This window comes from Falco rusticolus, chromosome 8 (assembly GCF_015220075.1).
Source record: "Falco rusticolus isolate bFalRus1 chromosome 8, bFalRus1.pri, whole genome shotgun sequence".
Taxonomy (NCBI): Eukaryota; Metazoa; Chordata; class Aves; order Falconiformes; family Falconidae; genus Falco; species Falco rusticolus.
In genome coordinates this window covers 4,165,839-4,236,615 of record NC_051194.1, presented here as the reverse complement: position 1 = coordinate 4,236,615, position 70,777 = coordinate 4,165,839, and the positions used below count along the sequence as shown (strand labels likewise).

Here is a 70,777-nt window from a genome sequence, read left to right as displayed (position 1 = left end):
CTTAGGGGCCTCGGGGAGCGCTAGCCAAAAAGGCAATTACACACAATATTCTGCTTCCTTTTAATCTATCATTGTGATGGAAGAAATATGTGCTTTATCTTGTCTGGTATAAACAAAACAATTCTCTTACCTCATCGTACAAGCTTGTAATTATCTTCCCACATTAGATATTTCAAGATAAATCTTTTTAAGAACACCTCTCCCTTGCTGCTTCTCTCTCATATGCCGACAGGCACACACAGAAAATAAACCCGTTGAAGCTCACAAGTAGTGCTATGGGGCCAAGCTGATATCCCCTCATCTGTTTCCTATTTTCCCCTCCTTCCCCCTGTCCCATATTGCAGATATACGATACAGTAAAATTATAGCGCAGGAAGTCACAAGAAGTAGCAATTCAACTTTCAGAGAATAATTCAGTGTCACTTAGTCATATCATCCATATAAGAAAAAGAAAAAAAGAGATAGAAAACAGCTCCCACAAGGCATTTCTAGCTCTCACATGTTCTCATTTTATTCCTTATCCTGCAATTTATCTTCCTGTTTTCAGCAAGCCAGCAATGAAGTAGGAAAACCCTCAGAAATCTTATTCTGACATATCTTTCTGGGGAATATTCATTTCCACGCATAGCTGTGTAAGCCATGGAAAAGTCTGCGCCATCACTGGAGAGCAAACCACTTGACCAAGGGGAGTCTACAGACCTTAAAATGGATAAAAGCAAGTTTTTTCTGGCCTGCTTCAACTGATTTAAAGGTCTGATAGACGCCCAACGTCAGTGCAGTAATCTGCTGAGCTTGGCTGTAGGCCATTTTGTAATGCAGGAAGAGAGCAAACGTTTGAGCATCCTGAGCCAAATTACAACAGACTTATTTGACTTATTTTGGGATGCTAAGCTTTTAAATCTGAATTCATTTAGTTTATTATGATATATTGGAACTTCCAAAAAAAAAAAAAAAAAGGCAAGCCAAACCCAAAAACCAAGATACCCATTAACTTCAGTTAAATGGAACAGGCAGAAGAAACCTGCCAAAAAGATACACAAACTACATGATGTCAATAGACTATCTCGCAACGGGAGATGCAGAGCCAGCAGGCTGCTTCTGTTAGCCTATAGACTTTGCATGAAATTCAGGTCACTGAAAGCTGAATGACAAACCTGACTTCAAGACCAACCTCAAAAAGTCCCTCTGTAGCTCAGCACAGTAATTTCTTCAGTAAGATTTTAACATGCTACACCCAAGACGACAAGGTGGTTATCACCTACTGATCACAGGGCCTCTGCACAATCGCCTCTCAATACATTTCACATGGTGTTTCTGAAGCAAAGGAAAAGAGACATGAGAGCACGAAGTGTGAGCACATTCCCTACTGTACTTTTTCCAACACACTGTCCATATTTCTGAAGGAAACCCGAGGGTTTATACAAACCCTGTGGGCTTTTGCAGTTAGGAGAATAGTAAAAACATTTAGAATCACAAAGTGCTGGGAAATCAAAAACTGGAGAACAGCAGAGTATGTTTGAAGGCTGCTGTGCCTTGTTTGATTCACACACTCCGGAAGAGATGCAGCATCTAAGAGAAGAAAGAACCTTAAATAATAATAAAAAAATGATTGGTAGCTGTTTCACATAGCATTTGCACATCATTGACACCCCAGTTCTGCAAAGTTATACAAGTGCTGGGTGTTTTTTTCTGGTTGCTCCATTCTTCAGACAATGGCCTCAAGCACCAAGGTGAAGCAGGTACGTAACAAAGCGCAGGACAGAAGACCAAGTGAGCACTAATAAATATCAGGAAAACTAGGTCCTAATAAAGAAAAGTCTCCCTTTTTAATGAACAAACGTCGATTGCACTAGAGGGACATCTTGCAACACGCCCAGTCGTGTCTCACACCAGGCCCCCACCGAGGAGGCACAGCCCTCTCCCACCATCCATCGGACCGAGCGCTCGCACCCAGTGACCACCCTCCCTCCGTGTGATCGCAGACCTGGCGCCGGAGCGGACTGTACAGCTGGGAGGGGGGAAACTGAGCAGCCTCCCCCCTCGCTTTAGGTAGCAGCTCAGACAGATGTCTGCTTGGAGGGGAAAGCTAGTGCCGAGCCAGCCCTGGGATGGGGAGATGGACTAGATGACCTGAGCTGTCAGTGTGGGTTAGATCCACTTTCACACTCCTGGACCAGTTGGACATTACAGCTGGCTTGCTCCAAAAAGGCTGCTCCTCCCTCTCCCATGCACCAGCTCTTCTCCTGCCTCCACCAGCCCAGCGCAGTGCTCACAGATAGCTCCTTTCCCCCCAGCACAGCAGGACTCGCTTTGCAGGTCCAGCTTCCTGCGGGATCCATGGGCTGCACCAGCTCCCCAGCAGTAAGGCTGTTCCTGGAGGCAGCAGGCAGGATGGGCAGGAGCAGGGACTCCACCTGGAAGTGAGCGATGCCAGCAGCAGCAGGGACTCCTGCATGGGCTCTGCCTGTCCCAGCCTTCCCATGCTGGCCACCTCCACCCCATCCCCACAGGACTGGACCGTGGGAGGTACGAGAGCAAAACCACCCCACTTGACATGCTCTCCCGAATGCATCACACCGGCAGCAGCCAAAGACCTTCTCAGGCTCTCCTTCAGCTCTGAGACTCTGCACGCTGAAGGTGATTATATACCTCATCAGCTCCTTCGTGTTTGGGGTTTACCTTTTCCTTCTGCTTCCTCATGGCTAGAAAACTGAGATGGGGACATCCCGTTCACCACTGTCTACTTTGGGGTGCTGGATGCCAAGCAGAGCTTCACCCGAGCCCGTGATTCTGGAGCATTTCTACCTGCATCCACACACACCCCCCAACCAAAAACCATAGGGACACGTAATTCTTGATTAGGTATTGTCAGTTCATCATCACTGTGAGGAATCATAGGGGACATATGGCTTAATTCAGTTGCAGTGGTTTTGTAGTTACAGCTGAGTAGATAACATGACAAGGTTAGTAATCATTTCTAAGAGGAAATGATTTAGTAATATAATCTATAGCACTTGATGAAGGGCCAGGCAGAGCTGGAACAGTCTGGATCCGTTTCCTCACTGCTGCTGAGAACGAATGTTGCAATATGTGTTAGGAAGGTTGAATGGAAAATAATTGCCTTCATTATGCAAGTTCAATGTACAGACATATGTTCCTGGATAAACCACTTCTACAACTAGCCAGGTCCACGTCACTTATTTTCCATAAAATATCAGGAGCAGCATTTTCTACAGGTTTCAGTCAAGTATTAGAAACAGGGCATACGCTGGTTTATCCAGCAGAGCATAAGCACATTTCTGAGGCTCACATGCACGTAGGTTTATTACTTTTTACAAGAGCTGCAGGTGTGGGAATAGGCCTCGTAGAGGATGTCTGAACATGCACCAGGACTTTGGCATATCCAAAGCAGAAACTGGAGACGTGGATTTTTATAGGAGACATAGCACATTGTAAAGCAAGATATCTTGGGCCAAATCCAGTTCCTCTTGTTTAGGCAAGCTGACCTCTTGATTTCAGTGGTACTTCTCACTCAGGCAAGGTAAACAGAAACTCAGCTTTGGACATTTATGGGAAGAATAAGAGAAGTGATTTCTTTAGCGTGATACAATAGGACTTTGTATTAGCATTAGCCCCAAGTGCCTGGAAATCTGAAATTCAAACGAAGCAAAACCTCACTACAAATAAAGAGCTTCTTAAAACCAAAGTTGTTTCCACCACTACTTTTAAAAAGCAGAGTTGCCAGCTACTGAGAAAGTGAATAAGTGATGCTCTGGCCTGGGAGGATTCCAGCAGGATTAGTCTGGCAGTTGTAGCACAATCAAGACTAATTTCTTAATTATTAGTTTTTAATTCTTCTAAGTCTGCTTTTTCACAATGGTTTGGCACCGTCCGCACCCATCACTCTCTGACTGAAGCTGGCAAGCGGACGCCTTCCCTTTCTTCTTTTATGATAGGGGAGGGCTGGGCTGGTTTGCACCAGCAGCCCGGCACGCCTGCAAAGCTGGGGACGCGGGGAGGCAGCGCTCCCTGCCCCAGCTGCTGCACCAGAGATATTTCATCCATGAGCAGGAACAAATATTTATCAGACAGACTTTCCAGTCATATGGTCCTAATCCTCACAGCAATGTGAAACTCCCAGGATGAGGTCATGGCTGGTTAATCCCAAACTATACTTTTTTTTTTTTTTTTTCTAGAGGCGGATCAGGTAGGTAGGCAATGGAGCGCACTTCTCCCCGCCTGGGGCTCGCCAGGAGCAAACTGCAGGGTTTTAGGGACATGATGTGCAAATACCCAGCCACAAACAGGCACAAGGACTTGTTCTTGCTCCAGACCACAACAGGGCTGCCAGGGCGCTACGTTAACTTTCCAACACTGATGCCGGGCACCTGTTGCTCTGAGTTTTCAGAACTTGTCAAAATCCAATTCTCAAACTCCTTGAAAGCTCCTTTAAACAAAAACCCTTCTCAAATGTGGAAAAAAAAAAAAAAAAGAACAAGCTAAAATATGTTTTAAAGGTCATCAGAAGACCCGCCAAGCTGATTAAAGCTGGGAATACTTTTTTAGGTGGTTGAGGTATCTTTGGTTTGCTCATTAGCCTTTCACTGGCCGTTGGTGATTTATACTTAAACTGTAGAACCAGGGAATTCCCTGGCCATTTTTCTCTGGGGCCTGTTTGGATCAGGAATTGTCCAAATTAGGAATTGTAGCTGAATCCTACTGAGGTCTGATCTCACAGACTGGCTTATGGCTCGCAAACAGACCCTTATTATTTTAGCCCCGATGGTACTAAAAAAAGACCATCCCAAAAACATGAGCCATCCAATGGCATATTTTAGGGCTGCACGTTAAACACACACACCAGCTCTATTCCTTCAGTTTTCTCCTTACATAAAGAGAGGCATGCCATGCATTTGACAGCATTCCAAATATTGTGCAATCTCGAGACAAAATACATTGCTCATCAGTACACAATGTATAGCAGCACCACGTCTAGGGATGAGGTGATCTCCAGCAGGATTGAACCAAGGGAAAAAGCACGATGATACCGAGTGCTGCATTTTCAGCTTGAACATTTCCCAAACCTTGGACAAGATGAAATTTGGGTCACTCCCAGGAAACCTTGACAGCCAAGTAATCAAGGAGGCTGGAAAGTCAGGTCATGTCTCTTACTATGAACCAGCCTTTGGCTCGTTATGTAAGACTGAGTAATTTCTGAGTGTGACTAACCCAGAGCAGCCCATTTACCTGTGGCCAAACACTTCCCGAGCGGGGAGCTCGGGTCTCCCACAGCCCAGGTGAGCCCCAACCACCAGATTCGGCTTTGGGAATTCTCTCTTTCTCTGCACAGTGTTTTCTGGGAGTCTTGTGTTTTATGTCACACCAATAACTAAAACATCTGGGTTTCCATGTCTCTCCCCCACATCTGCAGCAGCAGGAGGAGCCCCACATTTGTCTCAGGTCAGCGGTGGGCTCTGCTTGGGTCATGCCGTGGAGCAGATGCACAAGGTTGGGTCAAAAAGACAGGGTCACAGGCTGAGCCTCAGATGTACTCACAAAATCGGGGTGAGAGTTTGTACCAGGTGGTGGTTTGGGGTTAGTTAAAGCTCTGCTCACCACCTCCCCAGGACAAGCATCGCTGAGTCTCAGATGTTCAGTCCAAGAGGGGAAGATGGCTGGGGAGCAGCGTGGGGCTGTCCCTGAGCCCCCCACTACCGGCAGAAACCCCAACTCTGCAGGACTGGGCACGTTTTGCTTTCAGTGCGTTGTAGTAAACAACAGAAGGGAAGGGCAAGAGAAAGCAGTTGATGCTGCATAGTTGGGTCGTTTGCCCCCTTTCCTGAGCAGGTCCTTTGTTTATTTCACATGTGGCAAGAATCAGCCCTTGGATCTTCAGTTTTCTTTTCTCCTTCCACCTCATTCCCTTTGAATCCATCAGCCGGGGAGATTAGCGGTGTCACAGGAACCAGACCTTTCTGCTAAATCCCTTCCAGATGTCCAGAGCCACAAACATGTCAGTCACTGACAAGAGCCTAATGACAAGTTGCTCCCTGTTTGTTAGTGATGGCTACTGTTTCCTGGCAGAAAAGCTTTTTCCTTCCCCTCAGAAATTTCCAAAAGCAGGTTTTGCAGGGAGGCTTTCTTCTTCCCTCCCCAGGAAGAGGGCTGCTGGCTCACGAGGGGGCTCCCCATCCTGATGGCCGCTCAGAGCTGCTCTCTGCTCCCCCAGCGCTGCCACCAGAAAACCGGCCACAAGGCATCGCACCGCAGGGGCATTTTAGGAGCTGCAGAGAAGAAACAAGTGCCAGACCTGGATGCAGTCAGTGGGTTGGACAAATCCTGAACTGTGAGGTTCCCAAAAGCTTGGTGGCATTGGACAGTGTTTTTTCTGTGTTGACATTGCCAGCCCTGAGGAACCAGGTATGAACTCCAGCAGATGCTGAGGTCAGGATGGCTTTGGAAAAAACAAGCAGGAGGGCTTTCTGGGAGCAGTTCGGGATAGAAGAAGAGGAAATCATCTCACTATTTCTTTCTCCTAAGCAAGGAGAGCCACGTGGTGATGTTCTTGTCTTGCCAACGGAGAAGGCCAGGAGCTGTCTGTTAAGGGGCTCTCTCAAGCACAGGAGACAAGGGGATTTTAGCTCCAAGCCTGGAAGCCAGATCCTTTCTGCTTATCCAAAGACATGTCGTGGTTTTCTCACCCTGTTGCAATACACTAAATTTCACACCCTTCTTCTAGTGCATTTCGATCAGTCTGTGATTTCTATGTTGGATTTGTCCTATACCCCCAGCTCCTCACAAGCTCAGGAAGTATTTTTCCAAGCTAAAAATATCCTCAGAAAAATCAGTGCTATCCATTGTGGAGATTCTTGATGTTTGTATTTTCCCCTCTTTTCATCTCAGTTAAAGGACAGAATTAAAACAGTGCAGCTGGCCACGGAAAGGCTGATTCTTCATGGAAAGTGCCAGTCTCCTTGCTGGGATGGACAGGCGGGATGGACTGATGCAACATCCTTTGCCGTGCTCCCAACCACGCCACCGCAAGAAAATGAAATTCAGCAGCTCATCCCGCCTTGGCACAGACACCGCAGTGAGATGCCAAGCCAAAACTTGTGCTGAAGCCTCTGAGAAGTGCTCTTTTAATGTAGCTGCTTATTAACATGACCCTACTTGGGGAGATTTCTTCCTGTATCCTTTGAATTACGAAAACCATTTCAAAACTTGATCCCCATGAAGGCTGGGCATCGTGTCAGCTTTAAGAAGCTGAAAATAGCGATGGGTTCTTTGCAGCGAGCAGAAAAACCCACTCGGAGTCTGTCATTTGGATTTATGAATGTAAAGTCTGCTCTTTTGACATAATCTTCTTGATTTAAGCTTGTGGTTTCCACACACAGTTTCCATTAAAATTAATATAAGTCATCTGGGCAAATGTCTCCCAGGTTGACAGGATGAAAGGTTCAACTCCTGGAGCTTTATTCCCTGTTTATGGGTTCAACGCTGACCTGTGCAGGATCCAGCCCACAGCCTGAGTTGGAGTTTCCCATCCCTGCTCAGCGGGACCCTCGGTGATCAGGTACAAGGTGCCTGACCTGGACACCCACAGCACCGGGGAAGGTTAGCAAACACCTCTGGAAACCACTCCTGAGGTATTTGCTAGATAAACCAGAAAGTCAGACCTTGCTCACCTCTTCATGCTGCAAAGCTGTTGTGGGTTGAGATGTTCTGCCTGGTGTGAAACCAGCCTCAGCACCAGCACCACTTCCACAGCAACCTACCATAAAGGGGTGAAGTAGAAAAGAGAGCAGCTCAGCAAAAATCCTGAGCAAGGAGGTTCGGTTGCAAAACACAAATGTGTGTTGTAAAAGAACATACAGCTATCTTCTCAAAGACATGAGTGCCTCTTTTTAAGTCAAACCCACCAGTTTTGCAGAAGATCATTCACATCACACCTGTTTGACAAGCAGCTGGAGGCTGAATCCTTCCCCAATTCAGGCCATCCATGTTAGCCCACCACGGCCAGCCCAGAGGAGCATTGCTTGAGAACCAGTCCTCCAAATTCCCCCAGATAAAATCACTAGCTCTGTTCCACAGTGAGCCCACAAGTGCTGACTCAGCTCGTTGCCTCTCACGCAGTTCCCAGTGATGATTTATTTCCTTTTTTCTCCACTACCGTCACATCCCTGACCATAGGAAAGGACCACTAGCTCTTTCCAAAACAAGACTTATCTCTCCTTCCCAACAAATGTTAACACACATTTGCTGAGCACTCAGAAATAGGGGTTTCCTTCATGTTTTCCCCAAGGAAATCTGGAGAAATCCATGTCCCAGAGCCCTTTTGCTCTTCTTCCCACCCGGGAGGCAGGGTCATTTCTCCATACCCCAGCCTGCCCCATGCTCCCTGTTACCTTCCCCAGAGCCCTGGGGGGATACATCTCATGGAAATTCTACCCTAAAGCAAAGGGACATAAAGAAAATCTCACCAACCCCCCACAAACCTGCAACATTGGGGTCCCCCTGTGCTAATGTAACAGCACTTCTCCTTTCCCTTGAGCCCTGCACAGCCCCAAGCCTGCACCCACCCAGATCTCCCACCAAAGGCCACGCAGTCCCTCCTGTACACCTCCGGCTGCCTCCTCCTCTTCCTCCCACAGCTCATCTCCCTGATGGAGAGCAAGTATCTCAGAGCCTGACTGCAACCCAGTTTTTTCCTGAGGTGCAGACAAGTATGGTGGGAAATACAAATGTAACCTTATTCCTTCCCACGAGGGACAAAACCACGCGATTCTTTTCCCGTAAGTGATACAGTTGGTCCAGAAAGCACAGCACCCTCCAGGCATTGGCTCCAGTTTGCGGAGCGGGCTGGGATGGAAGGACAAAAAGCCAGACTGAAAAATGAGATAGGTGAAACCAGGGAGCAGAGCTCTCTGCAAATATTTTGCTTTGACACTTGTAACAGTGGTTATTCATTTTCCAGTAACTTTATACTGCTCTTAACCAAAATAGTCAGCGCAAAAAAATGGCATTACGAGCACTTGAGGATTTACATGAAGTGTTTCTATCAGGAGTCCTGCAGTGACTGTGAAGGCTCCATGGCTGGGGGACAGCCTGCAGAGAGGGACCGCTCATCACGAGGAGTGATGGTCCTGGCCACAGCCCCCAGCCTTGCACCACACCTCAGCACATGCCCAGGACTGAAAACAGGCCTAATAACCTCCACCGAGTACATGTTTTGGATTCCTTGGTCGTAGCAGCAAGAGCTTGATGTGCCCGTATATTCTGATTAATGGACTAATGAATTACTCTATTACATAATTGCCAATTATTATTTTTTAAGAATGATTAATAAGAACATTTTTTCCCCCTAACCATTGGAAGGCTCTAAGCAGCCTAAAGGAAGAAAGGAGGATGCGTGTCAATACTGATTTTCCTAGGACAGCGAGTCTGATGCCATTTAAGTGACTGAATTTAAACTAAAAATTAGACTGAATTTAAACTAAAAATTAGAAAAGGAAGCAGGGTCCATACCTACCATGGGCTACTTATTTCTTGTTGCTGTGGCTTCCCTGCTGTCCTTCAGCTCTCTTGCCTTTTACATAGCACACACTGCACTATTGTCTCACAAAAGCCTTAGTTCAGCAAATGAGAAACATATTGCAGAGTCTGACATAATTGCAGACCATGATTCATCCGCATCCCGGTACCTACAGTAGACTCCTTGCTGCTGTTGAGGGCTGCTTCTCATTCCCAGCCGCTGGCGGAGGCGTGGAGGGGACCCGAGGCTGTGGCTCTGGGTATTACGTGTGGGAGGATGAAATCATCACGATTAGCATGAACGGTGAGAGGAGAGAGAGGGGAAAATCTCACATCTGCTTATTGCCACGCAACATCTGGAATAAACCTATTACCTCAAATTGTCACCTTCAAGCAGGCCAAGCCTGTGCTCTCCACCACGAGCAGGTTCACCAGACCAGAAATCCCAGCGTAACATCAACACTAACGAACCAGCAGCACCGTGAAATGGTGCTTGCCAACCCATACACACCGACTGCAGCTGAGAACCTGGCCCAAGCGCTACCTTAGGCCCTTGGGCACCTTCGCGGAGGATTTTTCAGTTTATACAGTTAGAATTTGACTTTCCCATTTTGTCTGCCCACTGGGAAAAGTCTGGCACTAACATTAGTCCCTGGTGCTATTGCCTCATGCTCTGCTTAGACTGTAAAAAGCAGAAACGGAAGAAGAAAAAGTCCTTCCCATTTAAAGGAAAAAAAGAAAAGAAAGGTAGAGTGGCAAGAAACCAACTCAAAAGCATAGAAGTTGTGAAATCTGGTCTGTGAGACACTCCTCAAGAAAACTTCCTGCTAAGTGATAGCTCAGATTTCTCTGTATCTACAAAAAACTTTGCCCTTTTTTTCAAGGGCTACCACATTTTTCAGAACCAACAGCAAATGAAGATCCTAATGTGAGGAATTTGAGCTAATGTTGTAAACCCTGTAAGCTCTTAAATAATTAGACTTTCATTGGTATTACACAAAGATAAATTATTCCACAAAGAGAAATTATTCCACACAGTCCAAAGCTGATCTATGCTCCTGCTAAGTACCTTACTCTTGGGTAACTGTAGGAGTAAAGAAATAGCATATATAAATCTCCCCATAATCTTTCCATATAGAAAAATAAAGTGCAGTTTGATTTGAAGATCTATAGAGTTGCTGTTTTCTTCTTATTATGCAAGTATGCCATGTAGGAATTTGAACAGCAATTCATTTGCAAAATGTAAGAAATAAGTTTGTTGGCATTAGAGTAATAAGCAGAATTTTTGATCAGTGCTAATGTATTATTCTTTCATATATATATACACATGCACACATGCATATATGTTTGCAACATGTTACCATAAATCACGTGAAAACGTAGAGCAGATGTTCTGTAATAGCTGGGATTATCGTGCCTCGGTTGTGCTTTCATGGGAACCGACCCGCAGTGGGCTCAGCAGAACATGCCTTAGGTATATAGTAATGGGCTACTTGAAAAGAATTTTTTAAAAAAACATTAGCCCCGTGTATAAACATGAGAGGTGACTTGTCTTCTCAGTCTGCTTTTAGATGAGTCAGACTATATACAGACGGTTTCCTTAGAAGAGTATTTTCCAGGAATTGGCCGTCTGTAATTGTCTGCACACCCAGAGGACAGGTTTTCCCAGCCATTTCCCCCGGCTGTGCAGGGGGATGCAGCGGGTGGAACCACGGCTGCGTTTGCACCACTGCTGGACCCGACAGACCAAAAGCCAGACCACAGGGAGTTAAAAACCACTGGTCAGAAAGGGGGTTGCAAAAGCTCCTGAGGTACATCCTTATTTCTGGTGAGGAACTGCACATTAGGTGGAAACTGGTCCTGTTTATCCCCACTGCACCCAAGCCGAGGGATTTGTGTATCTGTACGCCAAAAAGGCAGCCCGAGGGAAGACAGAAATAACTGTTTGGACTAAACTCCTTACATGATGCTTGGTTGGCTGCCCATATTTCTAAGGACAAGACGGTGACTGCTGCAGAGATGTATCTCTTTGCCATCCATATTTCTCTGCAGCAGTGGTTATAAAGACTAAAATCGTCATAGTATTTTTTTATATATATATATAGCAATTTATAAGAAACTAAGGGATTAATGCAGCAAAATACTCAGCAGTACCAAATAAAATACAGAAACAAATGCACCTTTAAGCAGCATCAGCCAGAATATAGCACAAAGCAACTTCAGAACCACCAATGTGTTTTATAATCTGCATTTTTTAGATTTTTCCAGTCTAGATCTGCCATCACAGCTCCCACAACTGAAAAATGATCAGAACAACATAGCAGGATGTTTGTGAGGAACTGGGGACAACAGGAGACCAACAGAGAGGTCAAGTAGAAAGATTCACATATAGAAAGTGAGGTCCCAGCTGCGATGGGCAAAGGGGTCACACACCCTCAGCCCCTCGGCATGCTGGTTTGGCCCTTGGCAGCATTTCCAGGAACTTTTTCCTCCCTATATTTGGGGATCTTCCCTCCAAGCATGTGATTTTGGGGATGCCAAGAGCACATTTCTCAGAGATGGAGGGGGCAGGGGGACACCCCGCCACAGCAGCGCCCACGGTGCAAGGAGAGGCCATCTCGGCAAGGTGAGGCAGGACCACAAACAAAACGTGGGAGACGTTGCAACACCCTGGCAAATATTTTCCATATCTCTGAGCAGACAGTCAGCCACGAATGAAAAATAAGAAATTTCACATGTATACACACCTTATTTTAGAAGGAAGAAAAAAAAAAAAAAAAAAAAAAAAAAGACAAAAAACCTACTAGTTTCTGTGCCGTGCTTGCCAAGGGGCAGCTCTTGGCCATCTCTGTTGGATTTTCCTCTCCACAATTTGCTAAACAGCTGGATTTTGATGGTTACCATGGCTCACTACTGATACGCCTTAACACACTGTACATTTTCGCTGGGGAGACACAGACACCAAGTGGCTCCTGCACGACTGCCCGGAGCAGTGGGTCTGCCAAGGGCACAGAGGTGACGGCAGGGACTAAGCCAGGTGAGAGGTGATGGGACAGAGAGTGCTTCATCCTTGCCTCTCCTTGCTCTGGGGAAGAGACCTCTTGTAGCCACCACACATGGCTTTAAACGTTTTGCAAGGGCCACAGGAATATCTATGGGAGCCCCTGGATCCCCTTCTCCGACCTTACTTCTCGTACATGCACCAGCATCTCCAGCTAAGGCTCCAGCACGGCTCAGTGTGGCCAACTCCCAACATCCAAATCATTTTCCCCATTTCATTTTTGGCACACATGTGCATAAACACACACTGCATCCGTGGTGGGTTCATAGGAGGGAATTGCCTTGTTAAATTCAGACTTTTTTTTTTTTTAATAAAAAACCCTAATGCAATAATTGATTTCCATCGAGACATCATATATTTTCCTACTTTTGATGTCTAATTAGCTAATTTCAATCAAAAAGGTTGTATAATTTCCTGCTTTTGAAGTCTAATGAGTAAATTGCATGGAAACCTCCATAAAGCACAGAACTCATTAATAAATGTATAGTCCCTTTGTCCAAGACTTCCAACTTTAAATCAAATGCACAACAACCAGATGTTTTTCACATTACTGCATTTCAAGATTTTACTGGAAGTGATCTCATCATACATACTTAATGTAGGTGTCCAACTGTGCATGTTATTCGTATCACGAATCAGACCTTGCAGCTTTAGGACACTGTGTGGCAAACACAACTATTGTTTAAAGTGGATAAAATTTATGCTAAGCTTGCCATGGGGATATGAAGGAGACTGAACTGGATGCAATATGCTGATTTTGATGAGTGTCAGAAGTGAGGAAATTATATCATTCAAACATTTGAACTTATTGTTAGGAAACACTGAGCCACTGTTTCTGGGAAAGATATTGAATTTAGCCAATCTAGTAAATCAAAGACTTTTCTGTGTTTCTTTGAAGTAGGAAATTAACTGCAAATGCAAAAGATTGAGACCAGGACAGAGGCAGAGCTGAGACAAGATGTACATTTTTTCAAAGAGAACGAAAACGAAGTCTCACTTGCAGGGAGGGGTGGAATAACATTTCAGTAGGAAAACATTGCTTCATCATTTTTGAAGAAAATATATATAGTTACGTTAGGATTTGAACTTTTTTGCTAGGAAGCACGGTGAGCCAGTGGAGTGAGGCTTCCTTCCCTGAAGGGCTGGCGAGCGCAGGATGCAGCTCCGTTGGCGCGCTTGCACACCATGGCTTCAGCTTGCTTTGGTCACAAGGGAAATACCCACTACGGACTCCAACCTACCTGTATTGATTAGTCACCTATTAATTACCAGCAAGAGCTGGCTGAAGGTTGTTCAGGACTGTTTATCATCAGAGCTGAGCAGCCTTTTGCTGGGGACAAGCTCACACTTCCAGGTCTTTGCAGAAGAGCCCTAGCAGCTCCCCTCCCCTTCATGTCTGAATAAGATTTTGAGTTTACTCAAGACTGTGAGAAATCTCACAGGAAGGTTTTCCAGAAGCCTTCGTACTCTTTTTGGTTCCTTCCGCCACTGGAAATACTGTGGGAGCTCAAATCATGCAGAGCATCGCATGGTCCTTTGCTGAAAGAGTTGCTGAGGCTGCCACCCACCACAGCTCCGCTCTGAACCAAGGGGCACAGGAGGCAAAGAAGACAAGTATTGGATTTGAAAACTGGGTGAAATGATCTCATCTTGCCCTCCACAAGAATTCCCCCCAACCTGCCCTGACGCCATCCTCCTACAGAGATCATGTTCCGTGCTGCTACTGCACTCTAGGGCACCCTCAACAGCAAATGGGGGGTCACAACCTTTCCACAGGGAAATGACCATCAGAAATCAAAACACTGCCCCTTCCTACTGCGTCAGGCTTTGACTCACCACACGAGTAATGAGGAAGCAGGAATACTGACCAGCATCTGGCTGGTTTCCTCTTTTGGAGATGTGGGAAGTTCACCCAATTTCTCAGCCCCTTCGTTGGGAAGGAAAGGAGGAAGCAAAAATGACTCATTTTCTCTTTCTACCAGGAGAACAGTGTCAAGGAGCTGCTGAATTTGTGCCTCTTATGGCCAGATTGTCTGAGCCCAACACATCCGAGCAGATTCAGCAGAAGCTGGCCAAGTCCTGGTCTAATGATCACGTGGGCACTTATAGACAAAAAGTGGTGCCACATTTAAATGAGGGAATTTTCTCCTTTTAGAGAAATAACAGGCTTTTCAAACACATTAGCAAGCCCTTTAGTGATGTCTGGAGACAGCTCAAAATAAATCAAACAGCCACGAGCAGGAGAGCATGTGGTCCCAGACCTGAGCTGATGCCCTTGGCATGGCCCTAAGATGTCAGTGGGAGCAGGAGGTCTGAATATGGGAGCTGAATTGCTCAGTTCGGTTCCTACAGGAATGAGATCAGGTTTTGGCCCTCGTTAGATTAATGCAGCAGCTGTCAGAGCGGCCAGGGCGCGGAGGGGTGCTCTGCCCGGGTGCAGCCAGCACACAGCATCGCCAAAGTCTTGGCTCTCTCTTCCTTTGCAAGAGGAATAAATTTGGCTCTTTGCTCACAACACACTCACTGGTATCTCATCAATAATCTTTGTAAGATCTGTAGCTCATTACGAAGAGAGTACAGACTCAAATTAGGAAGCTGAATCCAATCAGGCTGCACTGAGTTACAATGTTCCAGGTCTCAAAGAGACCACGAAAGCCTGATCCCATTTGAGATGTACGGTTTACATACTGGATGTTTGCAAAGAGCAGATTTTGCAAAGCCCGAGATCATTTTTGCAGCAGTCCTCATTATCCCCATGCCAATTTCTGTCAATCATAACTGGCACTATAAAATAAATAAATCCCCATAGTGCTGCAAGGGGGTTGGGAACCTTCTGGAGACTTGGCACTGGTGTCACACAGCTCACCAGTGGGTGAACATGGCACAAAAGCTTATTGCTATGAGAATAACAAGGCCTCGATCAAGTCAGCCTTCAGCATCAAGCCCTGGTCTGTAATCTAGCAAAATTACCCTCTGCCACCTCTCAAGGGGTGCCAGCACAGCAGGGCAGCAGCGTCCCCGCGCAGGCACGCAGCGAGGCTGCCCAGCTCACACCAGCGCTGCTCCTGCCCAGGCAGGGGCAACATGCCTGCTAGCTTTTTGCAGGAGCAGTGTTTGGTATGTGTGTGTGGTGGTGGGTTTGTGTTTCTTTTTTTTTTAAAAAAAAAAAAAAAAAGTGTCAAAACAGACTTTGCAACTGCTTGATCCCTGGCCATTCTCTGGTGTTATTTGGCTGACCCTTGGTGGCACAGAAATTATTCATGACTGCTTGATGTAAGGATCAGAACCAAGTGATTTCTGAAGCCGGTTCTACAAAGGAAGGCTTCACAATTGTGCCATCACGTTCCTCCTGCCCAGCTGTGCATATTGTGTGGACAGTTTTTAAAGCTTGTTATTGCAGGGGAAAAGCTCGTGTCAGCCTGTGCAGACAGGGAGGAGCAGCCACTGAGCACTGTGATAGGTTTCGTGCTTGATTTAAAGGAAAGCTAGTTTTGCACCGCGTCTGCATATTGAAAGCAAGAATCTAAAGATTCAAACGATCCACCAGATAATGCCATCCTGTGGCATCTGGGATACCGGGAACCTGTAACATGGGGAAAGCAATATCCTGTCCTTGCCACCCCAAAAAGCCTTACAGAATTTTAACAGCTCAAAAAAAGTTTGATATGTAAAGGCTTCATAAAAGCATATGAAATTAAATATAAAAGGAGTTATAAACCTCCCATTGTTCGCCTATTGACAAACCCCTCACACAGCTGGATATCAAAGAGGATTTTCTGAACGGACTATAATTCTACTTAACTTTAGAGTATAGCAGTGATTGTTTTTTATATGCACATTAAGTAATTTTAGTTTTCAGGCAGAAAAATGACCATGCAATCTCTTTTTCCCTTCTAAAAATAAAGAATAAGTAAGAGTGAGGGATGAAGACATCCTTTCCCTAAAAACCAGCTGTGCAGGCATGAAAAGCCACTGCACCCTCTGCCGGGCACTGCCGAGGGGAGTCCTTTAGACAAGCTGCACACATACGTTGTCCTGTACAAGAATTATTTTTTCTTGAAGGCATCTTTCCAATTGTACAGCACAGATGAAACCACGACATGGCTCAAAACAGCTCTCACCCCAGTTAGAGATGACCAGGGCTGCAAATTGTGCTCTGGGTACCAGGAACAATAAATCCAGCATCAGCCATGACTATGGGTAGCTGACAAGTTTGCTTCCAGCAATAAAGTTAAACATCTTTTAGCCTAGGTATACAAAGCAGCGCATGGGACAGCCTTACAGAAGCATCCAGGAGTAAAAGGGGAGATGCATCCAGCAGTCCTGGTCTGGGCACATCTGGCTCAGAAACACCTGGAGAGGGGCCAAGCAACCCTCGCTGCTGCCCGAGTGGCTCTCACCAGCCAGCCAAAACGGCCCAGGGCATCCTCCTCCCTGCATCAGGTTTTGGGGATCCATAGTCCTGTGTGAGCTGGACTCACCCCACAGCTCTTGGCAGGACATGGTCTGCTACTGAGGGGCAAACGGGCAAATCTGAGGGGCATCATCCAGCTTCTGAGCTGGGTAACCACGACCTGAGATCAAAAGCTCCAGGTTTTGCATAACAAACCAGTAGTCCATGAAGTTTTCCAGAGCCACAGGTCTCCCCCATTTCACAATATGACCAAGCCAAAGTTTGGTCCAAGGACCTTGCAAAAAAGTAGGAATTTCTTGTCAGAGCTGCAGGAGCATGCAGACTACCTGAAGAAACTTGATTGTTTCTTAAAAGGAAAAAAAAAATCTTCCCTAGCTATCATTTCATTAAGCGACAAATCCTGGGGAGGTTTTAATTAACTCTCATGCACTAACGAAAGGAAACACTTAGCAGGAAAGACTGTTTTTCAAGAGAAGCCACACAGGAAAGTTATCAGCAACCCAAGTGATAAAATACCAGGGCAGGGAATGAACTGTGGATTTAACGGCGCAAGGAGGAGTTACTTACAAACCCTCTCCTAATGGTGCAGTGATCAGACCTGAAGCATGCGTTCAGCAGCGGGGGGCTGACACCGCTTGAAGTGGCATTGAAGGTATCACAGAGCAGCTGTGACACCTCAAACACATTGAAGGGGGCCCTGGACATGCTCATGTCTTCAACTCTGAGGCTGGTTGCCCAGAATAAAGAATTCCTGCTGGATGCTCATTGGGAGTGTTTAAATAAAATGGACTGATTTTTGTAGTTTAAGCTATAATTCATCTGGCTGACCTCAGTTGGCTTCAGCGTTCGTGGCTCTAACATAGGTTGTCTCCTCACTCAGAGGAGCCTGGGGCCATTTTCTGGCTTGTCACCATAACCACATCCCTCCCCCTCTCCATGGCTGCCCCTCTGTTACATCAAACTCAGTTCAGCTGCACCTCAAAGCTCTTCACAGCTCACCCCTACACCGGCCACCTCCCACGTGCTGTCAAGCCATCAGCACCCACCTCCAACCTGCCAGCATCGCCCACCTCTGCTGCCAACAGCAAACCCTCCAGCCAGTCTCCCGCCCTGTGCCCTGCTTGGCTGTGTGCAGAAGAGCTCTTCTCCATCACCCAAAGACCCTCCTCAGATGTCCCCTGGAAGTTGGCTCCCCCATGACGCCTATGAAAAAGCAGGCTAAACCCTTCACCTGTGGTTTGGCCAGCATGGTCCCCTGCCGCTTTCCCCCTCCTGCGGGTCCAGCCCACCCATCCTGTGCGCAGATCTCTTTCGGTGGGCTTGCACACAGCCCCGAGCACGAGGGACCGGAGTGGCACGATGGAGACCACCAGCCATGACCATGGAGCAGTAAGTCACCAAACACACAAACAGGATAACAAATGCAAACTCCCAGCTTCTGGCTCTTTTCTTTGCCCAGCAAGTGACAGCTCAGTAAATGTCTTCCCATCATTTTCAAGAGATTTGTGTTAAAAAGAAACAAATCTAAGCCCTTGAGCCAGCTGTGCTGCACAGCTGGATTCACGAGCCATGAACAGCCTCAGCCAAGGCTCTGCCTATGGGGAAGCAGCTCCTTCGCCACTTGCCTCCTCTCTGGCAAAAGCAGGTACGTGCAATGGGAGTAAGAGGAATGATACTTAGACAAGTATCTACATTCCAGCAGCAGCAGACTTTTTACTTTGAATGTTATGCGAGCCAGTCTTCTTCTCCACGCCTGTGCTCCAGGCCCAGCCCTCTCCCATGGAAGGGCTTGGGTAGAGGAAGGGAGAGAGGCTTCATCCGAACAAACATTTAAGTAAATGGTTCATTTTCCCGAATTGGGGCCATAGATAGCCTTTAGGAGGGATTACTTGACCTAGAGTCAGCAACTTTTTCCACCAACACTAAAAATACCCTTGAATGAGCTGTGGAAATACGATAGCTTAAACACTTCGCAGTACTTTAGGCTAGACAGTGGTTTATAATTATATGGTTTCCGTTCAGAGACCTGCCCAGAGGCCATTCCCACACAGTCTTTATTTGCGCGAGGGCAGGGCTCTGCCAGCCCCAAGGTAAGGGGGGCAGGCGGTACCTGCCTTTGCCGATCAGCAAAACCAGCCTCAGCTCCTGCACCGCCTTTTCTGTCTGCAGCTTTTTAAAATCCAACAACAGCTCCTCTGAAAGCGTAAAAGAAAACCTGCTGAACACAGAAGACCACCACAACAGCAGTATCACTTATTTTTATAGTCATCTTCATGGGCTTTCATATTTAAATATCCAGTATACTGCGGTTCTCCTTGCTGCTAATGCCGAAGTAAGGAATTGTTGTTTGTGCGCTGATCCTGGAGGCTGGGGTACCTGGACAGGGGGGATACAGGATCCTGGGCACCACAGAAGCTGCTTTGGGATTTTGAATTAAACTATTTGAGGTGAGATAAATGTCTCTCTTCCTTCTTCCAAATGAAAGCAAAGGTGCTGGAGCACAGCCTTGGATGGCAGGAGGTGCAGGGGCTAAGAGATGTTGCAATGAAGGAAAAGCAAAGCAACTTTTCCATTTCTGCCCACGAACCTCCGCTAATAGCAGCCACCAGGTCTGCATTTCATGTCAGATAACAAGCATGTGCCCAGAGGAGGCAAGGGACTCATTCTGCACTACACATACCTTCCTCAGCACATCGGCATGGCAGGGATTGCACATGCAAAGTAGAAAAAAAAGAAAAAAAGGATCACAGGCACCTGAGGCAGCAGTGGCTGCACATACCAGTTCATCCCAGTAGGCAGATGCTGATGAGCATCCCCATAAATGTCTGCACTGGGGCTGGGCTTCCCTTAAACAGAGAAGGAGCAATACAGGTGGCAAATATATATACACACAGAGAGACATCTTATCTCTGCCTACATACACAGATATGGAGGAGCAGAGAGATGAGGACGGGCTGCTGGGCAGGACTGCATGCACCCGCTCTCCATCAGAGGGCAGTGGGAGCCCAGCCATTTTCACCGCGCCCTGCACAGCCCAGTTCATCTCCTCAACACCTTTATGGTCTGAAGGATGAGTGTTGCCCATCCCTCTTTCTCAGGTGTCCAAAGCCAAGAACTGGCTGGGATGAGGTTTCCACAGGCTTCTCCTGCATAAGCCCAGCTCTGCCAAGATGAGCTCTTGCTCCTTTGGTTTTTTGGAAGAAGAAAACCATCCCAAAATGCTCCCAGCAACAGGACGAGAGCAGAGACAAGGCCACTGATGGAGAATACACAAAGTGACCATTCTCCTGGGACAGGAGGGGCATCCTGGGGCCGAAGCACAGCTGCAGGGAGGAAGGGACACGGGGCTGTGCAGCTCATCCCATCGCACCCTGCCATGCCTACCAGGACCCAGGACTCCAAAGAAATTTCTTCCTGCAAAAGCCAGCAGGCAGCTCTGCACAGCAAACAACAGCGTTTAAAGCTAGCAATGGGCGAAATTGAAGAGTGGGTGCAAAAGGTCACAGGGGGTGACCACCCTTGCCTGGGTTTGGAGGGGCACCTGGCAGAGCAGCTCTGGAGAGACAAGTGCATTTCCATGATCACACGCAGCATCTTCAGTTGCTTACATGAACTAATAAAAAACCACTACGTGTTTCTACAGATTGAAGCAAGGCTTTCTGAGGAACCGCAAAAGCCTTCTTTTCCACAGGCTGAATGTTTCTAAACTATTTCCTGTGAAACTCTGCAATAAAGTCTTTCTAAATTACACTCATTAGTAAAATCGGGTTTCATTACCGTCCTTTCCCTCAGTGCCCGTTACACCAGCTGGATGCTGAATTTCAGGAATCCATTACATGCTAACAACAAAAATGCTGCCTCTTAAAAAAAAGTAATCTTAGAAAAATACTTTTTGGCCATAAACTAATTCCTATTTCTTTAAAGGTCCAAGATGTTATCAGGGGAGGGGATGCAAATGAAATATCTGCTTTTGGACACCACAGCGCTCTCTACAATGCCCTGTTTTTCCAATTTGCTTTTTTTTATATAAGCATAATTAACAGAAACAAAATGTTGTTATCCACATAGACAGCTTTTTGACTGATTCAGGCCCTCTTTTACACACTCAGCAGTCTCCAGAAAACACAGGCAACACAACCTAGCACAGCAAGAAGGACAGTGTGTTGGCACATGGGATTGCAGCTCATCACCTTCTTGAATGGCTCGCGCGTGGCATTTGCCACCATCAAAAAAAAAAAAAGTGTGAAGAAAAATAAGACATTGATAATAGACATCTATGGTACCATGCCTCAGGGTTTACTTCCCTTAATTTCATGTTAGAAATTAAACTAGAATCTTGCAAAACCTGGATATTTCCAAAACCTGACATTTGGGTAACCAAAGTGCCCTCTCTTCGCTGCAATCTACCCGCACCCAGGGATTTCACTCTATTTGAATCTGAAGGTCTTTTAAGTCTATTTAGGTGTTTCAGGTTGTACTAGCTGGTGAGCAGAAGAAAATGAGAAGGCTTCTATCTGTTGGGTTTATATTTTGGGTAATTCTGGTAAAGCAGAAGCCAGAGCTGGCTGTGAGCTTCACATACCTGTGTTACCCAAAGCTCAACATTGAAGGGGTGGGAGGGAGGAGCAAAGAGCATTTTTAGCATAAGTTAGTTGGGAATTCACAGCCTTTAGAGCATTGCCAACAATTCAGTCATGCCTTGGTAAAACAGAAAGGAAACTATTACAGCTATTTGCATCCCTTCCATAACAGGGGGAAAACCCTTCATATTGCTAAGTGACAGGCTGAGTCAAACACTGCCTCTTTAATGAAAACGTTATTAGATCCCAGCATGGTTACAATTTCGGAAATTGCTTTTAGTGAGTTTGATGAGTTTTGGAGCTAAGATTTAATGTCATTGTCTTTTAAATTTAATCTTATTCAAATTACATTTAATTTGATTGCACTGTGGTGCTTATTGGAGTATTGGTAGTTCACCACTTCGCTACTTATTCATCCCTTTGCAAGCAAGACGCCCCCCTTCCCCAGTGTCACCCCCCCAAACACAGCACAGTGGGTGTTCATAAACCACAGGCTGCCCTGCAAAGCGTACAGAGCTGCAGTGTCTGGGGTGTTTTCATGGGCTTTTTTTCCCCTCCAAACTTAGACATCACCGAGGCTCGGCAGCTACTGCTGGAGAGGATTGCCTTTTACCCACACGCATTTTACCTCTATTTCTCAGTGGCTCCCAGCACCATATGAGATGAGGAAAAGTCCTCCTCTGCCTCACTCACCTCCCAGACAGTTTCCCCATCTCCTCCCCGCTGAAGGAAGGCTTCCTTGCCTGCATCACACAGGTTCTGCCCTTGGTTTTGCTCCCCCTATCCTGCTTTAACACTTTCCCACACCTGCCAGCAATGCAAAATTAATTAACGGCCGATCGCCACCACCTTTCTGCAACTGGTTTTGCTGCAAAGAAAAAACAGCTAGCAACAAGCAAAATATAAAGAAACGGGTAGGTTTCATTCATTGCTTCAGTCCTTGGAAGGTTGTTCAGACACAGAATAAGGCTGTAGCCCCCGTGAAACGCAGCGTGGTGGGCACAGAGAAGGCGAGCGAAGCATCCACTGCTCTTGCACAGTTCACACAACATCTGCATTAATCACTCGTTACCTCCCTGATCTTTATCTCAGGGTATAATGTAAAATGTCAACAAACAATTTGGGCTTTACCGTGTTTAATTCACTCAATTAGCTCTGTAAAAACCTTTCAACCCAGTTAGAAAATCAAAACAAAGCCAAGGAAATGTCACAGAGGGGTGCAGGGAGCTGTGCTTTGCAGACCTTCGCAGTCTTCCCATCTTCCACACCCCGGCGGCAGCAAGGCAGTAGCTTATTAAAAGACCTTGAAGAAACTGATATACAGCTTGGGAATCCAGATTTCCCAGTGTGACACAAGAGCTGGTGCACATTTTCTACAGTCTACATGGCCAAGCACGTTGGTGACACCACTGATTTTGGACAAGAGCAGAAGTTAGTTGTTGTGGCTGCTCTCTTGTGTGCCGGAGAAATATCGGAGCTGGCACGGGCCGATGGCAAGAGACCTTAGTGTTGTGTTTGGAGAATGCCTTTGAAGCTGGTGGGTTTTCCCTTTGCATCTCACCATGGTGCCTTCACCCCTGCTGCACCAAACTGAGAGTGCAGCTTGAAATAGAGAAGGTACCTGGCCTTCAGGATATTTATTAGTAACAGAATTAGGAAAAAAGCTCATTTTCTGAGCTTCTGAGGAAATGAACAGAATTACTTGACTCATTATTTACTCCTCTTTGATTTTGATTGGTAGGTCTCTAACAAAATTAGTAATGAACAAAATTAATTGAAGATAATGCAATTTTTATCTGGATTGGCTTAGCTGAGCCCTGGGCACAAGAAGCATTGCACAGAGCGCTAGGTACTGCCGATTTTTTCCCTACAGGTTGTTTCAAAATGTTACCATCAGGTAGATCTGCCCCGCCTCTACATACAGCATCTGATGAGCAGGAAAACATTAAACCAGGAATGTTTCTTCTGGAGAAAAAAATCTCACAGGGATTCAGATGGGAGCACATTTAAATGGGAGCAGGTTTACACGCCTCCCCGCAGCAGGACCAGCGCGACTCCTCCTCGCCTTGCTGATTTGCAGTGGGTGGTCCGGAGCTGAAACACCTCGCATGGTCTCCGCCAGGCTGTGAAGCCCACTCCAGCCGGGCATCAGCTGGGCTCAGGCGCTGGCTCTGTCCAAGCCAAGCTATTACCCTGTCACTGTCACCGTGTGACAGGCATAAGTGACATAGTTGGACGACACTTCACTGGGAGAGGGGGAAAAAAGAGAAGTCAGCAGCATGTCCTGAAGACATCCTGATAGCATCACTTTCTCTTCCCATGAAATGCAACTTCTGATCAGCAGCTTCCCCCAGCAGCTGGTGTTTCCACCCCCAGCAATGATGGGGTTTGAATCCTGAGCAGCAGAACTGCTCTTGGCTCTGTTTGGGGATGCAAGGCCAGTCTTCACCCATCTAGTGCCACAAAAGAGGGACAGTGATGGCACGGCATCCTGGCTGAGAGCCCCGACCTGAAGCCGTACCTAACCTGGGCTCTCCGGTTTTAATCGCACAGAGAAACGAAACCATCAGTGGCTCCAGCGGTGCAGATCAGGCAGCCAAAGAGCTGAGGAGACAAACAACTTCCAGCTCCTGGCTGCAAACCAGGGCATTGCATTCCCTCCCTTCCCAGAAACAACACTCGAGGTGGCCTTGTTCCTGCTCCAGTGTTCTCTTCTTCTTCAATTTCCTGTAATTTTGCTCAGCCACAATATTACAGGGTATATAACATTTTCTATTCAGGCACAGTGAAGATTGTAAACATGTGTCGTTCCCACTGTTAATGCTGAAGGTTCAGCAGCAGCAACATGGCAATATCTGGGATGCATTAATGAAGCTGGCTAATAAAAATGGAATACAAAGGTCTCATTTCACGGGTCACCTAATCAGATTTTTCCAGCCTGAGGTTGGAATGTGTGATGCGTGGCACAGGGCTGTGTCCACCTGACTGAATTTCTTTGCATGAAGAAACAGCGATGGTAGGACAGCAAGGTATCCATCTGCCCCGATATTTTTTTAAGTTCATTTAAAGTCTCTTCCCCTTCTCCACCCAAGCTACCTTGCTAAACTCCAGGATTGTGCAATGGGCAGGAATGGTTACAAATTGTCCTTAAAATCTGGGTTTAATAGTCATGGTTTCATTGTAAACAAAGCCAAACAAAACCAGGTAGCCAGTATTGCTAAATTGGTTGGAGCCCCTACGCCGCCAGTGAGCCAGGCTGGTGGTGCACCTCGAGGGCTGCTCTCAGTTCTTGCTCTTGGCCTGAATCTACAAGCCAAAGAACTGAGGCCACAGAAATTTTCTGATTGGCTGGAAAAATTTTCAGGCAGCCTCTGTCGAGGTTATAAATAGAAAGCAAAGTATTTTAGAACTTTTCATTTTGAAAGCAGAGCTCACGAGGCACGTGAAAATGCACGCTCACGCAGTCATCTGCGAGATTGCGATCTCCAGTGGTGAGTTAGCTGAATTTTAGTAAACACTGCTCATTGTAACCTGCCTTCTTGTTCTCTGCTTCTTTTTTTGGTTTTGTTTGTTTGTTTTATAATGACACGTATCTGTGAGGATTTAGGAACTGATTTGTTCTCTTCCATCTTTTGCTTTTGAAAATAACCCCTCTCCCATTGCATGGACATCTTCATGGAAAAATCCTTTTTAGATATGGTAAAGAGTTGTGGCAAAATGTTGTTGGACTAATATTGATAGAATAAGAAAGCATCAGCTGAGGCATATCTATTACTGACAGCATGCATGTTTTCTTAAAAGCCTTTTACTTAAAGATCAGCCCGCTGAGCATAGCGTGTTCCCAGGGATGTTTCTGTGTTTAATGTCACCACCTTTAATTCCACAAGGAATATAAAATCCATTAAAATAAATGAAGACTACCTAGAACAAAGTGCTCTTTTGCTTGAGGAAGGCATTAGAGATTTCCTGCACCCTTTTAGCACCGGACCTTCGGTGCCAGCACATCGTTTCCCCTGTTTGCGTATTCCCCCCGAGCCCGACAGGGATGGTGCCTGTCAAGCTGTTCACACACGCGAATAAACCTCAGCTCTTTGTTTTCTTGCTAGACCAGTCCCATGCTTCCTAAAGCATCCCATGGGAAACCCTAGCAGGTTTGGTGGGGTGAGCAGGGCTGTTACAGCCTTGTCAAAGGTACCAAGTCAGGCGTTGCCTTTCCCCCCCCCTTCTCCCCTGTAAATGTCTCCCCTCTCTCAGACATTGCCAGAGCTGTAGGATCAACATGGGTTTGACTGTGGGTGATGACAGCTGGAGTCAGGAATAAATAAATAAATAAGTAAATAAATAGAGGATGTTGCCCTACTGGCTGCTACTTTGAAACAGTAAAATGTAGATGACAGCTTGTACTTTTGACTGGATTCCGCATTAGGGAACAGGAATGGACTTGGTGGGTCTCTCACAGCCCTATTTTTTGCAGTTACAGTTCAGTATCCCAAGATCCGGGGTGGCTCAGGTCACCTTCCAGGCAGAGACATCCTGTAGCTCCAGCCCCACACCTGCAGTGTGAACGCAGCACAGGACACCTGCCTTGGGGCGATGGGAGAGCGGTGGGTCACTCCATGATGTCCCCTCTAGATCAAGTTGTTCTGCATTTTTGCTTTGAAGTCACTGCCTTAAGTACCCTCAAACATTGCTGGACAAAGCATACAACAAAAAAACAGCATCTTACAATTAACCTGCATTAAAAGATGAACAAATTTCTAGTTCCCTGAAGCCTGATCCATGGTTACAGCAAGTCCAAAGGGACCTTGCTATTGATTAAACAACACAGGCTGGGAAGTCCCCTTTCTAGCTTTGTGGGTTTCATCTCCTGTTCTTCTCTTTTCTTCTTTTGTAGCTACTGCAGCACAACGGGCAAAAATCTGCTCAAGTCACCCTGCAAACAAAATCAGAGGCTGTGACTCCCAGGGCTGCAGTGGATGCGATGACCCCAGGTCCTGGGCTGGGATGATGTGAGATGGCTGTGCTAAAAACTTCCTTAGAATAGAAATAAGCATGAAAAAACGGGCAGGAGAAGGGTTTCTAGCTGGCAAGGTGCTCAGCCGAGGGCTAACCCTCCTTGCTCTTCCAACAGTGTCCAGCTTTCTGGGTCGGGTACCAGAGCTGAAAGATGAGCGAGCGTCTTGCAAAGCCCGATTGTAAAATGCTCCGATTTGTTTATAGAGCTTTAAACTGAACAAAAAATCATAAATCCAACCTGAACTGCAGTGTGCTTGCACACGAACCCAAGTGAAAACTGTGACTTTGAAATCCAGGTTCTGTTAATAGAGGAAAATTGATTGAAAGGATTGCAGCATTTCAGCTCTATTAGAAAAGTCAAAGGATGAAGCTGGTCCCTTTGCACATCTTGGGTAATCAAAGGAACAGCCTGACTTGCTCATGCAGTGTTACTTACCTTAATTCCCCTTCTTCACCCTTCTCCATGTTAATTTATTTATTTTGCTACTCTCTCTTCTTGGTGCTATAGGAGCACCACACCATTTTCTGCAACTTTTCCCACTCCTGAATTTCTTATTGTCATTTGTATTTTGCTACAGAATGTTACGACTTTGCCAAGCTTTGAAACCATTTCATACCACCAAGTTTCCCCCTCTTCTCTCTCCCCTGTTAACAGGATTCTGCGTTAAGATGTGTTACATCAAGTACAGTGGCCCCATCAAGAAGGGAGAGAAAATCGATGTCCTGTTGCCCATGCAAAGGGTCTGCAAAGGAATTACATCCCCTGTCTGTATCCAGAACTGTGACTTAACAGATCTACTCCCAACCTGCAAACAGGAGGCTGCACATCAGGGGCAAAGCCTTCAGACCCCACTTTTGTATTCATTAAATCTCTCGGGCATAGGCAGTCATTCTAGTAAAGTGGAAGCCACTGAGGCTCAAACAGTTGTTCCACCTAAAAAGTATCCATGAACAAAACACTGGTGGATATCTGGACATAAACAGGCTCACAGTGAGGTATAACACATGCTTTAAAGCTGTTCTGTATCCTGCACAGCACTGCACTTGTAGATGAAGGCTGAAGCAGTGGGCAGCAGAGTAGCTGGGAGGTGGTGGGTCCTCGATGCTCAGCAGCACCGCAGCGAGCCATGCTGCAGCTCATCTTGGACTTCTCTGCTCTATTTTCAGCCAAACATGAAGATTTCTTCAATAAGGCAGAAATTTCACTTTTGCTTGCATACGGAAAAATCACATTATTAAAGGGCTGTTTCACTGCACATTGCTTTGAATTTCTTCAGTGCTGTCAAATAGTTTGGGTGGGTTCTGCTTTTTTAATGCAGCTGGGGAGAAAAAAAAAAACGTATAAAGCTGAAACCCAAATCTTTCCTGGGGCCCATCACCAACAGCATAAAACAATGTTAATGAAGTAACTCCTTCCTTTTCCCCAGACTCCTGCTTCAGGATTGCCTTGGCACACTCAGGCTCCTTTTTGTCCAAGTGAGGCATTTCTTTCCATTAGTAAATCAGCTGAAGCCTTGTTTAACAACAAGCTGTTGTTAACAGGACGGGGCTTTTCAGGCCAAGGCTACCAACATGCTACTGGGAGTCTCAAGGGCTAAAGTGCTCTACAAGTGCTGCAGGTTCACCTATTTATAATGCAAGTGCAGCCTCGGATGAGTAGATTCATTTCTTCTAGGAAAATACAGATAGGTATTTGCCACATCTGTGAAAAATGCTGAACCTGCTGCGCCCCATTCACCTTCCCCAGGAACCACTTTAATTGTGCTAGGAATGAAAAATCAGCACGTCCATATAAATATACAACCCAAACCTGCATGGGCAGACAGCAACCAGACATTGAAGGAGATTCAATACAACTGAGTTTGCTGTGAAAAAAACCACACTTTTCCCTATACTGAAAGCAGAAACATTTCAGCAAATGTTCCCCATGTTTCCAGTTTGACCAATTTTTTACATTTTTATCATGAAGTTGGTTGCCTAGAGAAAAGAAAGACTCCCATGTCAGTTTCACTTGGTTAAAATCCCAGGTTTTCACCCAGTTATCAACTTCTCACATTTGAAAGGGGAAGGGCCCGATCAAGCTCCCACTTTTCCACGCAAATCTTAACGAGAGACTGAGCAGGGCTCTGAGCCTCCAGCCAACACACCAGCTCTGCTCCTCAACTAACATTTTCACCTGTACATTCATGACAACAGCTCAGCACTTCTCTGGTGTGTCCCCACGGGCTGTTTCACAAACCTTTGCAGGGAGCTATTATTTAATCTGAACTTTTCCAGCAGCACAGGGAGGTGTGGTGCTTTGGTGCAGGGATGCAGGATGCTCCTGCAGGTGCCTGACAGAGGTACAGGGCAAATACTAAAACTTCCCGTTTTAGCTGGGGCTGTCAACTAGCAGCAGAAAAGAAAAAGTAAATACCACTTTCTATTGTAGGTTACAAAGCAGCTGGGGCAAACAGTGTAAGTAAATCCAGCTTTATCCTTTCAGTCTAGTAAAAAAATAACTGGCTGTGGAGGAAGGGAAAGTACAGTTTCTAGCTGACTGGGAAGGAAAGGGCTGGTAAAATACACAGTTTAGAAATATTCAGGGTGAGGGGAAAGGGTGCTGGGGGAAGTAACAGGGGCAACAACAAGGAAGAGTCAGCAGACTCAGGCCATGCAGAACTGCTTTGTTTCCACACCAGTTCTGCAGGGATCCTTTTCCTTGCTATCCCTTTTGTTTTGTTTTTGTTTTGTACCACAAGCTCACAGACTAACTGTCTGAAGCTGCAACCCAAATCTATGCTATACCCTTCTATTTCCCTGAACATTAAAGGGCTTTTGGGGGATTCAGCCACAGCTTGGTCCTCCTTCCACAACATAGGTAGCAAAAAGGTTTTATTTTGTGTTCCTCAACCCTCCTCATTACAACCTGTCTAATTCTGGCTTAGCAAGCATGTTGATAAAGGCAAAATAAATTTGAGATGGAGTCTTCAATCAGAATTGTGCACCAACACAACTTCAGCTTCAGCTCATACTTAGCAAAGAGGAAAAGCAACATACACCGATCTCCTATAGCCTGCTAGCTATTTAAAATGGCACGTATTTTAGCTGATCAGCTAGCGCAACCTGCTGATTTTCCAGCGATACTACAATATAAGCTACTAATAAGATACTACAAGTTAATCATTCAGTCAACATTCCTCTTATCTCAGCCTTGCCGATGATCAGAAGCCTGAATAATAGCGAGTGCAATTTGTTTTACCATGATTTTCACCATGAAAGCCTGTGCTGCTAATTGCACAAGTAAATTCTTCTGTAATTAATTTTTAAAACATTTCATTTTATGTTTAGCACAAAGAATACTATTCATTTTTCAGAGAAAAGGCTTTTAAGGTTATTTAATAACATATTGGACACAGGTCAGCTGGGAGGTGAGTGCTCAGCATGGGCTTGCTCCCACATGGAACATGCCGGGCTAGCCAAGAAGGACAAAGCCGGTTGTTCTGCAAGATGCTGCTGGGAGGAGGATTTACCTTTCCAATTCCCTGCTCACAAGCCTGGCAAACCGACAGTTACGGTACTGTTCTATTACCAAGAAATAAGATATGCAGCGGTCATTTATCCAACTCAGCGGGGCTGCAGCCCCTCAGAGGTTGCAAAGAGGAAGGACTTTATGGACCAGATCATCAGTTTTTAGATGTAGGTTGAATCCTACAGAGCTGAAATGTGTGTGAAGGCAACGCTGGAGAAACCAGCCCTCACTGGTGGGTAACCAGAGGAGGGTGGCAGCACAGCTGGAGGGAAACCGCTGGCTTTGGCTGGGGGGGGGGATTTGCTCTGGCTCAGGGTCTGGCCCGGGCTTTTGCTGATGTTTCTGCTCCAAGGGTCCACTGCCATTGCCCAGGTGCTTCTCTGTTTTCTGGCTTTTTTCCTGCAAAAACCTTATTCCATCATTCTACCATCCGACTCCTCTTATCAAGAGACAATATTAAGGTAACTAATACATTAAGAGGGACTAACCTAATGTTTGCAAGGTTCATGGACACAGGCACGGCAGGTACCATCTCTCCAAAAGCCCTGGTAACTGGCAGCGTACCCTTCTGAAACACAACAAAATTTACACAGCAGTCACTGTATCTTTGGAAAGGCTGAAGAGCAAAGTAGGGATTTCTCCTGAACAGCATCAGGCTTAAGTCATTCACTGCCTGTAGGCATCAGCCCAAACACTTGCATTTGCCCACTGCACTCCTGCTCAGTCCATGAGAAAACAGCAAAGGGACTGACACAGCCAGGGAAGTTACTACTGACATAAAAGCAGCAAAACAGGGAACTCGCAGCATTGTTGCAAGAGAAAGAGGTCAGCATTTCCCAAGAGAGCCCACCTGCTCGCAGCGCTGCACGCTGGCTCCTCTCCATCCCCTCGCCCGCTCCCTGCCACAGGGAAGGAAATGGTGCAACTGCAGCTCCCAGGGGCTGTGCAACATGGGCTGCTTCTTCCATATCCTTCTGTTGGCGTGTGCTAAGCGTTCACTTCACGTCTTTCACAACTGCACCGATCAACTATTATATTAACCTCTCCGTTGCCCAACACAGGAATCCCACCAACGTCAGTCCAGAGCTTCCTCATGCCCAAGGCGAGAGATCTGCACCTTCCAGCTTGTCCAGAAAAGACAGGGAACACACTGAGAAATCACAACTGCAATAGCATACAGTTGAAAACTGTTTAAGGATACATTACCAGAACTGCATTAGACATTATTTTAGAGCAAATGAAATTTTGACATGTTTCAGAAAGAACAGAGCAAGATACAATGCTATTAAGATCTCCTATGGAGTAAATACAAAAAACATACACAGCTACAAGCAATTTGGAGTCAGCTTTGCAACACAAATGAAATGAAAAAAAAATTGCAAAGAGCAGGTAGCTCAGAGCCATTTTACAAAGTACCAGACTGCAAAACAGGGCTCAGAGAAAAGCTTCTTTAATGCCTGCGCACCTATAACACAGCTGTACTTCTCTCCTCGTGCCTACCGGCTTGGCTGGCTTTACATGCAGCCTTTCCTTTGCAAGACTTTGCAAAGTGGGTTGAGGCGCTGCAATTCCTTCCTTGGTAAAATTAGGATCATTGTTTGTTAAAAAAAGCCTATAAAAATGATTAGCTTTTCAAGGCAGGTCTGCCCCAGGTAAAATTTATATAAGGAGATATTTAAAACTTTACTAGTGCCAACTGCCAGTCAGGAATAAATCAGAAATAGTCTGGTTGAGAGAGATCATTACTGCAGAAACTCAGCTGGAGATCCCTCAGCAGGAATGGCAAGGCACTGCCCCCACCCAAATAATGTTTTATTTTTCAATGGTTTTTATTCCAGCAGGAAAAAAAGCAGTTTACATCAGTTACCATCTTACTTACAGCAGTTACCATCAAGCTAGTCAAGCTTGGAAATACTCTACTACCTCTGTGCTACAAGACCTTCATGGAAAGACACCACCCATACCCCCTCCCTTGCTGATTCTCTCTGCTAAGGAGAGCTGAGGGGGTCTGCGGAGAGCTTGTGCCAAATTAAGGTGACTAAGCCTGCAGAGCTGGAAAGAATATTACACGAACTCTCCCAACTCGTAGCAAGGAAGGCTGTTTCTGGCAAGGGTCACACAAACCTGCAACCCCATCTTTCAGTTCAGGGCCAAGCAGCATTCCCAAATTCTGACTACCCACGGAGAGCTCTTAGCAGTACCTCCTATAATTTGTCATCCTAGACTCCATTATGTTGAGCAAATTACAACCAAAAGTGCCATCAAAAAGAAACTAAGGGGACGTAACATTTATGTAAGTATTTGTTTGGTGGCTACAGGTATGAAAACAGGCAGTTCTTTCTGGCAGGACAGGGGAGAAAGCAGCAGGAGTAAAATCAGCAAAGCCACTTGTAATGATGCCAGAGAAGGTAAAAAGATTGTTTGGGCGTTAAATATTAGCTGTAAAAAAAGCTTGGAGTCACAAGCAAAAAATTTTCCTCCAGCCACTTATTCCATGGAGATTTTCAGAAAACATAATGTACAGATACTCTTTGCAAACCAAGCGGGGCAGAGACACATCTGTTTCTCTTCTGAATAAAACCTGCAGGACTTCTAGAGATTTCCGTAACTTGGAATATCAGATAGTTTATGTAAAAGCACCATGACTCATTGAAACTTTGTATTAACTAAGACATAGTTGTAAAAAAAAATCTGATTAATCTAATGCTTTGCTGTACATAGTACAGAAAAATCAAACTGAAGGATTAAGAGGGACACTAAGGATCATGCTTCACAGTATGATAGCTGAAATCAAGCAGATACTAAATGACTAATTTTAAAACCTAGATTTTTTTAACTCTGTTGTCAGTTATGCCACGCCACTTAGGTATGCAACTGTTCGTTTCAGAACATGAACATGTTTTAATAAGAATTTAATTGTCAAAAATTAGGGCGTCAGTGAAAAGGCCTCATGGATCTCAGTTCAGGCTAGGTGATAATTTCAGCTGAACAGGGAAAAAATAATAATAATACTAAAATAATAAAAAAAAGACATGATCCCATGCAAAAGCATCTGTATTTCTTAGCCTAAGTGAATACTTACGCTACACCAAACATTACACCTTCATGTACACTCTGTTAGAAAGCTCTGAAGGGCACATACACCTGGAATGTGCAGTGAAGGACAAACCCCTTACATCCACTGTGAAGTTTTGCCCATTTTTTTTCCCTCCAATTTGATCCTCTGGACTGTTTTCTTGGTTCCCACCATTTTCAGCCTACGTGTGCCCTTCCTTCAGGAGGGGGATGAAGAGGTGTTAAGAAATGGCTCTACCAGAGCTTCCTAAAATGTGGGATTGTCATTTCCACCGGTTACTGTGTGCTAAGAGACCGATTATTTTATCAGTCTTTCCCAACCAGCTCTAACAACTGCTAGTTTGTAGACATCCTCCATGCCTGATGTGGCAACACCGCCTGCCCGGAGCTGCAATACTTTGCCCCAGACCGATTGGCCAGGACGACAGACTTGGGCTTTCAAACACACATAAATACCCCCAGCAGCTGCTGCTCAACGTCTTTGATTTGATCAAAGAACAGCGGTGAAAGAGCCCCAAAATGCCAGCTCTCAGCCTGGTCGCTCTGATTAGCCTGGTGTGCACTGGTGAGTTCAGATTGTTGTATTGCACTTGGTCTTGACTGCTTTTAGGCAGATGCTAATGAGTTATTGAAATTCACTCGAACATAAATAATGCTAAGTTTTTTCAATCTTGTTTTATGAAGAATTAGGGCAATGGGCACCGTTATGGCTATCACAGAATGTGGAATCTGATATGCATTTACAGTTGTATATTGAAGTGTTTAGTTTCACGTGGAAAGTGAGTTTGACTTACCACAAACAAATATTAAAAATATTTATCTATAGCCTTGCTTTTTTTTTAATGTATCTTAAAACAAGACCTCAAGAAAAAGGGATGAAATCTATATAGCAGATTGTACAATATTCTTTTACCTTCAATTTCTGAAACTATGAACTCCCACAAGCTCATGTGTTCCACTTTAAACACCTTATTTTTGCACCTGAACTTTCCGTTGTACTATACTAAGAACATGCTTGAATTTTCCCTGTTTTCCTCTTTGGCACACAAAGTTTTTGCCAAGCAGTTGGATGCACACCCACCCCAACAACAGCACAGACACTGGGCACAGATCTGCAGCGGGAATCCCACCAACAAAATCCGGGGCTGCGATAGATACGGCTGTGGCAGTTTCGGGGCTGACAGGTAAGGCGGAAAAGCAACAGTGAACCCCGCTAATTGAAATATTCACATGGGAAAGAGTAAAGTTTAACCGGAGTTGACACTTCAAATGAGAGAAGACCGTCTGCGAGACTTCTTACTCATTTTGGGGATGTTACTTGGCAATCTCGCAGAAGTACAGCAATACCACTGCTACTAACTGATGGACCAGGGAAGAAGCAATACCGTTACACGAATTAGCAGCCAGAGTAAAGGAAATGAAAGTATTTCACGGATTTGTGTCATTTATTCTTGTTGCTTATAGGCCAAATATTTAACTAACATTCAGCAACACCTTACAAGAAGCAAAGTAGATGGATTTGCAGAAGCTAAAGGTCTGCCAGCATCATTGTCTTTAAGTAGGCACCTCATGACAGCACAGGTTCTATTTCCCTGAAAAATGCTTTTATATGACTCCTGCCTTCCCTGCATTTTCCTGTCATCTCCCCTCCCCAGGTGCTGTAAGAAGTGGCCATCCTCATCATGCAACTTCTGAATTTCTAAATGAGAAAATGCCAAACATAAGGTTCTATTTTACACCAGCACAGATGTATTTTGGGGAAGAACAGGGGTACATTTCTGTAACAGCTTGACATACTCCACGAACTTAGGAAAATTAAAAAATATGCTTAAAATTTGAAATCTCATTCCCCTTTAAAGAAGGTCAGAGTAACATGAACATTTTGCAATAAAAAAAGATGGATCAAATCTACTACTTCTTTCTGACTTCATCGCAGATGCAAAGATTTTGCTAGACAAGCTTTGGATGTCGTACTGTGTTAACTGACCTACCTGTACATAACGTTAAGCCTGACAGACTTCTCTAATTGCATATTTATGGTTTTAGGCACAGTGGTAAAGGAAAGCACGCGGGTGTGGATGTCATCTGTGCTGACGGAGCTACAGTGTACGCTCCGTTTAGCGGCCAGCTCTCCGGACCCATTCGATTCTTTCACAATGGAAATGCCATTGATGATGGAGTCCAAATCAGAGGATCAGGTGAGTAATTAAGAGCAGATACGTTGTGAGGCATGCATAAGTAATTTTATTTACTTGCATAAGGTTTCTGTGGCCCTTCACTTCAAGCACAGTGGCGATTAATCTTACACCCTCTCTAGTTCCTACACTGAAGCACAATTACGCTGCTGCTCCAAAATATCGGAAGTCAGCACCAGCAGGACGTAGTTCTTTTCCTATGCTTTTCTTGGAGAGGAAGGAATAAAGGAGTTGAAAAAACAGGTAGCAGGAGAACAACCACCCCAAACTTTTTCTAAAAAAGGAAACAAACAAAAGTAAAGTATCAGAAATATGCTCTCAATTTTGCTGAGAGGATGTTTTCCTGTCCCTATTTTCCAACTCCCTCTTTCCCTCTTTTTCATGGCAAATTAAGTAATTTTGGTTTCAAGATTGTTGGTACCTTGCCGACATTTTTTCTTCGTCATTGCAGTCTCCAGTAAGAGGCTAGCATGGAAGGTTTTTTGCTCACCGAAATAAGAGATACAGCTGATGTTTCCTGACCTTGCTTCCTCTCCCGGCTCCCCCAGGGTACTGCGTAAAGCTCGTCTGTATTCACCCCATCCGCTACCACGGCCACATCCGGAGAGGGGAACAGCTCGGGAGAATGCTGCCAATGCAGAGAGTATTTCCTGGCATTATCTCGCACATCCATGTTGAGAACTGTGACCGCTCTGATCCTACCCATCTACTTACACCTGGTAAAAAACCAAAACACCACGCACCCCCACCCAAAATAAGTAGTACAATGAATGAAAATTAAGTCATTAATTAATTTCATAATAGGAAAAAAATATCAAATAGCAACAGTCCCCTCTCTTAGGTTCTTCCTGACAGTAACATCCAAAAGACAGAAAATATGTATTATAAATACAGCATAGACCGTAGACAGTGTTACGGGAAGGAGAATATATCACCTTAATAAGTTGTAATTCTTGCCAGCACATGACACAGCAGCATCAAGTCTCAGCAGTAAACTGAGTCACACAGCTCTTCTGTTTGTATGCTTACACCTACCAGTAACGCTTTCAGTATTGCATCCTTGCAGACTTTGGGATGATTCTTTGGAGATGCAAGTACTACATTGGTGGTGATGGAGAAGAGAACTCGAGGAGTCCAGTCCCATCAGCCTGGGCATAGAATAAAAACCAAAACTGAGTCTCTTCCCATCCCTCAGATAGCACTCTAGGAACTGTGATACTTTTTATCTTGAAAGCATGTTCCTTACATGAGAACCCTAATCAGGGAACATTACAATCCACTCTTAGGTGTACATTCTATTTACATTTCCTAAAGGATCACAAATTTTGTGGAGAAGACATCCAACTACATGAGCATGATTTAATTCCAGTGTGTTCCTAACTTAAAACATAGCAGTTACAAACATGCAACACTCAGAACTTAAAAGTTAACTTTGTTATGCTGTGCTTCTGTATTTCAAAGTTGTTCCACCATTCCCACAACAAGACAGACACTGGGCAACAGTGTGCTCTGGGAATCCTACAAACGAGATAAGAGGCTGTGATAACTATGGCTGTGGATACTACGGAGCTCCAAGGTACTATATAATTGGAACATGGGGGTTTATTGCTGAAATAGAGTTGAACTCTTCTTAATCCACTTAAGAATTAGAGGTTTAGCGTGGACATGAGGAAACATTTTCACTACAGACATAATGCAGCACCAGAACAGGATGTTCATGCTGTTCATAAAACCTTTGTACTTGGAGGTTTTCATGGCTCAGGCTAAGAAATGCCTGACCTCGTATTGGGAACAGTCTTGACTCAAGCAGAAGGTTGGACTTGCTATCTTCCAAAGGTACCTGCCAACCAACATTTCTGTGACTCTACAGTTCTATTGAAAGGCTTAGAAGAAAGGCTTTTTTATTATTATTCCCATTTGCAAAACTGCAACTCTAATAAGAGATCATCCACCCTACACAGCATCACAGCATCTACAATAAAAAGCTCTTACAGATTTTTCAGCCAGTCAACTATGTCAACACTGTTTCAGCACCAACAACCCGTTTCCAGATCTTGCGGTGCTCTACCCGATCTCCCTCTCCATACCAGGCCTGACAAGGCTTCTCTAACAACCTGTTTGTTTTCAGACGCAACGGTAAAGGAAAGCACAGGGGTGTGGATGTCATCTGTGCTGATGGAGCAACTGTGTACGCTCCCTTTTCTGGCCAGCTCTCTGGACCCATTAAATTCTTCCACAACGGAAATGCCATTGATGATGGAGTCCAAATCAGGGGATCAGGTAAATAGCTATTTTTTTATTTAGTATTTCTTTGTCTTGAGGTCATATAGGATGTATCACCTTGCAGCTAGCCAAGTAGATAAGCAAGGTACACATTTTGAAATACTGCATCTTTATCTATTTACATGCAGAACTTTTTGCTCCTATGTTAGAATGCAAATAACAGTCCTGCAGAACATCTTCGAGCTTTTCCCTTTACCTTCTCCCTGCCTCCCATCTTTTCACTTCCACCAAGCCAACAACTAAACCCACTATCTAGTTTTTATGACCACAGTGCCTTTGCTATTTTAGTATTTCTACTTCTGCTATCTCAGTGGAAAGGACAAGACAGAAAACGTTAGTATTTCTGGAGTTAGCACAGAACAAATGCTTCATCAGTCACCTGATGTTCTCTCTCTTGTTTTCACCAGGATTCTGTGTAAAACTAGTCTGCATCCATCCCATCAGATACAGCGGTAGAATTTCTAAGGGGCAAATCCTTGGGAAAATGTTGCCAATGCAAAGAGTATTTCCTGGGATCACATCTCACATCCATGTTGAGAACTGCGATCACTCAGATCCTACTAGCAATCTGGAAAGGGGGAAAGGGCAAAGAGAGTGAAATGGAGATGTAGTAAATTCCAAATAAATTCATCTCAGCATCCAAAAGCTGTTTTTTCTTCTCATGCACAACAACAGTTTATATTACTACTGATTCAATACTTTGAGCTTTACACAATATTGCAAGATGCTAACATTATACGTACCAGGTACCAATCAGGTACTGGTTTTGAAGCACCTGTAATTGTTGTGAACACTGAATCTTAGGCTAATTGATGAACCTCACTACTCCTTGGCAAACAAGATTACTTTAGATTTTGAAGGCACCTGAACTGAGGAAAGCTAGAGGGAAATTTACCGAAACATTCCACGAGGTATGAGATGCTGTTTGGAGTTGTCATGCCAGAACAACCGGTGTCTCCACTGGACGGCAAAAGGGTTGTTCTTGTCGTGGTTTAACCGCAGGCAGCAACTCAGCCCCGCAGTGCCACCTGCTCACTCCCTCCTCCCCGGTGGGATGGGGGGAGAATGAGAAGGGTAGAAGTGGGAACACTCATGGGTTGAGATAAAGGCAGTTCAACAGGCAAAGCAAAAGCCGCACAGGCAGAGCGAAGCGAGGAACCCGTTCACCGCTCCCCAGGGCAGCCGGTGCTCAGCCATCCCCAGGGCAGCGGGGCTCCATCCTGCCTAACAGGGGCCGGGGAAGACAAACACCATCACTCCAAACATCCCCCCACTCCCTTCTTCCACCCACAGCTTTATATACTGGGCATGACATTCTACGGTGTGGAACAGCCCTTTGGCTAGCTCGGGTCAGCTGTCCTGGCTGTGTCCCCTCCCAACTTCTTGTGCCCCCATCCAGCTCACTGGCAGGGCCTGAGAAGTTGAGAAGTCCTTGACTTAGTATAAACACTACTTAGCAACAACTAAAAACATCATTCTCATACTAAATCCAAAACACAGCACTGTACCAGCTACTAAGAAGAAAACTAACTCTATCCCAGCCAAAACCAGGACAGACTCCACATAAGGAAAAACAGATGTGGGAAGCTGTTGGAATTGGCATATACAAGAGAATCAGGAAATTAGCACTGAGGTGTAAGCTTTCCCAAAGAGTCTGAGAAAATCAGCATGAAAACTAGGTCACCTCCTCACGTGGCAGAAAAGGTGCATTACTACTATTGGCTTCACACTGTAACGTGGACTTTTTGGTGACCCTACGCATCTCCGTAGCATACCAGGTGTAAATCCTGTACCTCATTTTGAGGGTTTTGGTCCCTCGAACCGTATCATTGCCTTACACACTTTAGAGCTGGGGTTTTAGAAAGCCTTCGCAGGGCAGTAAAATTAGGAGCAGCCAATAAAATAGACAAAGCTTGCCTTAGCTAGGACAAGGCAGAGCTCTGACGTACAGGCTGCTCAAGGGACAGCAGGCAGCCATCCAGGAAGACCTACTTCAGAAAGAAAAGAACTAATACTGCTTTACACAGGGCACTGTTTTGACACTCCTCCCCAAAGAACGATGTATGCACCTGTCATGCTTTAACCCCAGCCAGCAGCTAAGAACCACGCAGACGCTCACTCACTCTCCCCCTGCCTCAGTGGGATGGGGAAATCTGAAAAAAAGGTAAAACCTGTGGGTTGAGAGAAGAACAGTTCAATAATTGAAATAAAATATAATTGTAATGAAAAGACAGACAACAAAAAGAGAGAAATAAAACCCAAGACAGACAAATGACGCACCCCCACTGACCAATTCCCAGCCAGTCCCCAAGCAGCTATCGGCAGCTCCTGGCCAACTCCCCCCAGTTTATATACTGGGTATGCCATTCTATGGTATGGAATACCCCTTTGACTAAGTTGGGTCAGCTGTCCTGGCCCTGCTCCATCCCTGCTTCTCGTGCACCTCCTCGCTGGCAGAGCCGGGGAAGCTGAGAATCCCTTGACTTGGGGTAAGTGCTAGTTAGCAAGAGCTAACCCATCCCTGTGTTATCAACACTGCTCTCATCCTAAATCCAAAACACAGCGCTGTGCCAGCCACTAGGACAGAAATTAACTATCCCAGCCAAACCAGAACAATATCATAGCATCAACACATGACACTAAACAAATCTGACACTGAAACTATACAATTCAACATTAACCTAACAGCAGAAGTTACCTTTCAACTAGAATTAGCTCCCTACACTACCAGTGAAGAATCAGAGTTTCACATTGAAACTAAGGTATCAATTCTGTTGGCATTTAGTTATAAACTCAAGCATCAGTTCTCTTACTTGTTAACATCAGCTAGCAGAGCAAATGGACAAAAAAATCATATCGAACATTACAACATTAATAACTGCAGGCCCACTTTTCTAGAAGCTTGGAGCTGGAGCAAGATAACATTCACAGCTTCACTGAAAAGCTACTTGAGTAAGAAGGACAGAGAAAGGGACAATATTCAAAGCAGCATTTTAACAGTTTCCTTCCTAACTGATACTTCATTAATCCTGTTATGTCGGCTAGAGAGACATGAAGGACTCCAGGACTTATAAATCATCTACAAGATTTGTCCACATTACATTTTACAGTTTCAGCACGTCAGAACTCCAGAAATTTTGAGGCACAATCATGAAATTACAATGACTAATTTGCTGTAACCCAAGAGTCAAGTATTTCTACTGCCTCTCCCCAGGTTTGCCAAGTACGTGGTTCCTAACAGGCCAGAACCCTGCCTAACAGGAAGATGTGGTGCAACAGATGGGTAAGAGTCTAATATCAGTGGATGTATTAGATCACTTTATTTATTAGATCACATTTAAAGCAAATCACACATCTTAACTCAAATTCTGTTTAGAAATATTTCAGTCTTTTGTTTAGATGACAATTATAATCCCCTTGATTATGGAAGTGAGTGAGGGGGTAACACGTGCTAGTAACCAGTCAGATGTTTAACTGTGCAACAAGCAATAATGCATTACGAGTTCAGGCATTATGTGTGATCTTAAATTTTTTACCTTGCAACTGGGAACAGGTCTGTCCAAGACAACAGTGGTTTAACCCTCTAGTTGCTATTTTTGCAGTAAAGTGTAAGTGTGGAAGAAACGGACATTTTCCTCTGATGTGATAAATACGACCAGCAAGTCAAACGTAGTCTTCTCATTATAAACAGGAAGATAGAACAACTACAGCATGAAAATAGTTACAGCAAAATTTGTATACAAAATCGTATCCACTACAAAATTGAATAGAATTCAGTTTACAGTGTGCAAAATGTCAACACAAAAAAATATATACTCTATTCACATCAACTCACTATTCTTTCCCCCTTGAAAGAAAAAGTAAAATAAAATCATCTTCCTCAAAAAACAATTCATAGCAACAAGTATTAAACAGTCCTGAACTAAAAATTTCAGGATCACCTCCAGCAACCCTTAGTCTAGAAATCAGGGGTCACAGCACAGCTCTATGAGATACAGGCAAGATTATTACAGGCCACTTCACCCTCTAAGTGGCAAGTAAATTATTTTAATTGCTCTAAATCTTTGATTCCAGACAGAAAGTCATCAAAGACAACCATATCATATTTGATCCTTCCTTCTCACTAGCTGCATTTATGAGAACCTTATCTCTTAATAATGAAAGCATTCAGACATAAATATTTGTAATCAAAGACTTGAACTCTTCCAAAGTGCTTTGTCATTCACCCAAGCAATCAATCTAGACCCAAACTTTTAAATTCATTAATTTTAACATTGTCTCTTTCCCATCCATTTAATGTGTAAGACAAAAAAACCAACACATGGTACAATGCAGTCTCTACAGTTTAGCTAATCTGACAAAATTATTTAAAGTGCAATTTAAAAACAAAGGGGTTTTTTGTAAGCATAAGCTTATTTACCGCAATATTTTAATACACCAGCATGAGTTTAAGTTCGATTACACTTGAGTAAGCTGGGCTGTTCTAAGTATTTTAATGTACAAGCTTTTACATTTGTAACGTTAATATTTTGGAAAATAGCTGCATTAAACATTATTACAAATAATACTGAACACCAAGTGCATCCAGCTTCCCATAAAGATAGATTTGCTAAAGGCAAAAAGTTTCTCTAGTCCTCTTTTGACTACATCAGAAAGATTATAAAGACATGGGGGGAAAAAAAAAACCACAAAAAATTTTGATGTGAATGGAACATTCAAACTGAAGGTCAGAGAAGCCCAAGTTCACTGAAGTTTGAAGCACCTGTAAACCACATACCTAGAGAAGTGTTAAGTACACTTAATCTATTTTATTTTTCAATATACCACAAACATTCTAGAATGTTTTGCTGTTACATGACTAGCGGTTCTCCAGGTATAAAAATTCAAATTTGGAAATCAGTTTTCAGATTTCATTTTTAAATTCTTTATTTGCATAGAAAGCAACACCCTGATTCTACTATTTTGTCCATAAATGTAGAGTATTTACCACGTTGGCATCATATCAGGAAACCACATTCTTCCAAGGTGTTTGGAGACTTCCAGATGAAGCCGATCTAAGCTATAATCATTATCTGGAATCAGTACCTCCTCCATTATAGAAAGCTGGGTAAGCCTGCCCCCACACATCTTTACAAATTCAATAAAACCTCTGCAAGTTACTTCACATTCACCAAGTCCCATTGCTGTTAAGTTCTTACAGCGCTCGGCAATCCGAATAAGTTCGTCATCCAAAGGCTGAAGTCCGTTAGCACACACAACCAACTCAATTAACCTTGGGCAATTCATGCCAATGCGACCTAACATCGCTTTGCTCACTGCACGACCAAAGTAAAGGTGTGTAACAGGGGTTTCCTCTCTGAAGAAAGCATCAAATTCTTCTTCGTATAAGAAGAAATACATTACAATGTTGACTTTGGGGGAGTGTTTAACAAAAGCATCCCAGCTTTGCTTTTTAATAGTGTGAAATTCAACTTGTCCAGGGTTTTCACTCACAACGTCTATGCGAAGATGTTCAAGATCAACATGCTTTTCACTCGAAAGAGCCAGCAGCAGTTCATCACTTAATATGTAATAGTTCAAAGCCAGCTCCTTAAGTCCATGACACTGGTCAGCAACACAAAGAATTCCTGAGGAACAAAAAAAAAAAAAATCACTCTGTAAAATCAAAAGTGAATGTAAGCACAGTTGTTTGCTGTAAAGCTCAAGCAAGTACTAATTCTACTGCCTAGAATATTCATGCCTATATCCAAATCCCATGAAATATTATAAGGTTTAGACACCCACATCCTTTTACGGGGTTTTGGCCATAAACACTTAACAGTAAAAGAAGCAAGTCTAACTAGTCGCATTCATCTTTGATCTGCGTATCTTTCTTCCTCGTTGTCCTTCCCTGTGCAGAATTTCCTCAACTTTGAGGAAGCAACTGAAATCAGGTAAGATTCAGCTGAAGTGGCCACTGTTCCCTTCCTTAATATTGCTTCCTTCAGCATCCACCTATTTAAATGACCACCAGCAACCTAGTTTAAGAGCTATGCTAAAACAGACCCTTCCCTGAATTAAGCCATAAACAACATAACTGCTCTTAATCTGTTGGAATACAAAGTACACAGACCAAATCATCTTTTGTGGACTCTGGAAAAGAATACAGGAAAGAGACCAGACCAGGATTCCCTTTCCCTAGCACCAAGGTTTCAGGAGAAAGGTAAGTGAGAAGGGACCCAAAAGCCCTCTGAACTTTCTGGCAAGCCTGTTTTGAAGGGAGTGAACTCTTCACCAACGAACGCTAAAACGAGCAAATTCATACTACCAGCTCAGGACACACGAGGGCACTACAGAAATACACACTTTTTTTTTTTTAAATAAAACTTTGAAGTATTAACGTTTTTGCTCAGTAAGTTAAAACTCACAGCACCTTGTGAAACATACAACTGTTTTCATCTCCTTTATCCCACCAACTAGGAGCTGATTCACGGGTCAGGGATTTTGCATACCTGTTCCCACAGAATGCCAGTTAGCTAAGTTTACAAAGTTGCATGCATTAAGCAGCACACTTTAGTTACCCTTACACAGAACCGGCAATAAACGATTAAGTCCTTGGAACTTGTGTTAAAGAAGGCTTGTGCTAATTTTGGTGGCTTTTCCTCTCAATGCCCATCATCAGAGGTACTCCAGCAGCTGAGAAGAATGTAAAAAAAGACATAACAGGACTCTAGAAGATGCAGTCAGGTGAGGAGCACATCCACCTTCATTAATGCCACTCATTCAGTAACACAAAGGCAATATTATTCTTCCCCTTCCAACTGTCCAAAGTCAAGTCTGGGTCAATAAAAGGCCTCTCTGCTAAGAGACGCAGAAGTTTATGAGTAACTTGTTTCAAACTAAGTCTTGGTTTATGATACTTTACTACAACACTTTTCATATATATTCAATACTTACCAGCAGGTGATACATGAGGACAGCTGCTCATTTTTAGCAGTTTTAGAGTATCACTATTGTTAGCAACAAGAACCTTCAAGGAAGGATCATCAAGTGGTGTGTCATCTATCTTGACCGATGATAACGACTTGGAGTTTACAAAAACTACCGTCAGTGCTGAAGCAAAATGAGCCTGTTTGGAGAAGTTGAATGGGGGGCGGGGGGGGGGGGGGAAATAATCTTATGAAAAGACAGGCAGGAGTTCGGCATCTAAATCTCACATTTTGCACACACAGAAAGTACAAAAACGATCACTTCTTCGGCATCAGCTTTCTTGTGTTACAAAGAAAGGCCTATCTGAACATGAACACCAGGAAATCTTTGTTTAAAAATACGCTGCTGCATGTGACAAAAATTAACTTTACACTCAGTAGTTAATTCATCCACTCTGATTTATGTTTTCATGAAATAAGACAGGGATAAGTAGACATAGTGATAAGCCTGAAGTATTTAGAATTTATCTTCAGAAAAAAAGAAATGGCATTTATTTTATTTTCCAGCAAGTAACTCTGCTATAACTTGTAGAGTCAAAGAAAATATATCTCACAAATATTTTAACACTGTGTTGCAGCACATTGTCATGGTATCTTTTAATCCAGAAATGAGGAAACTCAAATCTTCTAAACTATTCTCTATCTCTACACCACAAAGGATCAACACTACTAAATTTAATAATGTAATCAATGTGTAATTATTTTCCTAATACTAATGGATGCCACAAATTAAAGATGATATACCAATAAATATATATTGTTTCATAAAAATTACCATCAATTGAATAACAACACATTAAGAAAGCTAAGGTAGTTTAAGAGTGAATTAAGTCACTCTAGTTACAGTTTGTAGAACATTACCTTAGAGACATTCATGAAGCTTGGTTTTGCTGTAGAAATCAAACCCAGTGTCTTGATAGAACAGTTCACCAACTGAGAAAGGATGTCACAGGCTGCTTCTGCTGACTCAGTACTACTATCAACCTATAAAAGCAATTTAAAAATAATGAAGTCATTCTTTATTATTATTTAGAAAACAGCACAATGGATACCCAGGACTACAAGTTCCACACCTACTCTGCTGTACTGCACCAGACTGCATTTACCGCAAGGGCAATGCACAACGTTAATTAGAAATTTCAAGAGAAGAAGTTCAGGGAAGTTACTATTACAAAAAATTTCCTGAGTATGACTGCTGTGTACTTCCAGTATGAACAGAGAGCTCAAATCTCAGCCTTCTCTTCAAATAACCTCATGCCTTCCTAAACAACTGTAATTAGTATTGGTGTTGTGATAACAGTGTATATGTATCTTTTTAAAAAGGATAGTTCTAGACTCTTGGAACCAAAAAAAAAAAGACTTGGAAACACCTAGATATACTCCAACAAACTAATCCATTTCACCTGCAGGGACAACACCTTTGCATCTTAAATAATGAACTGATTCTCAATTCAACTATAAACCTTATGACTAGCTTTGGACAAATCACTATTTCATCTCAACTTCCTCCTCTGAAGTATCTGAGATGATAAAACAGTGGCTGAAAAAGCACAGAAGTTGTGTTAAGACGTTATAATGTCAATTCATTATAAGCAGTTATATGAGGTGCAGAAGTTACAGGTATTAAATAACTGGTTATCCCTAAACTGCTGTGCAACCAAATCATGATGTCTCCAAATGTAACACTGCTACCAGTGCTGAGAAAAAGAAGCTTCTGATTTTCATCCCAGTTTTAATATCAATCCTTTCTTCTGCTTTTCCTTCGCAGCTTAGGACTATGACATCCTCTAAGGAGAAGTGACTGAAAAAATATCCACAAAGCACCTCCAACTACGATCTTCTCAGTGAGAGTTACCTGTATCAAGCATTCAAATTGAAGTAGTCCACACTCATACAATCCTGAGACTACCAATATAGCCTCCATTTAAATGAAGGTTATTGTTACTTAATTATGTCCTTGTGTGTCAATCACCTGATCATACAGGCACAGCATCTTTCTCCCTTACCCATACTTCTTCAAAGTATGGTTCTAAAATTTCAAGACATTCTGCACTGTACAGTCTTGTTTTGCAAATAAAGTATATGCGCAAGACAAACTTATTTCCTCAAATGCTTCCATGTGTAAAAAATATTTATCTGCACAATAATCTGGTGAGTACTCAGATTGCCACTAACACTGATTCACAGAGACTATGTATTCTGTATATTCTGAAAATGTATCATTCAGTTTTCACCCCTGTATTGCATGATGTTAGATCCTTCTTTACTTTGTAGGGATTAATGCAAAAAAATGAAGGAAACAGTGTGATTGTGTGGAAATAAATTGTTGCAGTAGTTGTATTTTTAAACATAAGACTTCCCAAGTGCAACACTTAAGCCAAGTGACATAGTGAAGCTGCACACATTACGCACAGTAATGTGACAAAGCCTTCATTCGTCCAAGGCTTACCTTGAAGCTGACGTACTGCAGATGATCAGCATGCCTCTTTATAATCTGCTGAATGAGATCAGGATGTGTAGACTTTAAGTAAGAAGTAGCTGGCTGGCTAAGTTCAAATTCAAATCTCCTCCAGAGATCTGGGATGTGAAAAACATCATTCCACCTTCGACAAACGGAAGATGCCCTAGCTCTATCAACTAAAGGTAGAAACTGAAAAATGCGCAAAATAACATGGTGCGGAAGGCTTCCCCAGTCCATTGAGGCATGCAAATCAGATTCACCAAACGCGGAGCCATGTAAACAAGTTTTCTGGTTTTTGCTTTTCTGTAATGTTTGAGGACCTTCATTTTCAATCACAACTTTCTGCCTAGCTCTCTTCATCATGACTGTTTCAGGCACTGGAACAATACGATGTATTCAGTGTATTTGATGCAGTTTCCTGAAAGGTCTCGCATACAGCAGGTCTCTAGAAAAATACAGAGGAATAGGAGAGGAATGGAAACGAGGCATTGGAAACACAGTAAGAGATAACAACTCAATAACATTTAAATACAGTTCATTACTATGAAAAAAGGTATGCCCATAGGTCAATATCCAATGCACAGACGTTAGCAAGAACCTTCTTTCTCAACACCTTTCATTTTCCACAACTTGATCTGAATGTTGAGAACTTGGGTTTGTTAATTTACCAAGCGTAGTTTCATGTGTCAGTGCTTCATAGTATATAAAGCACTTTGTAGGGAAAAAGAAAAGTATTTCACAGCAATTTAGTGTAGCAGTAGCAAATTGTGTATGTTTAAGTTTAAATTCAGCAGGCAAACTATGAAAGCTACTCACAGTTTCTAAAAGAATTTTATCAACAAAGAACCCAATTCATAAACTCCCTTTTTAGACACTGATGAACTTGGAATACATGTGTGCAGAACAGTTTAAGAATTTTTGTCTGCTTCCCCCACTGCTTTGCTTTTTTGGGTTTTTGCATTGTTTTATTTTGGTTTTGCCTTTTTTTTTTTTTTTTTAAATCATGCCAGGCAGAGGAAAAATATTTGTACAACTAACAAAAATCTTCAGAGGCCACATATCAAAACAGGGCAAAGTAAGTAACATTAGCATGCTGGTTTTCAGCAGGAGAAGAAAGCAGTGACCCTGGAATACAGCAAACTACATGAAGGAACATTTGCCACATGAGCCAGAGTTCAGAAAAGAGCAGCACAAGGAAAAGCTTTGTTTTCACATGCTGAAGCAGTGCAATCTACTCAAGTTCATTCTAGACCGAATTCTACTATTCAGTCAGTTCTCAACAACTGCCTTAACTGCTTCAAATTCCACTTGATTTCACAGTGGGATGAAGCCCCTTCTCAAATGTCCCACTAATTACATGTTCAGCCAGACTTTATCTCTTCCCAAACAGTGTGAAGCTAAAATTCTCAAAGCAACCATGCATTCTTCAAGAACAAACACAACATGTTATCTGTCTTTACTGAACAATCTTCCACAGCAACCCTCACAGCATGTGTTCTCTAGATCAAAAGTTTTCCATAGTATCTTCATTACGGGGGGGGGGGGACAACCCAAAACAAAATCCAGAAACAGCTGCCAAAACACAGACTTTCCTATCAAAAACTTATCTCCCCAGCAGACTTGTATGGCTGATGAGGTGTCTGACTCACTTGTGTGACTTACACACAAGTGTAACTCCATTTTTATGGAGAAAAAAACCCACAAACACATGTGCATTCTTTGAGAAGTGTGAAAGAACAGCCTAGACAATTAATCAAGAGCTGTTTGTATGACCAGCTTCACTACTGGTTGTCCTCCTGACAAATCATCTCAGCCATCAAGGAATTTATTCTAGCAGCTCTTAGAAATCCTCACTCAGTCTCTTTTAAGTTCCACTCATGACAGTGATAGGTAATATATGCAGAAGCTAGTAGTATAGAAGCTACTAGTAACGCTCTTTAAATTATGTTTAATAACAGATGTTTTTCTTCCCTGAATAGACACACGTGCCTTACATGAACAAGCAAAGGCAGCAAAGCAAAGGCAGCAAGTCAGAGAATGAAGAATATGCTCCAAAACCAAGCAGTATTTCTAAACAATACATTAGTGTTACTAACATAACAAAGATGCAAGTTCAGCATGAATAAACATTTTGCTACTAGACCACGTTATCAAATTATCATCCACGCAGTCATGGTTTATGACTTTTGAGTGCTTTAACTGACACAATGAATGGGCATTGCAAAGCATTAGGTGTGGATGTATAAATTAACTATTACATAACTCTCTCTTCCAGTTGCTCATAGCCTTGCTATATTTAGCAAATGCTAAATACCTTTTAAGTCAAATACCTGTTGTGGTTTTTCTCTCCTCCTTCCTTGGGAGGAATTACAAATTTAGCTGCTTCCTAAAATTAGAAGTCCAGAACAAAAATTAAAAAAACATTGTTGTCAGAGAAGCTTCTCTACACTCTTGCTATTCTCACACAAATCTCCAATGTCTCAGTAAAATGTAAGTTTCTGATAAAATGGAAATTTCACTTTATTTGAAACTTACTTGAGCTTTATGGGTGCTATTTTCACTCCCACAAAGATTTGGCATCTGAAAACTACCAGACATATGAAGAGACATGACAAGGTATGCATGGCGTACATAGTATCTACACTCTTGCTGATGGAACATGGCCATAACTTGTTGTTACATCCCCTTAAAACTGGTAGCTCTAGAATTTCTATTTTTAGTATTCTATATTGAAGTACTTCAAGTCTAGCAAAATTACGTTACATTACTCACTATGGGATGCAAAGCCAGAAAAAGGTTCCATTGGTTACAGAGCATAAAATTTTTACCAAACACGAATCCCTAATATTTACTGTGAAAATGTGAATGCTTATTTCATTCTGAATGGTTAAACTATGAACAGTATCTATTTTAAAACACAACTGAAGTTAAATAAATTATAGTTCCACGTGATATAATCCAGGTAGTATTCAATGAGAGGTTTACTTCACATATACCTCCAAAGAATGTGGAAGTTCCTGTCAAGTTACCAGCACCCTTCTGGTATCTGAACATCCATCCCACTGTTGAGTCATCCTGTATGTGTGCCTGGATTCCTTAACCAGAAGGCAGGGACGGGTCCCAGAAGATGAACTGACCTGTGAAGCCACCAACCAAAGAAAGTGTTCCGCAATGTCTGAGAGACCCACAGGAGTGACTAAAATCAGTTTGGGAACAAAGACTGAGATAAACAGTACCCACTGCACTGCAGGGCAGATGTGGAAGCAGAACTAAGGAATGTGACAGGCAAATTAGTTTTACCAAACATTACCTGAAAACTACTGTTTAACTAATGGTAAGGTGTAACTGTCATCACAAATCTAGTTTTTGCATTATCTACAATTTTAGTCACATCAATACTCTCATGCAACACAGATACACCTCTGGATTCTTGAATATTACCTATAGAAATTACAAATCTGGTTAAGAAATGTTAATTTTTTTCAGCTTACCGTACACTAAAAACACATGAATCAAAATAGTCAAAGATATGACCTCTTATGTTTTAAAATTTAAGGACTCCTGGCTTTAGATGTTACTCACTTTTACTTCGTAAGCATGTTTACTGCATCATGATAATCTTGACAGTAAACAACTATTTTGGCTAATTAAACTATCTGGAAAAAAAGATACCAATGAAGTACGAGTATCTGCCCATATACAAATATGAAAATCCTACCCTGTATATTAGTGTGAAAGAGTATCTTGGTCTGCTATAAGAAAGTATATGCAAACCCTCCAAATTCAGTTACCCAGTTTACATTATTCAAAAATGGTTTAATGGAAAGCTATGGGAACAGCAACACACACCTTACTAAATCATGACAAACTTGAAATGAAAAAATAGATTTAGAAACTGAAAGTACTTACAGTGTTGTGTTCAACATCTTTAGAAACCTTCTAACACTAAACATTTTTATTTTTCTTTAGAAGATAGGAGACACAAGGCTTTAGATTCTCCCAGATCATATCATCATCTTTTGAAAAATTACCCAGTTAATATCAGCTTTATAGTTGTAAATTCTAACATGGGTGTAATACACGTGTTAGTTATGAATACAAAAGAAGCAGCCCCCACCTCCTAAGCAAAAACTCAAGTCCCAAAATCTGTGCAAGTAATGCTGTTGGTCAGCTCGTGCATCAGAAAATTTAAGAGCTGTGTCTTTAGTCATGCTTGCCTATAATTAGAAAGTTTATGTACATTAGTAACTCTGTAGATAGCATCTGAAGAAGTTTGTAATTTACGGTGGCCTTGTATTGCAGTCTACAAGTATTACATGTTCGGTGAAGTGAGCAGACTGTCCCTTTGCAATTTCTGCATGGTACACCAAATTCATTTGCAAAACTGCTGTCAGTCGCTAACACATAAAGGTAGGTTTATAATGACACATGTAAACAGAATACATAAATAACACTATCCTTGAGAGTGCAAAACACTGAGATGCAATTTAAAGATTCAGCGCAGAAGTGCACTAAGTGTAAGTTTATAAACCACATGACATATTTTGAAGCAGCTTTCTTACCTGAAGAATGCTTCCAAGTTACAATAGGCAATAAATGAATGAACTGAGGCAGGTGCGGCCATGGGGCATTCACAAGCATCTGTTTGCTTTCCCCTCCTGTCCACATAAAATGCCACAATAACCTTCATTAGTTTTGAGAAAAAATAAACCTTGTGTTACATCCATACAAAAATGATAGGGGAAAATGCTGACATCAATGTAAACATTTTCTTGCTTTAATAAAAGAGCTTGAGGGCATCATCTTAACACAATGTATCTTACCTCACACTGCAAATACAGTGGGATTAACAGAAACGTGAGGTCAGATTAAGTACAAAACTATGGGAAACAAGTGTTGCAACTGCATTCATTGTACCGGCCAAAAGTACAACGTAAACTAAGTTATTCTATGTTTGCGTTATTATTACCATTAGTAGAGAAGTTTGGTAAACAATACCACCTGTAACTACTGATATAATCTAAAAGTCATGGAAAACACAGGCAGGGGGAAAAACCCAAAATGTTTTTTCTGTCTTTTTTCCCTTCATTGGCAAGGTTGTCTGCTGGCCTAGGGAACTATGTGACAGATGATCAGATCACAGAGGCCACGTGTTACAGCCTCCTACCACCAAAGGTGCAGCAGGCTTCAGTCACCAGCTGGTACAGCCCTGGGCATACCGTCACATGGCAAGGAGCAAGACAGGAGCCACAGCCCACCAACAATAAACCACCCAGCCTGCAGCCTCCTCCCTGTTTATGAGCTCCCAGAAAATAGATGACAGTCTGTACAACCTGGCAGTGTATCACAAACTATCACATCAAGGTGGCTGAGATTCGAAGTCCCTTGTCTCCCTCCACATCATTTTCATTTAATACTGCTTCACATATAAGTTTGTGTTTCAGTGTCTTCCATCATAAGTAATCCTTTAAAGCTTTACCCCCAAAAATATCACAAAGTTTGCTTTTATAAAAACACACCAAATAACTGAAATCTTCCTCATGATAAACTTTCATTCTGGGGGGGGGGCACAAGAAGAATAGTATACCCTTCCACCTGTCCTAAACTCAGGATTTCAGCATTCTTCCCAACACTTCTCAGTGTGGCTGCAGGCAAAACAATTGTTAATGGTAAAATTACAAGTGAGAATTAAGAAAAGGATAGTAATATCCTTTTATAGTAGGAAATGTATCAAATACAGTTCTGTTAATGTAGTTGATAAAAACTAGCTACAATGTTCAGCTGGCTTCTAAATTTCACAAAGGTTTGGACTGGTTACCTGTAACAGCTGAATACTTCTTCCTAACCACAGAATACCTAGTGATGAAGTGAGCTTCTCTTTCACACACCTGTCCTAGAACCCCTCAGTGCAGAAGGAATTTTATACTTTCACATTTCAGAGAGAAGCAGCAAAACTTCAGATACTACATTTAAAAACCAAAAAAAGTTACTGAAGGTTCTTGTTAACAAAAAGACATTAAGTAGGTGTACAGTCTAATAATGCTTCCTCCAAGTGTCCAAGGCCAAAAGAACCATCCATCCAAAGCAGCTTAAACCATGTCAGCTCATATAAGCAGAAATGTTTATAATTAATAACTAGTTATTAGAAATGCAATAAAATACAAGCTTCTTATGTAAATAACAGTAAATTGTTAGTCTAAGGCAGAGTTACCCAGATTACTATCAAAGACAAACAGCAACACAGTCATTGAATTGAAACATTTTGATGGTTTCTCAAATCTATTCATATCCTCACTTGTGTAGAGCAAAGTATCAAATATTGATGCACAACCCTATACAGCTGTTTTCCCCATAAACATTTTGATCTCTGTGTCCTGTGATCAAGTATTTTGCACAGCTGCACGTTACCCTACTCAAACAAACTCAATTCCACAAAAACCAACAGGGATGGAGAAAAATCCAAGTTAAATAACTGTTTCTGCAGCTTATCCTGGTAACAGAACCATAAACTTCTGCTAAAGTTAAGATGTTAAAATCTGTCCCGTGACATGGGGTCTCGGCAGGGGATTCTGAGAAGTGGTCAGCAGTGGCTCAGTTAAGCAAGCAGCTGCACACTACTTCCCATGCTACAGTGTCAGTTGTAAAGAAGCGGGTTTATTACTATAACCCAACATATCACAGATTCAAGCCACAAAGAAATAACTGCTTCCTCCAATTTGTCGATTTGCCCTTTCAGTTCCCAACACCAAGACTCAGCAGGAATTAATAAAACACCATAAAACCAGGTTTCTAATAGAGACAGTAAAAAAACCCAGACAAACCAAAACCAAAAACCAACCACAAACCAAAACAAATCCAGCAGAAATGAAGTTCCTGAGAAGCAAAAAACCTTTCAAATAACTAAGCCTGGAAACTCACTGTGATAAAGCAAGCATTGTCATAATTAAGCTTTAACTTTCTAATACTTGGAAATTAATATTTACAGATCTGTCTTTAACAGCTGCAGCATTTGTCACATTAATCATAGTGTCTATAAGATATCACAGTTCAGTGAAAATATCAAGGTCACCCACTCACACCACCAAGGAATTCAGAGTCCGGCTGGGGAACAAGAGCAGCAGACACCGTACACGAGAAAAGCAGCGCTGGGAAGATGTTGCAGCTGCTGATGCAGCTTCAAATTCAGATGCTGAGTGTGGTTCAAACACAGATCCAAAATGCATTTTAAGCTGAAGCCTCAGAAGATCTAGTCCTTCAGTGTGACAAGCTCCAAGATTAAGCTTTTTCTTTGTTTAGGCCACAGCAATCTTGTAATGTGTGGCATTTTTGCTGCTGAACAGGATTATTGCTGGTTTTTTAAATCCATCCTCATTTTTCTCAAAGCTGAGCCTCTGTCTCAAGGGGTTTATTACATTTTCAGTACGTGCATGATAAAACCTCTACAACTCAAGACTAACAGCGCTCAGCTGAACACCCTCATCCTTGCATTAGTTTTAACTGAAGAAATACAAACACATCATCCCTTTTAGCCTTATTTAAGCAGCAGAATCCAGCAATCTGTGGTCTACTGATGTACTATTTTCAGAAGCCACCCACACCCGGAGCGCCCTCGGACCGCGACCACCAGCCAGGCCCCCGCCCTGTTTTACTACACAACGCGTCTGAAGCTCCAGCTCTGCCAGCTCTCCTGAGGGCTTGCCCAAGCATGACACCGGCAGGCAAAAAATATACATATATTCTACAAGTTCTCTAGAAATGTTTTGACCCGACTTTAACAAGCCATTTAAGTTCTTTACACTGGAAAAGACCCTCCTCCTCCAACCGACGGCTGGGCATCCCCAGCTGCGATGCCCAGCTGCTCCCCCCCTGCGTGGGGACAGCCAGGCCATCTCAGAGGGCCCAAACCCGACGATAAAGCACATCCAGCTCTTCCTGAGGTTTGGAATTTCTGTTCCACCTGAAGCTCCAGCAGCAGGCGGCTCTGAGGGAACGCGGCCCGGGGCAAGGCATTACCTGTCTCGGAGGTGTCCTCCGGCGGGGAGGCAGCGCGGCCAGCTCCCTGACCTCCCCTCAGGCCGAGGGCGGGAGTTTACAAACGCCACACGTACGCGGGAGCCCTGCTGAGGTCAGGCTTCCTCACGGCTCAACAAGAATTAAGGTCTCCAGGCGCGGCGTCCCACCGCCCCCCGGCCGCCCCCGGCAGTGGCGGGGCCCAGCCCGGGCGCAGAGCGCAGGGGAGGGGGGGAGGGAGGGAGGGGGGGAGGGAGGGAGGGGAGGTGCCCCGGATCCTCCCGGCCCGCCGAGGGGAGGAGCCGCCGGCCGCCGCCCCAGCGCGCAGGCGCAGTGCCGCGCCCCGGCCCCTGGCGGCGGGCGCCATTTCGCGCCCGGGCGAGCCTGGGCCGGCGGCAAAAATGGGGAGGGCGGGCGGCGAGGGGAGGTCTGCGCCTGTGGAGCCGGCTGTGCCGCCTGCCCGGCAGGGAGAGGTTCCACCATCGCCCCCCCCCCCAGTCGGCCAGCGTTCTCCCCTGCCTCCCCAGAGCCGCAGGGGTGGTTGCTTCTCCTGGGCAGGTCTCCTGAGGACCTGTCTCCCACTTAATCTCTGCCTTGTGTATTGTGCTTCATTTTCCCTGACATGAAGTACCTGTAACCCCATTATATTCCTTGAGCTGGGGCAGCTTTGGCCTTTGTAAAGTGCCCTGTGAGCCTTACTCAGGCACAGCCTCCTGCTGCCAGAGCTGGGTCTCTGAGGCAGTGTTGTGGCCTGCAGGGTCAGAATGGATGTGGGAGCAACACACTTGTGCTGACCAAGCAAAAATAAAGTCAAAGATGAGAATAAATGTAGTATATTCTATTACAATACAAGGGAATATAGCATGCAACACGGTAAAGGGAAACTACCAGTTATTATGCACAATATGCTAAAAAGCAATAGGAGCAAAGCATCAGATCATTCTTGAAAAGTGTTACAGAGACTAAGGAAGGGATTGATCACCAATTACCACTTTAATTAATCACCCAGGTCTGCACTTTGGCTGGGAGTTTCATTGTAGCCAGTGCCAGGAGTCTCTTGGTGACTGGGAAAATTCCTGTGTGGTGCGTCCACCCATAGGTGAGGCTTCTGGCCCAGTCCCAGAGCTTGCCCATCTTTACACTCAGTGTAAAACAAAAATAGTTTACATACCTAGTGTGTGTAAACTTTTTACGTTTAGGCTAAGTGCAGATGTGCACTATCTCGTGATCTGTAAGGTTCACGCTTGCCAGGGACGTTGGGCAGATGCCCGAGCGCGGTAGAGTTACCACCATGACAAGGCCACACACAATATTATTGTCTGGATGGTCCTGCTCGTATCTCGCTTGCTCAGGGGGCACAGGACAAACACCACCTGCTGTCCTTGAGCTCCTCGAGTTCACTGTCCAAGCTAAATGATTCCTAATTAAAGATAATGACTTTTTCATAAGCAGTAATCAATACATTTCTATCACAAACACCTTCTCTGCAGCCTTCCATTTCTGCCCCCCTCAAGGGAAGCCTCTGCCAGCCTAGGCTGGTTAGTCTGCAGCTGACTGCGTACACTTCAAAAGAAGTGTAAAAAAAAAGTGTTGTTTTTTTTAAAAAAAAAAAAAAAAAGATGGAATACAAACACCTTTTGCTGATTGTTAGCTACCTGTTGGCCTAAAAGGGCCTCATTCTGAACAGCAAGGCTTTCCCCACTTGCTATGTGTATCCTCACTGCCTGTCTCTTCAAAACACCCTGCCAAGGGCAGAATGCGTCTTACGTCCAAACCAGAGATCCCAAAAGTATACCTCTTCATTTACAACCTAAATCATAACAAAAAAAATTTTGCAGATTTTATCAGTGCAAACATACTGCATAACAACCCATTGCTAGTCAGTGTTTCTTTATGATTCTAGTTATATCTGAACAATTGGGGGTTTATTACCAACTGCTGCAAAACACTCGCAACCACAGATTTCCTGGCTCTTGCATATAACAATAATGAACCAGTAACAAGCCTTTGTAGCATCTTTTAATGAAGAGATAATACTAAACTTGTGAAGCATTTCAGTGGTAGATTGTATTCACCCTATATAAAACCAAAGCTGGCCAAATGCAACTGAGTGTTTGTGTGACATCAAAATACAGTTTCTTCACACAGATCTGAAAAACTAAGAAATGAGTATGAGACCTAATGAAACAAACTGAAAGGAATATTTATCATACAGTAACTGTGACATCTTCAATGTATAGTTTCCTCAAGAATGACAAAATAACCACATACTTAAAATCAATTTAGTTTAGAAAATTACCAAAACTACTCTTACCTATATGGTTTTCAACTGTTTCACTCAGACTCTAAAGGAAGTAGAAGATTAAGTTCTAGTTAATTTTTTCAAGTCTTTTGTTCCTAGTATATGTGTTTTAACTGATTTTTCAGTAAATGCTACTACAAAAAGCACCTTTACCTTAGGAGTTACTAACTGTAGACAGTAATAGAGGATCGATTGTAAATGGAGATTAATGCAGATTTGCAGCTAGTATCTAAAGTCATGGGTTTCTTTGGTGCCTTGCCAATAACCGTTGGGCTGCTGTACAGGAACAGGTTCAAATGTACTTCAGAAAGATTCGTATAGACTAATCTCTGAGGCTTTCTGTATAGATAAGTTTCCTCTGCTGATCTAGTCTAGCAAAGACATTTTATAGCTAATTTAAAATGGAGAAGTATAGAACAGTATAAAAGAATACTATGCACTTTATAGCTATATTAATTGTTTCTGTAAAATGCTTATGGGTATATACAAACAACAACAAAAAAAATAGCTGTGGATTTGTTAGTACTGGAAGGAAATAAGCACAAACATGGGCACACACCAGGAGCTTCTGTCTTCTACTCATCTTCTAGGTATCGCATACGTGCCTGGCACAGAGGTGCTGCGAGCGTCTCCAGATCCTTCATCTCGTACACAAGATGGAAAGAGCTGAAGGCAAACTGCACTGCTGGATACAGGCCCTCCTTACCTAACCTGTTACTGGGGGCTGCTCCTGTCATCCAGCCTCTCAAAGTCAAGCTTAGCCTTTCTGCTGTGGTTGTCTCTGCCAGAGACAGATTTACAGAAAGAGATATTCTACTCACCTCTCACGTCTATGGTGGTTACAGGAATATTTTGCATAGTATTTCCCACAGGTTTCATAATATACTCTTTCTGTACTTTGATCAAGAGTGATGTTCACATTTTTTATCATTGGGCTTTGAAGTAGTAATCAAGATAAACAATTTGAGTAAACCCATGAGTTAATTTATGTAAGAAAGCTTTCAGGAAATCAAAAGTTTCCTGAGACTGAAGAAAGAATGTGTCCATTCAGAATCATGACACCATTGTACTTGGGAGATTTGCAAGAGCTGTGTGAAAAGTCAAGACTAGTCTTTTGAGATTATTGGCCAATTTCAAACTAGTTTTTATGCAGAAGGGCTCCAGAAGCAAGAGGACGGGGGGTGGGGAACGGGTGTGGGTTGGGGGTGAGGGGAACGGGGGGGGGGGGGGGAAAGGGGGGGGGGACGGCAGGAATCATGAAGGAAATAAAGTCAAGCATGTTTGTTGTCAGATCAAGTAGGAAACCATGCACTATATTGTGCTGTACAATAGTTTACACAGGTAGTTCTCACCAAAAAAAAAAAAAAAATATCACCGCCAGCTTTTTTTGATACGCTAACTTGGCATAACTGAATTTCATAGCAGGACTTCTACATTTTAATGCAAGCCCTACTTCATTTTCACCATGACCATGACTCTGTCAAATCCACATAACCAAAGGATTCTCATGGTTGCACGCTTGCTATCTTGAACTCTTGACAGGTAACAGTGGAGGCCAGTTGCGTGGGCTTCGACTAAAGTTTTACACAGGCACCATCATTTCCATGCTGAACGATACTCAGAGCCAGGCTAGCTTATCTTTGAAAGTAGTTGCATTTGTATCAATGTGCTAAACCAAAAAAGTACCATGTTGTAGCTTCTCCTTTTAAAAGATTCATTTTAGAAAGAACCATGTATTTCACAAACAGTATTGAAAACACAATGACATACTGTCATTCTTAATTTAAAACTCAGATACTTGAACTTTGTGATCAAACACGGCAGTTCTAACAATTTAAACGTCACGGATCAGACTAGAGCAGTAAATGATGATCATGCCCAGAAAGTAGGTTAGTATGTCATGTTTGCTGGAGGCTTGTGAGCTGCTCTGCTAGACACCAGCTGCTGCACAGGCAGGCAACGAGAAACAACCTGTCTTAGGAATAGAAGTCACCCAAGTTCCTTTGTAAAAGTTTCTGTAAGCTGCACTGAATATGAAATAAAATTAGTGAAAACAATAGCCTGTTTACATGCCTGCTTGCAGATGCCTTCCTTTATAAGAGATAAAACATGAGTTTATATGGACAAATCTTTATGAGACAATATTAAGCTTTTGGAAATGCAATAACAGTCTAATATTCTGTCTCCAGAAATAAGCATGAATCACTAAAGGGAGTAACTCCAAGTATGTTGTAATCTTACCCTTTTGTTTGATGGTGTGAGTATATAAGGTGGTTGGTTTTTATGTAAGATATATTATACTTGCTTTATACATATATGCTAGACCTATGTCTTTCAGGCAAAACTAATAATATGTAAAGTTAGCAGTGCCCATTAAAATGCAAAATAATTGTAAGAGTACTGATATAGATGCTGTTTGTACTTTCTGTGGAAAGAGCCACCACAAAGGCATACTAAGAATTTTTTACTTGCCTGAAAATAAATTATTTAGAATAGAGATTCTGTATTCCTGTGGTATAATACAGGCTTGTTATTAAAATCCCATTGAACCGGTGTTTTAATCTCTAAAATAAAAATACATGCATATGTCATCTTTCATTAGCAGAGAGTGGTTATTCAGTCATTGACATTTTGAACAAGTTTTCAGTCAAGGCATCATGAGGGCTGGCTGGGAGCCCAGGGGGCACCACAGCCAGCTGGGCAGGGGTCTCACCAACCAGCTCAGGTTGGTCCAACCAACCTTACCAACCAGCTCAGCGAGGCAGGTCCAGAGGCAGCAGCTACATTCAAGCAAGAGTCCAACATCAGCGGGCAAGTCCCTGGTGGTGAGGCAGGTCTGAGGTCAAGGTCCTTGGCCAGGCAGAGAGGTGGCAGAGCCTGTGGCATTGCTCAGGGGGCAGTAAGGGGCCAGGGCTGAGCTTAGTGGGCACCTGGGGCCCAGGGACAAGGGTGTGGATGAGGCTGCTCAGGGTCATTAATTCCTATTAAGGTATTAATGTATTAGGGGCCTGACACTTTCCATAGGTAACTCTGCCCACTAATCCATAAAACAGAGATTATTTGATTCTCTGATTTAGTATTTTCTGAGCAGCATTAAAATAAATTGCCAGCTCATTAGAGTTCTGTTTACTGGTGTTGATAATAGATTGTCGTTCTGGGGAAAAGAAAAAATTCTCTGATTCAGACTTTTTGTGTCATTAGCTGTTTGGTAAATGCCACAGTGTGGCTGACTTGAGTAATGAAATCCTCAGAAATGACTGTACCCACTTAGGTTCTGATAAATGTCTTTGGGTTGAGCAGACAATAAATTGTCTTGAAGGTGTCGCCTGTAATAACTGCAGTTCTGATTGCCTGCTTTAACAAATAAGTGCCCTCCATGCTGAAGAAAACACAAACCTTGGAGGACTAAGGCTGTCCAAAGTAGGCAGCTGAAGGTTTGATTTGATCAGAAAAACAGCTGATAATAGAAATAACTGATAATAAGTTAACACCTGAAGTAGCAACAAATATTTTGAGTTTTAATACTAGAAAAAGCTTTGTAGTTTTATGGTTGAGTTATGGCTCAAACAGGCTAGCTGTGAAAGCTGTGGAACACTGAAAGATTTCAGAGGAAGCAAGCAAGATTTTGGTCAAGGATGATACCTAGACATATGAAACTCTGTTTCAGGTCAGAGGGATTCACTGACCATTTAGTTCCCCCTCGGTCCTATGTTCCGTTCATTCATGCACTCTTTATGTCCATATCTTCTTTTTCTGCTACTGGCAAGTGCTCGTTTTTTTCACAGATTTGAGAAAATCAGTTCACCCAGTTGGCAAGAGGAGGAAGTGGGTTTGTTGCAGTTCCTCTGCCAGGGGAGAAATCTATAACAACGATAAAGCTTATAAAAGGGGTTTTGACCAGTGTCCTCCAACCTTTTTATTTTGTCTGTGGGGCCTAGGATTCATGCATAGATAAAATAATATTTTAGCTTTAGCAACCTTATCTTCCCTTTTGATTCATATTCATGACAATCTTTTCCAGTGACATGTTTCTACTAATTCTTTTCTGTACTGTGCACAGATGGTGTAAAGTAGGGGGGGATTTTAATGTTAGGTCATGGCCAGTGAACAAAAAAATTCAGAACTGACATGTTCTCTGCAATTTGAATTGGTTTTTTGCTCTCTAAAGGTCTGGGTGTTTTAATATTTATATTGTGTTTACTTTCACATAATGCTATAGCATCACTTGGTCACAAGAGGGAACTCGCATATCAGTCTCTACGATCTGGTTTTCCTATTAAAACTGAGGACTCTGCAGACTAATAAAGAGGGGGGTTTGGGATATGTATGTGTGTGAGACACGTAAGTGTGCATACATAAATCTATGCATATTTATATGCCCATGCTTTTTAGTTACCAAAGAAGGGAAAGCATTCATAGAAATAAGGAACAATAACCCCAGCAAGCATGACAGCAGAAGGAGCCTTAGGATGGCCCCAAAATAACTTTCTTATACTCATGGGTATATATCTTACACTCATGAGTATATGCTCATGGGTTATGGCTTATCTGTGTTCCCACACTGTGGTTGTGTAAATCTCAAAACTAACTCTAACATACGGTATCGGGGCACAGACGGAGCAGAACATGTGCCCTCCCACCAGAGCCTGACCAGCAGGGATTACTCTCACCGTTAGTTTTGAGCAGCCTTGAGTTTTAACTTTCTGTTTTGAGCCCAGGATTGCCTTTCACCTTTGTAGAGAGTCCCTTGCCAGCCAAAACTTGACTGTACTTGGGATCTATCCCAAAATTCATAGTATTAAATGTACATGCATATCATTTGGTTGTTAACTGTGCTTATTAAAGGAGAAGACTCAAATACTAATTAACTTGCAATTTCTGCTAGATGCCAGTGGCAACAGCATGGATTGTATCCAATCTGTTCGAGGCTCATTTTTTTTTAAATAAATAAACCTATAAATCCAGAGCTTTCTAACCTTAATTACATTGTCATTGTATTAACATTGAATTAACATTGTCTTCAGAACTTGTTGTCACGCGTCTTCCTACAGTGATGTTCCCACTGGTCAAGCAACCAGCCAGCAATCCTGCTAGTGTATTTGTAATTTCCTCCCAGAAAACACGGAATAACTGGCCCTAATACACCGAGTACAGTGTGGAAAGTTCTTTGAAACATTGCTGGTGTTTCTGTACAACTGCTGGAGAAGACAGCCTGCATGCAGCTTACAAGATAACCCCTGACAGTTCAGTAGCTGAATTTGGATCTGGATTTGCTGACATTTGAGTTGTAGATGAGCAGTGTGGTTGATTTCCTAGGAACTGGTAGCCACCTTCCTGTGTGGAAGTGAACTACCTTGTCTCACTCACCCCTGCGGTGTGCCTGGTCCCTCACAGATTCATTAGGCACTGCTGTTTCAAGCACAAATTGTAGTGGCCCTTTAGCTTATCCCATGGCGGTGAAGCAGTGCAAACCCACTACACTATGCTAGCATGAGGCAGTCCTGGTTGATTTATCTTTCAGATGTATCATCCATTTTGCAAATTTTCCATTTTGTCCTCTGACCTTGTGAGTTCTCTAGTTCCCTTCAAGTTTTCTTGCTGTACAACTGCTCCCCTTCAGGTACAGCATCATGAAGAACATCCCCACTGTGGCTGATGGCACTGCTACAGCTGCGGTGGATGTTGGGCCACACATCGGTGATGTGCTGCAATGAATTTGGGGCCCTTTAGAAAAGAGGAGGTGTCCTGCAACATAGGGCTGATTCCTAGAAGAACTGTTAATGTATTTTGTTTTGGATCTGGGAGTAGATGTTTGGAGAGATGTGCAAGTTTCAAGAAGCACAGAGTGGATTCTGTGAAGCTGATTCTTGTTCATGCAGTGAAAGAAGCCATAGACAGGAGAAGTCAGCTCTCCTAACCTGAGCTTGCTTACTGAACCACGAATCACATGGGTGTCTGTCAGTTTTGATAGATGGTAGGGCTGCTGGTCTTGAAACTTCTAAGAGAAGGTTACATGTAACTAATCATTATCCATAATCTGCACGTCTGATTTATTAAACAATCTAATTATTAATTTAATTGCACCACACCCGCATACCATTGTTCTGTTTGTTTAACTTGGCGGGTTAAGAAAGTTTGCACAATCTAATTTTGAAGATCTAAAAAGTCTGGGGTTGGTCCAAGAAAATTACAAATAATAAGATCAGACCTCAAGCCAGGTGTACAGTCACGAACATGTCTCATGCTGTTAGGAGTTACCACATGGGACCGCAACCTGGATGTGAGCACAAACACACTGTCGGAAAGATCAAGACACTCTCAAGGCTGTGTCTTTTAGCTGCTATATTTTTGTGTGCTGTTGCTGATTCTGGACACGGTTTGTGTCTCAATATACTTTTAGATGCACTTTACAAGTGTATGTGTGTCTTTTTGTAATAAATACAGTCAAATTACAGGACTGGATGCTCCTTGGAAAAGAGTGTGTGATAGGATACTGTTGTTATTCTGTGAGGCTGGGCTCTAGCCAATGTAATCTTTGTGGGTCAATCTGCAATAACTGGTCTTCCAGCTTGATCAGGAATTTTGGTAGGGGTGACTGCAAATATAGTTACCAAAATGTGAAGTAAAACCAAAGCATGGTAATAACTGAACGTTTCACAATGGAGCCAGAAGAATGCCAGCTGTGAACCATGAAGAACCATGTGGCAGTGTTTGGTTCATTCCAAGAAACTTTGAGGAAAAATTGAATGGGAACAAAAAGCATTTAGTCTTCATTATTAATTCTCTTCAGTTTTTTTCAGAATACCTCATTCAAAACCAGGAGTTTTTCCTTAGTTTTCAGTTGCTGGAAATTAAAAAAATGTTTTTGTAAATTTTCCAGCAAGAACATTAATAGCTAGATACTGCTTGGAAATATTTCTACTTTGAGGACACAGACCTTTAGATTTTACATTTATTATGAAAAAGATTGAGCTAGATCTTGTAAGAATTCATTGTAGATGCATCCATTATGTTTTTCACGTCAGACAAGACTTGTAAGGAGTCATAGTTATGTCAGTTTTCCTTTCATTAGTGGTCAATATGAAGAAGATGAAGCATGTTGCCGCAAGTACTTACCTGGCTGTTGATTGAAAAGATACCTTTAATGAATACATGTAGAATTGGCCCTTGTGAACAGAAAAACTGATGTCTTGTCCAAGTACAAATTCGTGATATGCCTAAACTTACTGAGGGTACTCAGTGCGGGTACAGTCCTGTTCGTCTTCGCCCTCTTCCAGCTGCATGAAGAGTCAGATGGAAAATGGAAGATTATTTTTAGGCTGGACAGTTTTGCATCCCACACAGCCCTGTGATTCCTGCATAGGAGACTGTTTAGCACAGACCAGTTGTTCCAAAGCCCCAGGCATTTTCTAGTCACTGGATCACCTCCTGGGGACGGCAGGTAACAAAGCTGTCAACACTGGTCAGGATTTCCTAACCACCACTTCCCTGGAGAATTTTTGAACCTTCTGTTGATGCTGTAGCCAGTCTACTTGCCAAGAACTTCAGTTACTTTGTTTATGTCAGGAATTCTGTCTGCATTTTGACTAAGTACATTTTAAATGTCTTCATAAGGTGTTTGTATTCAAGAGAATGACCTCTGCTAGGGCATGTCATTTTGATAAAATATCTCTAGTATCAAATAAGCATCAGACTAGACTTCCATATGCCTCTGCTGACTACTTTCTGATGCATCTCTTATAGATACAATCAGACAGAGGGTTTCCTCTTTCATTTTTTCATAGTTCCTCTTCCTTAAACAAGAGTAGGATAAAATTCCCTGCTCGTTTCTGTAGCTGGGATTGCCTTGCTCTCTGCAGTCGTGGGGCTGGCAGCAGAGCACTTCTGCAGTATTCACCTCTTGCCGTGCTTTACCCACGCTGCTCCACTTCCCAGGTGGTTTCCCCTTCTGCAAGGGGATTTCTCAGTTTACTTCCTGGAAAACTCTGTTTCCCCATAACCAGGTTGTTCCAGTGCCTAAGCATTTTCTGCCTGCTGGACCCCTCCAGGAGGCAGTTAGAAGGGAAGAAAATTATCAGCAGTCATTGGGATCTTCTGGTCTTCTACTCTGTCCTGAGGTTTGACACAAAGCCAAGCTGGTGCAGGATGGCAAGAACAGCTCCAACAGCAATGCTGAGCGCTGGCTCCCACTTAACCCAAGAAGTCTGTTAGGTTCTTGCCACTTTTTTCCCCTCATCTTCATGTCCTATGTAAATGAGGAATGAGGGCATTGTATTGAAATGTGCATAATATGTACTGTAGACACATAGCTCTTCCTAATTGCACATAGATCAATAAGAGGATTCTTGAAATGGTGAAAGCTGCATTAAATTATCCTTCACCTGCCCATCTTGTCCTCCGTAGCCCATTGATATCACAGAGTTTGCAAGGAGAGGGAGACCGTACTTTAAAACAACCTACATTTCCCTTCCCTCTTCCCCAAAACTGTTGCACAACTTTTTCTGCCTCAGTCAGCCACCAGAGAAGGGGATCACTGGGCCCTAAATGCCTGCTTTTGTAAACCATTGTGTTTAGGGGTGCAGGTGATACTGATTAAATGCATTTTTTCACTTTTCCTTCCTTGGGAACACCATAGCCTTTATTTCTAATTGCACTATGCTGCTGAAAATACCTTGTGGTCAATGGGGATCTTTAAGCCTCATGCTTTCCTTTCTATTGCATTTTACTTGATAATATTATGTCAGGTGTATGGAAGCACAGCAGAATGAGAGTAAGAAAGGTTTTTTGCCACTGTGGAACAATCTTATATCTCAATGGCTGATTTATATCCTGCCTGAAGTCGATGTCAGACAGAACATCTCTCTTCTCTCCCACAGGCTGCTTGCAAAGTCAGAAGTAGGCTGATCATTATCTACATCTCTTAAGTCATGATTTCCCTCTTCTTTTGCTCTTTTACAATTCCAGTTTTGTGGGGAGTCAGGGGAAACTCCCCTCACTCCTGGGCTTTTTGTTGACCTATTACTCCTGGAAAATATTTATTTAGTCTGAAAGTTATCAAATTAAAAACTAGCAATATAAATGCAATAAAGAAATCAAGGGCATCTGTTTCTTGTGAGGCCTCTTGTTGCTCTTTCTGACATGAGTAAAAATAAATCTCACTGATATTTTACATGGAAAAATATCTTTAATGGAGTTTCTTACTATCACTTTTTTCTAATTATAACCTGGTTTAAACTTAAGGATTGTTTCATGTATTATTATGCTACTAGATTTAAGATAGCAGAAACAATTCAGACACATTGCTCATTTGTAAGTGTCTTGGATTTTTAAAGCCCATATGTGAATCAGGAAAAAAGACCATTATAGCAAGGTAGGTGTGGTGTTAGTGAAGAAGCGTTTTGCCTTCTTGTTCCAGTCCTTTCGCTCCTCTGGTTGCCTGAGCCATGCAGCTGTTGCTTAGCTGTAATCCATCCTGTGTCTCAGCAGGAAGAAGGCAACATTTGTCTTGTGTCTTATAACAGTAGTGTGAACATTTAGGCTTATTTACAGAAGTTCACTTAAGACAACCAAAAATTACTGTTTGACCTGGTGCTTGGTATGCAACTTCCACTACCGAGTGTGTGTCCATGAAGATGCTGTTATTTATAGATCACCGTGGTTGCTTCCATGAGAGATGCACATAAAACTCCTGGGAATTTTTACTTCTAACTTTTGGAGATTTTTTTAGTTGATTGAATCAAAAGTGGGAGACCAACAGAGAAGATGGGAAGGGAGCTATAACCAGCTGTGGGCAGGTATAGATTTATCTGGGGGGAAAACAGACTGGAAATGGTAGTTACTTTGGCTTTAGTCTTCCCAGCAGCACCACCTGATACTGTGTGTGCTGTCATTTGTGCCTTGGCAATGTTAAACCCTGGTGTGTATTGAGCCCTGCAGGCAAGTGCTGTCAGTCTTCAATTGTAAAATGCACAGTGCTGCGGAGAAAGATTTCTGTCTTCTCAAAGTCTTCTTTCCTTACTTTTCTGTAAAGCTAAGAAGAGTGAGGCTTGTCCACATGCCTCAGGAGGGTGTTGTGAGGATTAGCCAGATAAGATCAGCTTTCTTAAACAAATATGTAAAACTTCCTTTAAATACCGTGTGTGATTTATTACTGGGGAGTGTTAAATGACAGCCCAGTGCCTCTCCTTCCCATAGCATGGCTTATACCAGGCTTGTTCTTACAGGGGTGCAAGAAGCCCAAGAAAAAACAAGAACATAACAGATGCACTGGGGCAGTTCTAGTCCCTCCACAAATACCTTCTAAACCAGTGTTCACCTGTATGTCATTGGAGACAGCTTCTTATTAGATTGTTGACACTGCTTAGGGCTTGGGCTTGTCCTGCAGCGGGTCATGGAGTTATACCAGGGATAGCGGACTGGAGCACAAGAGCTTTGGCTCAGCTGCTGTACTTCTGCCTTGGTAAAGCATCGTAGCAGAGACTCAAGCATATAAAGCTGTCCCAGCCAGGTTTCTGAAGACAAGACTAAAAGTTTTGTAATAGCAATGCTACTAAGTGGATGCCTGAACGAAGAAAATACTCCTGTGGAACTGCAGACCTTGTGAATGGGTTTCTGGCTGACTGCTGTTGGCAACAGAAGCTTTCAAAGCAAGGGTTGTGTGCTGGATGGTGCAGCAGAATTGGGAGGATTCTTCCTTGCTGAACAGTAACTTCTTGAGTGCCTTTGGGTCACTCATAGCATACGGTTTAGCATTACTTCTTGCTAATGGAGAAAATCATATAGCTGTGGTGATATGTGGTGTGGAATTGCTCTGCACATCCCCAACACTTAGTTCTCATGAGACAGATGTTCCTGAAGAAAGATGTCTACAGAGGTAATGGTGCTGCTTTCCAGTATGAAGAAAGCAGCCACCCCTGCCCTGCATCCTCAGATATCGAGGGTTTCTGTCTCAGAAATCATAAAGCAAATAACGTTCAGAGCCTCCTTTTTCTGATGTGAGCTGTAGAAGCAAGGCAAGTGGGGAGCTGTACGTACTTGAAAACAAGCACACGCCTTGCTGTGGACACGAATGGTTGGAAGAAGAGCTTCTTCCTAAAATCACAGTTGATTATCAATTCTCCATTGCAAATCTCTTCCACAATATATTTTTGTTGTGCAGACAAGCCATCTTGTACACCAAATGTCTGACCTTCTTCACATCCTCTCCATCGGAGTGTAACATGTCATGTCTCTCTAGACAGCTGCTAGGGAAAGATAATTGAGATAACAGGAAAAGGTACTTGTTATACTAATTGAGTAACTCAATGGTTACATTACATTTAATCTGGCAGTTTTACACTCCTATTATGAACCAAGCTCAAGAGAGAAAGAAGAGGCCCATGAGCATCTGCTGGGTCCCACATCTGCTCAGGGGCTGCCCCAGGGCTGGCTGCAGGGGTGGTCGGTGCTGCCAGGAGACATCCCACCCTTCCCCCAGGGCTGCCCTGGGGCTCGCAAAGCCTCGCAGGCCGTTAAGAGTCCCACGGAGAGAAGATCTGAATATGCCTGTGGGCAGGCAGAGGGCTGAAATACTCGAGGATGGAGGACTACCATGTTTCCTGGACTCTAGATCGCAAGGGTTTGGGGGAGGTCACCAGTGCAAGCAAACAGTTTGCATCAGCTCAGAGATGCAAGGGGTAGGTGTAGAGACAGCTGCAGAGGCACTTCTTTCAGGCTGCACAATTCTACACCGAATGCTTTTGGCACATGATTATCATTTCTCTCACGCAGATTACAAACCGAGCCATCAGATGAGCAGATATTTTGCAGATGTATCTTCTGCAGTTTAGTAAGTTTGGTTGTTTTTTCAGATTCTGTGCAAGAGTTTCCTATTACTGGCTCGCAGAAGTGATTTGACTGGAATCTGACTGACTACATTTGACTCTTGCCAGCTTATGCTGGGTAGAACTGAATTTATGTAGCTTTCTCTTGTGTCACAATTTCATAATTACTGTATCCATTTCATAAACCTAAGTCCTTTTCAGAGTAGAAGTACTAGACAAAGAATTTTCTTGTTCTTTAAAGTTGCTGAAAACACAGGTTAGAACAGCTGTCTGCAGCCCTAGGACCTGGGAATTCTTTTGCTCATCTATAAAAATTAATCAGCATTTTTCAGATTTTACACTTGCTACAGATTATGACTAGACACAGTGCTGGTAAGCGGCACACACAAAGGTATGAAAAGCAAAGCATCATGGAAACACTGAAATAGCTTGGACTTGCAACTGGAAAATAATATCAAGATCGAATATCAGTATTTGGTGAGGCAATATTTGGAAACTTTAGATCTGAAATCATAGATTCAATTAGATCTATGGATGTTAATGAGCCTTTTTCTTCTGTTCAAGGCCAGGAGCATGCATAAGCATTCTGTTGATTTATCAGAAATGTGGATGACTCTGCTTTATACCAGAATACAAAAAAATGGTTATTTAGGAGAAAGCTGTCTGAGCTGAATTTGGAGCAGAAATTGTAGGAAGATATGAAAACATGAGAAGAGTTAAACAGTTGTTTTATTTCTTGGTTTCATCTGCCTAGGCATTATCACAGAAACAGTCTTTGTATTTTAATATTTATTATCTTCTTGTCATAGTTGAAGCAGGCGGCATAAACACATCAAGAAATGCATTTGATCTGATATACTTTACAGAAGTTTAACTCCTTTTATGTAGCTGTATCAGATGCATTTTCTGTGATCTAGTTCTGTCTTTTCCCCCAAGCCCATATTAATGGAAGCCTTAAGAATTCTAATGTAGTTGATGAGCATTTGTCATGCTTTTGATCTTAGAACATGTTCATCCCACCAATATCACACTTTACGCTGCAAAAAGAAAGGGAATTATATGCTTGCGCTTGTTCCTTGAAGTCTGAAAAATCCAGTATATTCCAGTGGAGGTGGCGAAGAAATTACTTTGTTTGAGGTTTGTTTTGAGATTCTCCATCTCAAAGGCCCAGCATCTTTTGTTCCTCTCTGAGGCACAAAGGAGATGAAGTCTGACCTTCTGTCACCTGGTCGGGATTTTCCCTTGTGTGAAGAGATCTAAGAAACTACTAGCAAGGCTGGAATAGGTGGCAGAGGTGTCTCCCCTGATATGTGGGGTTTTTTCCGGTAAAGCTCCCTTTTTGCCTCTTCTCTTTCTGTTGAGCTGAGTGGAGAGGTGGCAGAGCGTATCTGAGCTCCTGGCATTCTTCAAAGACAGTGTTAAATACATCCTGAGAAAGAAACAGTTGTGCACAATGTATGTTCCAAGTACACAAACCCATTAACTTGTAATTAACCTTGGGTATGGTCTTGCTTTTGTATGTTAAGGTGTTCATGAGTTCTCTACTAC

General features: G+C 43.1%; 3 protein-coding genes and 1 long non-coding RNA gene across 9 annotated transcripts in view; 2 read left to right on the top strand and 2 right to left on the bottom strand.

The window, feature by feature from the left end:
• LOC119152566 overlaps window positions 1-8,075 on the bottom strand; it is an 8,219-nt gene extending 144 nt beyond the window's left edge. The window contains exons 1-3 of the long non-coding RNA XR_005105809.1: window positions 7,920-8,075; window positions 7,686-7,771; window positions 1-1,569 (exon numbers count right to left, since the gene is read on the bottom strand). The exon at window positions 1-1,569 is cut by the window's left edge and continues 144 nt beyond it. This is a non-coding gene — a long non-coding RNA (uncharacterized LOC119152566). The remainder of the gene's footprint in view (window positions 1,570-7,685; window positions 7,772-7,919) is intronic.
• A 10,290-nt stretch (window positions 8,076-18,365) lies between these two features.
• Window positions 18,366-27,808, top strand: LOC119152315 (leukocyte cell-derived chemotaxin-2-like). Its single transcript, XM_037397444.1, has 5 exons — window positions 18,366-18,395; window positions 24,951-25,077; window positions 26,481-26,577; window positions 26,631-26,737; window positions 27,258-27,808. The coding sequence occupies exons 1-5, from the start codon at window positions 18,366-18,368 to the stop codon at window positions 27,551-27,553; spliced, it is 657 nt and encodes a 218-aa protein (XP_037253341.1). The 3' UTR covers window positions 27,554-27,808.
• Window positions 27,809-33,645: 5,837 nt separating this feature from the next.
• Window positions 33,646-38,311, top strand: LECT2 (leukocyte cell derived chemotaxin 2). The gene is made up of 7 exons (XM_037398360.1): window positions 33,646-33,753; window positions 34,240-34,372; window positions 35,235-35,386; window positions 35,932-36,102; window positions 36,845-36,959; window positions 37,512-37,663; window positions 38,074-38,311. The coding sequence occupies exons 1-7, from the start codon at window positions 33,708-33,710 to the stop codon at window positions 38,262-38,264; spliced, it is 960 nt and encodes a 319-aa protein (XP_037254257.1). The 5' UTR covers window positions 33,646-33,707; the 3' UTR covers window positions 38,265-38,311.
• Window positions 38,312-40,963: 2,652 nt separating this feature from the next.
• LOC119152520 (F-box/LRR-repeat protein 21-like) lies at window positions 40,964-55,350 on the bottom strand. Of its 6 annotated transcripts, none has more exons than XM_037397925.1 (8): window positions 55,109-55,350; window positions 51,658-51,753; window positions 51,213-51,312; window positions 50,092-50,232; window positions 47,084-47,540; window positions 45,496-45,618; window positions 44,603-44,774; window positions 40,964-43,293 (listed from the first exon to the last, which is right to left on the bottom strand). In XM_037397925.1, exons 5-8 carry the CDS (start codon window positions 47,456-47,458, stop codon window positions 42,650-42,652), a joined length of 1,314 nt encoding a protein of 437 aa, XP_037253822.1. In that variant the 5' UTR covers window positions 47,459-47,540; window positions 50,092-50,232; window positions 51,213-51,312; window positions 51,658-51,753; window positions 55,109-55,350; the 3' UTR covers window positions 40,964-42,649. The 6 variants fall into 6 exon arrangements, with proteins under 6 accessions (XP_037253822.1, XP_037253821.1, XP_037253820.1 ...); XM_037397924.1 differs by lacking the exon at window positions 51,213-51,312 and adding an exon at window positions 49,410-49,481; XM_037397923.1 differs by lacking the exon at window positions 51,213-51,312 and adding an exon at window positions 49,426-49,481.
• Between the last annotated feature and the right edge of the window lie 15,427 nt (window positions 55,351-70,777).

Excerpts from the sequence above, each read along its gene's own strand:
- LOC119152315 (XM_037397444.1), top strand. The coding sequence starts at position 18,366 with ATGGAGACCACCAGCCATGACCATGGAGCA. Across the intron at positions 18,396-24,950 it reads CCAGCCATGACCATGGAGCA|GCAGCCTCTGTCGAGGTTAT; the intron begins GTAAGTCACCAA and ends AAAAATTTTCAG. Across the intron at positions 25,078-26,480 it reads CGAGATTGCGATCTCCAGTG|CTACTGCAGCACAACGGGCA; the intron begins GTGAGTTAGCTG and ends CTTCTTTTGTAG.
- LOC119152520 (XM_037397925.1), bottom strand. The coding sequence starts at position 47,458 with ATGATGAAGAGAGCTAGGCAGAAAGTTGTGATTGAAAATGAAGGTCCT. Across the intron at positions 44,775-45,495 it reads GCTTCATGAATGTCTCTAAG|GCTCATTTTGCTTCAGCACT; the intron begins GTAATGTTCTAC and ends TTCTCCAAACAG. Across the intron at positions 43,294-44,602 it reads TCCTCATGTATCACCTGCTG|GAATTCTTTGTGTTGCTGAC; the intron begins GTAAGTATTGAA and ends TTTGTTCCTCAG.
- LECT2 (XM_037398360.1), top strand. The coding sequence starts at position 33,708 with ATGCCAGCTCTCAGCCTGGTCGCTCTGATTAGCCTGGTGTGCACTG. Across the intron at positions 36,960-37,511 it reads GGATACTACGGAGCTCCAAG|ACGCAACGGTAAAGGAAAGC; the intron begins GTACTATATAAT and ends GTTTGTTTTCAG. Across the intron at positions 37,664-38,073 it reads AGTCCAAATCAGGGGATCAG|GATTCTGTGTAAAACTAGTC; the intron begins GTAAATAGCTAT and ends TGTTTTCACCAG.